The following is a 68676-nucleotide window of genomic DNA, read 5'->3' as shown; positions in this document are numbered from 1 at the left end:
ATCCTCCCTGCTCCATCCGAACCGCGGGGGAGCCGCTTTCTCCGGCCCAGGTTGAGCATCCCAGCTGCCCCCTTGCAAAACGGAGCTCACGCCGTGGAGCCCGGGCATCGCCGCAAACGCGCCCGGCTCCCTCGCACCCCTTCCATTAGTTAAAAAAAAAAAAAAAAAATCAATCACTGAGATGCTTTTTCTTTGCTATGTTTCCCCCCGGTTGCAGCCAGGCTCAGCACGGCGCCCGTCCCGGCTGCGGCTCCCGGGCCGCACTCGCCGCTGCGGGCAGAGCCGGGGCGGGGAAGAGCCGGGGACCCGCGGCGCGGGGCTGCCAAGGGGACCCGCTGGGACACCAGCACCCGGCAGCAAGCTGCACCGGGGTCGCGGGGGAAGATAAAACTAACAGCAGGGACAGGCAGAGAAAAGAGGGGGAAAAAAACTAAAAAAAATAACCAAACAACTCAGTATAAAACATTCTCCCCAGAGGACTGATTTCAAAGACAGTTTTAATTAACTGTGCATTTCACTGGAGCTTAGCAGAGGAATTATTGTACATTAAATAAATACCAGTTGATTATTAGGAACATATTTACTGAGCCTTAAGTACCGCAGGTCACAGATGCAGGCGCCTGCTCTGTGCATTCGTTTCAGAGCAACGTTAGTTCCAGGTAACGGTGCAGCCTGAACGGGAGCAAAGCCGAGCTTCGTGCTGGGGAAACCCATCCGCGGGCTGCAACGACGAAAGGCAGCGAAGGGGAAGCTTCACTTTCCCTTTCCCCCTGCTCTGAGGAAAAGTCGCCTTTGCCGTGCATATTTTTCGGGGCTGTAATAAATGAGGGTCTGAGCTTTTTCCCCTGATGACGGATGGACGCCGGGACTAGTTTAAGCGCAGGGGAAGCTAAATGGTCTGCCTGGGACCGCGGCACATCCATCACGTCGGCAGCCGGAGCGCGGGGCTCACGCCTGCCTCTGCCGGGGACCTTTCTCCAAACAGCAGAGAGCTTTGGGTTTTATTACAGCAAATATACATACGCGACTCGGGGCTCGTGTTCGTGCAAGTTAAAGGCCGAGAGCCGCAAGCTGCCTCGGGATATGTTGCAAGAAAGAGTGGAAAAGGTTAGCAGCAGCAATTCCTGCCTGGCCGCCCGCGTGGGAATGGGCCTGGCTGACCCAGATGTGGAGGCCAGATGTGGCTCCTGGAGCAGCCGGGAAGCCCCGGCGGGGACCGCGTCCTCCCGGCCGAAGGCGAAGCCCGAGAGAGGCCGAGCACCGAAGTGGGAGGCGTCGGAAACGAGCTGCAGCTCTTGTGGCGCTCAGCCACGTCCTCTTAAAAAGAAATTCATGGCTCCTGTCTGCCTGGGCCATCATTTTGCGGGGTTTATGCACAAACCACATACGAGTAGACTGGAAACATAAAATTATATAGGGCAGTTAATTGAAAAACTACCTGCGCCGCATGCAATAATTGACATTAAGTGTTGTTCGGAGCAGGGAATCGCTCGATATTAAACAGGCTCGACGGTACCGTAACAGCCGAACGGCTCCGGGCCGCGCCGGCTCTGGGGCCGCGGGAACTGGGAGAGCGGCTGCTCCGGCTCCGCGGGGTTTGGATTGGAAATATATAAAATATATAAAGTTTCCATGAAGCAGGAGTTTCCATGAAGCGCCTTGATGCTAAGCAGGTCCCGCTGCGGATGGAGAGCAGGTTCATCGGAGCAGAGCCATAATTTTCAGTGGAGGCTTAAATCAGCACAAGGAAAGACAGCTAACAGCATCTGCATTCATCTTTTTTTTTTTTTATTTTGTAAGTAAAGAGAGCAAAATCCTCTTGCACCCCCCCCTTATTTTCCAGGTTTGCAGCTTTCAGCTGGGGAATTTTAACCCTTTGCTGAGCTTGGCTCGTTTATTCCCTTGCAATGCGCCCTGCGACGGGCCCCGCAGCGGCTGCGCTCGCTCCCGCGTCCAGGTTTCCCTCTTTCAGCCAAGACGAAGTTTCCCACTCAGGAGCCAAGTTTTTAATGTGCCGATTGCACCAGCCGCTACCTCCTTAGCAACATCAAACAGCCGTAATTTATAGACACTTTTCCAAAGGGGAGCTATCAATATATTTATTTTCCTGCTGATGTATAGCTGAGCCGTGCATACGGGTTTACTAAGCCTTGCCAATTTTCTATCATCTCTAGGATCTATAGGTTTTCCGCATGTAAATATTTAGCTTAGTCTCAGGATAGGATTTTTTTACTATCGAAAAGCCTCTCAGTCCTTTGGGCCCTGGCAGCACAGGAGCTGCCACGGCATCGCCGAAGTCCTGCCATCCACCAGCCGGGGCGGGCGGCTCGCTCCGGAGACGCTGCGCTGCGGCACCGGGGCAAATATACTCATTTAATCCCATCCAGCGCCGGCGTGAAGGCAGCATGGGAAGGGCCACAGCCGGGGAGGTGCGAGAGCACTGCTGATGCTCTCAGCCCGGTCCCACGTCCCCCGCGGCTCCTTGCCTCCCTGCTCGGCCTTTCCCACCAGCCCCTACGGAAGGAAAGAGCCCGGCCGAAGGGAAAGTGTTGCCCGGAGGAGGAGGAGGAGGAAGAGCACGTGCACAGTTAAGGAGCTGGCTAACATCGCTCGGGCTGAGCCCGCACGTTTATTTGGGCAGGAATAGTTTAGCTTTACATATTTAGCGCTTCCTAATGCCCCGGGAAATGTGCTGCGGTGCAGGGCAGGCTGCAAAGCTGGGGGAGCCGCGCGGCAAACCTGGGGGGGGGTCTCTTGGCTGCCGGATCTTTGATGAGACTTGGGGAAGTAGCTGGATGAATGTGTGTGTGCGCGTGTGTTTGTGTGCATATGTGCACCTGCGTGTGTGTGCACGTGCATGCGTGTGCTTGCTGCCCCGCGCCCCGGTGCCGGGCAGGAGTAAAGCCCCTCGGGGCAGAGGGCAGCGGGCGCAGCCGTGGCCGGGGGGGCTGGGGAGGGGGGGTGTCCTCACGTTCAGCCTCGCCGCAGCGCAGCGCAGGGGACGGGGAGTTATTTAATCACGGCCTGGCTAAACGGCGGGGCGGACTTCATTTACCATTACAGCACGGCATAAAAGTTTAAAGGCTTTAACAAAAAAAAAAAAAAGAAAGAAAGATCCAGTTTTCCACCCCTTCGTGTTCTTGTAATAAATCTGCAAAATGGGAATTTGCCGTCTCTGGGTGAAGGTGTCACCTCGCCGAGGGCGCAGCGGGGCTGCCACCGGCACGGCCATGCCGCTCAGCCCGCGGTGCCGGCGGGACGCGGGAGTGCACGGCGCTGCACGTGCGAAGCCCGGAGTGGGAACCCCCGGGGGGGCTCGGCTCCCACCCGCTCCTGCCCTCCCGGCGTCCCCGGTGCCTCCGGCTGCCGGAGCTCCTCTCCCCGCCGGGGCCAACGCGGCGGCAGAACCAGCCGTGCAAGGCGCACGGGCGATTTTGCAGGGGAAATAAAAATGTATCTATAATTAATGATCCTCCAAGAACACACGGCCCCTTATTAATGTAGCAATTTGGTGAAACATAATTTATGAGACGCTGCTCTTAATCACCGACAAGATCCCGAGTCGGCGGCCCGGGAGGGGAGGGAGGAGGCGCCCGCTGCCGCTGCACGGGCAGGGGATGCTCGGCAGGCGCAAACCCCCGCGCTGCGCCCGGAGCACGTCTACGGCTGCCGCGGGGGGAGAGGGCACGTGCTGGGAATGCCGGGCAGCACGGCGAGGGAGTGGCGACGAGGGGGGCGACGCTCCGGGACTGCAGCTCTGCCGGGCTCCGGCGCCGCTCCGAAGCACCTCGCTCCCTCCCGCAGCGCTCGGTCGAGTGTCTCTCCTCCCTCTCCATCCTAATAAAAATTAAGTGAAAGCGAAATGAAAGCAAAAAGCTTTGCAGGGCGAGGATGGAGCCAGGCAATTAGTTTGTGCTCTCGAAAATTACTCGCTAATTGTGCAGAGTTGTGTACAGAAAGGGAGCTCATAAAAGGGATTTAATTTGGCCGTGGGAAGGGAGCGCGAGGCAGCGCGCAGGTGAAGCAGGGCTCTGCGAGCGGGAGAAGCCACCGCTGCCGGCGGGGAGGAGATGCTGGTGGGGGAGCAAAGGCCCCTTCGGCAGCAAGCTGCGATGCAGAAACTGCAAAATAGCTGCTCCGGGCCTTGGCTGGAGACGCCTCAGCGTCCCCCCCGCTCGCGCAGCGCCCGCCCCCGAGAAAGCCCCCCGGTTCCCTAAAAGCCAGGCGCCGAGCCAAAGTCGGCAGAATCCGCTCTTTAGGCAGCAAATAAGCTGGCTGCCGTATCTGAGTCCACATCTGTACTTCGTCCCGGTTGTCAGTAATCCCCTCAAAAGCTTCGGCAGGGCTGCGCGGGATTTTGCGGGGGAAATAATGGATCAGCTGCACCGCGGCAGAAACAAGGCAGCCAAGGCCGTGCATGCGGGTATGTGCGTGTGCGTGTGCGTGTGCGTGTGCGTGTGCGTGTGCGTGTGTGTGTGCACGCGCGTGTGCGCCTGAGCATCGCAGAGCATCGCCCCGCGCGCGAAGCCGAAGCGGCTCCCGGCCGCTCCCCCCGCTGCAGCCCCCGCCCGGCCGCGCCGCCTCCATCTCCTCTTGACAGCACTGATGACATCTATGTTTGCCGAAAGCTTCAATAAAAAGCACTTTAGCGACAATCACCTCCATCTAATTTCCAGCCAAACACTCCCCCCTTCCCCCTCCGCAGTAAAATAGAGGCCTGACAGCCCGTCACAGGCACGGCACGGCCGGGAGGGATCCGGCGCTTGCAATGCAAGGACAAAAATTTGCTAAATGGCTGGAAAATGACAGGCGGAGCGGCTGGGAAGCAGAGAGGCGGCGGCAGCGCGGGTGCAGCGTCCCGGTGCGGCTGGGGGCCGGTGAGCGGAGCTGCTTTGCCGGATGCCCATTGCACCACGGAGCAGTTTTATTTCAGTGCCGTGAATGTTTTGACAGTCTTGAAACAAAATGCTCCGACGTCACGGAAACCTTTTCCGCTGGTTCTTCATCGGATGCTGCTCGTTAAGAGAACGGAAAAGAGCCGCCCGCCGGCTCGCGCGCTCCTCCCCGGCGGCGGGAGCCCTAAGGGACGCCAAACCCCGGCCGCGGTCCCCTGCATCACGTTGCACGGGCGCAAACGGCTGCGGAGCAGCGGGACACGAGGCCCCCGGGCAGTCGGGAAAGCCCTGCCAGGCCGAGCTTAGCGGCCCTCGTCTCTGTGCTTTGCCACTGCCCGGCGTGTCAAAGGCCCTTGTTTAACGGTGGCTCCGATTTTCTGCAGACAGATTGCCTTTGCAGCCCAGGGCTGCGGGGGAGGCCGTGGGTGTCGCTGGCTGGCAGCGCTGTGTCCCCAGGCGCACGTATAACTCATCACAAAATGACCAATTCCTCTTTTCTCAAAGCCTCCCCAGCTCCCGCTCCTTTGCGCTCTCTCTCCTACGTGCCGAGACGCGCGAGCTCGGCTCCGCTCCGCGGGCTGGGCACGGGGCTGGTTTCCCTGCCGGGGCTGCGGCTCCGGAGGTTTTGCAACCCCCAGGGCCAAACTTGCAGCCGGGACTAAGGGCAAAGGCTCCGCTCAGGTGCCCTTGGTGCCTGTCCAAGGCTGCAACATGATGAGTTTAGCCGGGTTTTTCCCCGCTTCCCTCCCACCCGGGCAGAGCTGAGCTGACCCGCACACCGCCAGCGCCGTGCCGGAAAGCGGGCAGGAGCCGGGCAGGTCCAGCCCAATTCCCCGACCCGCGCCGGAGCGATCGGGGCAGCAGCAGCAGCGTCGGGAGGGCTCGGTGTCAAAATCAATGCAGTAATTGCACTAATTAAATGCGGATGCGCTTTCCTCCCCGACCTGCTCTTTCCTCTCCTTTGCTAACGTCCCCTCGGTTCTTCGTCCCTTCTCCCTCCCCGCGGCGATGGGCGAGCGGGATTGGCGTGCTTCGCAGAAACTTTGGGACGTGGGGGATTTATTTTAATCCAGTCCATTAATCAATTTCTCTGTTGCAATTGAATTAACTGTCTCTCATCAGCGCCGCGTCCTGGGACTCGGGGCCGCGAGCACGGCGCAGGCATGCAGACGCCGGGGAAAGTGGGGCGACGGCGTCTCGTCCCTGGGCCCAGGCAGGGCCCCTCTGCCCCCCTCAGCGAATTCGCCATCCAGCCTCGCTCCCTTATAGCCCTTCTCATCAGGGCGGGGGGGATATGTGCTTGCAGTGCAATTTAAAACGAAAGCAAATCAGATCTGGCTCCTTGATTCAAAAGCAAAGTGCTCATTACTCTGCTTTGCCGCTGGGATCGCTAACACTATGCAAATTGGACGGCGCTGGAAGGAAACCTCTCCTCCCATTTCTGCCTGCAAACCCCCCACCTGCTCTCGCTCCATTACCGAAAGCAGTTGGGTGGCAGCGACCACCGCCGAGGACCTGACAGTTCCCACGCAGCCCTGTGCAAACTGGTCGCTCTTTAGCGTGGCAGGAGCAACGCGGGAGGCCGCTGGCCGGGGCCGGCTGTTGCGCGGGAGGGGAGAGGAGAGGAGAGGAGAGGTGCTCGCCCCCGGCCGCAGCCTCAGCAGCCCCCCGACCCCTCGGCTGCAGGGACCCCCCAGCTGCCCATCTACACCGCTACTCACATCGCTGCATCCGGCACCCGCCTGCGCCGATCGGAGCCTGCAGTAAATCCGGGCTCTGATAATGGCTCTTTTTTAATTAGTCTTAGGCCTTTCAGCCATTAGTTCCAAATGACTTAACTCAGAGGGAGATGCAAGCAAGACCCCACTGGTGCATATTAGTTTTCAGGCCCAGCCCGAGAAGCAAGAAATAAGAGTTGAATTTGCAAAAGAGAAAGTTGTTGCATTATTTAAAAATTTGCTGATGAATAATTTAGTCAAATGAGTCTGTGAATGTTAGACAGTATTGCATTACAAAATAAATCAATTACAATGTACGAGAAAACCCTCCTTGGCTCATTGAAAAACACTGTGAAGCCGAGCTATATCCCCTTTATTAAAAAAGAGAGAGTTTTAAATAAGAATCTGCTACAATAACACAGGCGCTACTGCTCGCATCCCCTCCGCAGGGCCGCGGGAGGGAGGAAGCATCCGCTCCCTCTCCGCCCTTCGCCAGCAGCCGCAGGAGCCTTTCTCCATTAAAATCCCTCTCCTGCCTTGGCAAGGTTAACGTCGAAGCCACAGAGCAGCCCGGCTTACGGAGCAGCCGAGGTAGTCCTCTGGGAATACACATCAAGGAGCGTCTTCTCCCCGGCCCCGCTCCGGCCCGGCTGCTGCTTCCCGTTGAGCTGCAAAAGGGATAAAGCGGGATTTAGAGGAGCGCTCCAGAGGGGCGGCTCGGCCTCGCGCTCGCGGCAGGCAGCGAAGTGGAGGAGCTGGAAGGGGAAAACTGCTTCTGGGGCAGGGATTGCTGCTGCCTGCCTGCAAGATCCCTGGGCACCGCGATTCCTCCCAGGAGAAACTGAGCCGAGACCCGCCACCCTCGGGCATTTAAGAGAAAGCTCGTATTTCTCATCCCAATGGTCAGAGTTTTTAATGATTTCCACCAGCGCTATGCACTCTCTGCCTTTTGAACTTCTGACCATGTGTCTTTCTAAGCATCAAACAGCCCGAGAGCCAGGACGATCCCACATTCCTACGGCTCCAGAGGCCGGGCCTCCTCCGAGGCTCCCTGGTGAAGGGGAGCTCTGCCGCAATGCCTGGACGTTGCACCGCAGCCCCGGGCCCCCGCTGCCTCCCCCGTGCGATCCTGCTGCGTGTGCAAAGCCGCCACGGCAGGGAGCCGGCGGAGAGGCGAGCCCAGGCAGTTTAATTAAAGATAGGCTGGTTGGAGTGGTTATCGCAAGGGCAGGCTCTGCTAGGCGCTCGCTTTAACCTTAGTGATTTAAAGCTGTGAGCTTAAAACCCTTGACTGGCGAGACAGGGATACGGGGTGATAAACCAGCAGGAAAGCACCGTCCGAGGGGACAACGTGAGGACAGTCAGCGGGAGCAGGGGCGTCCAGGGAATCCCTGCGAAACAGGATGCGACTCTCAGCATCATAAATTCCAGCCTGGGGAATAACCGACCCACGGGAGATGGATAAAACACGGCCAGCATCCACGCAGCACCACCCCGCGCACGCGGTGCTCCCAAGACGCCTCGGGGGACTTTGCGCAAACCGGCTGCTCCTTCGTGGCATCTCCAGGGGCATTTTCAGCCCCAAAAGCAACCTGCGGACCCAGGGATGCTGAACCCAGCTTCGGAGAAACGCGCTTCCACCGCGTTGGTTAAGCCGAAAGGGAGGACGATGGCATGGACGAGAGCAGCGAGCACGGAGCAGCCAGGAGCCGGCACGAGCCCCGCTGACGCCGGCAGCTTTTGCAGCAGCGCAGCCGCCTCCGGCGAGCAGGCAGAAATGTGCCGAAGCAGAGGCTTGTCTCAAACGCGGCCAAAAGGCATCTGTGAAGAATTGAACAATATTCATGTCAGAGGAGTCAGCAATTTATCGCCGGCTTCCTCCGCGCTCTCGGAGGACGGGGACCGGCTTGCCGAGGACGAGAGGCAGCAGCGGGATAACGAGAGGGGCGAGGGGGACGCGGGACCTCGCACACCCCAGAGGGGCCGAGCGCCAGGGAAGAGGCATTAGATGCAACAGCAGCTTTTGAGCCCTGCATCATTTTTCTCCCCGGAGAGGTCAGGGACAGCTGGCCCCATTAACGAGGACCTTTGGTGGAGAAAATTGCCTTGCGAGAGGGCGATTTCCCGGAGCGACGCTCTATCGACTGCCTCGGTCGGCCCACGGCCGCTGGCCCAGAGTGCCCCGGAGAGCGATGCCCGCACGCATCCCCCCAAATCCTACCCCTCGGTTGTGCTTCCAAAAGCCTCTCATTCACCGTGCTTTTTCGCTTTCTTTTGTGTTTTAAAACCGAGCAACTTTGGAGTCTTTACGGCGCTCTTGGGACGAGCTCGGGGGCTTTTCCGCGGCACGAGAAAAAAGAAAAACGTGAGATTCGCAGGAAATTACACGAGCCCAAGCAGGGAGGCTCGTGGGAGAACAACAAATATTGTGAGAACTGTAATAACACGGGGAGGGCTGGCAGCTCTCGAAGGCATAAGTCACCTCTCAGACCGAGCTGGGAGGCTGGTGAGCGAAAGCGGCTGCGGCAGCAACGCGTCTGGGAGGTTTCCTTACGGATGAACCTGTCGGTGCCGCGCGGCTCGAGGCCGCAGCCCCTCGCACGGGGTCCCGCATCGCCCGGCACCTCGCCGGCAAATCGCCCGGGCTCTCAGCCGAAAAGCCGCGGTGGGGCTGCTTCTCCCCCCCCCCCGCAGAGACGGGGGTGCTCGGCCCGGGGGAGCTTACGCCAACGCTCCTCTTGGGAGCAGGACGGGGACCACGAGCTGCCACCTTCCCCTTGGGGGAAGCATCTTCTCTGGTGCATGGAAATAATTAGGATAAACATAAAATTAAAACCTACCAGGCAGCTTAGAGGCGCTCCCCCACCTCCAGACGAACGGGCTCCCATCGCCAGCACCGAGCCGGGGCTGGGAGCTGCCATATGGATTCGATTTGCTCCTGGATCCTGCTCCACAGCACATGCATGGGATGAGTTATTTTCGCTTGGGCCCAGAAGCCGCCATTCCCCCCCCCCCCGTTTCCCTTTGACCTCTCCTGTTCCTCCGGCTTATTTATGGGCATAATTACCCCGCGCGATCGATTTTCTGACAGTCGTCCTGATGCAACTGTTTCACAGGACCAAGCTGATTTCCACGGCAGGGCTCGGCACGGGCCGCGGCAGCCCCACGAAGGCGGCCGGCGCGAGGAGCGACCGCTCGACGCTTCCTTCGAGCAGGGACGAAGCAAAGGGCGAAGCGGCAAAAGGCAGCGGGAGAGCTGCCGAGCCGGGAGGAGGGAGCTGCTCGCTCCCGCGGGAAGAGCCTTTCCCGGGCACCGACGCGGAGCAGGGCTTCGCTCTGCCTTCCCGGCTCTACGGCCTCGTGAACAGGGGGAATTTTGACACATTTCCATCCTGAAAAAAGGCAAAGCGATGGCAGCGCTAATGGAACACAGCTCTGAGAAAGGGGAAAAAGGAAAAAAATCTCTTTCCAGAATCAGGATTCAAGTGGAAACACATTTGAACAGCAACTCTTCCAAGCGGTGCCTAAAACCGCAACGAATTCCTGGGGGGTGGGAAAAAAAGCCCCAATGTAAATGTTTTGCTTCCTTGGGAAAACGCAGCGCCTGCTTCCCGCAGGGCCGGGTCTCCCCACGCCTCCGCGTGCCGGCGTCCCCCTCCCCGGCAGCTCGGGATGGCAGCGATTGAAACGGCCTCAAAAAAACCCGGCGTTTCAAGCAACGTCCTACCCGTCTCCCCAAGATCAAACCGCCGGCTCGGAGCAGCGCTGCTGCCTCGTGACGCTCCATTAGCGATTTGTCAGCAATTAATTCCCCTCTCGCTGATGCTCGGCCGCTTTTGCGAGCAGCGGAGGGAGGGGGGAGATAAGAGCCCTGCCCGCAGCCCCCCCCCCCCGTCCTCTCGGCATCTTTCTTTAATCCAAGCAAGCTGGGGCACCCGGTGCCTCCCCCGGGGAGCTCGGCTTTGCCCGCCGGCCTTGCAAATCCTGAGTTTCGGAGCAGGGGAAGAGACAGCCGGGCCGAGCATGCCGGCACCGGAGCCGCTGGGCCGGGCGAGCAGGAGCAGGGATCAGCCATCCCCGTGCAGCCGGGAACCGAGGCACGGAGCGAGCGTGCCGCTTCCACCGAGGCAGACCGCGGCACGGCCGCTCATCCCGGCGGGATGCACGTGCACAGGGGGGATCGGACCCGCGGCCGGCGGGAAGCGTTTCGTCGCTCCTCCCGCTCCAGCGTCGCGCTCCGGTACCTGCGCGAGAGCAGCGAGCTCGCCTCCTCTCCCGCTCCCCGCAGCCCCCGTTTCTCCGCTTTCTGGCCCTTCTTTCTTTTCCGCCTCCTCCTTTAACACTTTCCCCCACTCTTTTTCCATATGTTCCTTTAAAAAATAGAAAAAATTAGGATCAGAATCCAAAACCAAAAAAAAGTTACCAAGCAGGCAGAGCAGGGCGTTTCAGGGGAAAAAAAGATTATTTTCAAGCAGAATGGAAATAATCATGACTCTAATGGAAAGCCGTAATAAAGACGCACTTGCTTTTTCTGCTGGTAAGAGCTCCCGTCATGCGGGAGAGCAGAGGAGCCGATGGGAAAAGGTCAGCAGGAACCGTGCCGCGTTTTGGGGAAGACTTTCTGGAATTTTAATTGACATTTTGCAGTGCTTTTCCCAACGGGCCTGTGCTGCACGAGCGGGGGGCCCTTTCCCTTGCCCCCCGGCGAGCTCAATCAGCTCCCATTCACCATCCCGCGGCTCTGAAAGCCCCTAATCGCGTCTCATCCACCGCGTGAAACGGCTGCGGAGGAGAGCGGCGGCCGGGGAGGGGGTGGCCGGACCCCCCCAGCCACGCGCACGGCCTTGCTGCTGCCTCGCACCCAGCCCAGACACGGATCACAGGAGGTCAGGAAGGCATAAAAAAGAAAAAAAAAGAGGGAAAAAGTTACCTTGTTCTCTCCAGTCTCTTTTGTTCCGTCCAGAGCTATAAAACCCAGTGCGATTTTTATCTTTTCATAAACTTTTATTGAATCTGATGTTGCGAGGGCCGTGGAGCGCCATCCAATTAAACTTCCCCGTAATCCCACTCTTAACGCCGCCGGACCGATGGGAGATTAAGAACTAATAAAGATGACAAATGAGAGGAGATAAACGGGAGCTGGAAAGGAGGATGGAGGGCAGCAAGGCACTGAGGAAGGGCTTTAATCGTGTGAGCCATAACCCCGGTAACTCAAGAAATATGGCTTTCATATACTGCCAGGCAATCGGAGCCTTGTAAAGCTGGTATTAAATACCGCCCCGACCGGCTCCGCATCCCTGCGGCCGTATCCCTCCGTATTTCTCCGCAGAGCAACCATTAAGTTGTTCCCTACCCAGGAGTGGTTCCTCCCCTCCACGCACATACTGGGTTCCTGTGCAAGACACGAGTGCGGGGCCGGCAGAAAGCCCACGGAAAAGCCACCGGGAGCCGGCGGGGTCTCTGCTGGAACACCGCGAGGGTTTTCGCTGCTCGACCTCCCCAGCTCGCGGGTGGCTCTGGGCCGGACCGCAGCTGCAAGCCCTGGTTGCAACCGGCATCTCCGTGCAAAACACCGCGGGTCGGGCCCAGGTGAAGGGCTCAGGCACGGAGCAGGCGCTCCCGAGGGTCCGATCAGCACGCACACCGGGCATCCCGACCCCCGCCACTGCCGGGAGCCTTTGCAATGCGGGGAAAAAGATGGATTCGAGGAGCAGCGGGAGAGCAAGGTCTGCACTGGGCCACAGAGCACACTTAAAGGCTCACGGCAGGGATTCGCTGCCCAGCACGTCCATCCGCGTGGGAACCACGAGGACCTCCATCCCCGCATGCACCATCCCGGGGAAGGGACCCAGCAGCTGGGCAAGCTGCAGCCACCCCGACCCCCTCCCTGGCCGCCCCCAGCCCCTCCAGTGGTCGTTTGGCAGCTCTTAATTAGCGCACGGGGGCCACAGCAGCGTGCTGAGCCCACGTCTCTGCAAGGTGCACATCAGGGCAGCTCGGGGCAATTAGCCGCTGCCTTCCCGTAGCCCGGCTCCTCACCCATAAATCCGCTCTGCATTCTCGCACATGCACATCTACAGCTGATCGGGTAATTAACGCTTCCAAGAGGGCCACGCTCCGCCGAGCAGGCGTCTCGCACGCAAACGCATCCGCATCCACGCGAGCAGCACGTCACGGGATGGAGCTTGTCAATGCAGCACGACGCGATTCCCGGCCCGTGGCAGGCGCTCGGTGTGCTCTGCCTCCCGCCGCGTCTCCCTCCGCTCCGGGGCCGGCGGTCCGTCCTCCCGCCCCGCTCCAGGGAGCGTCACTGGCCCTCGGCGGCAGCCGTCTCCCAAAGCCAGGCCGCGGGGATCGCTCCTGGAGCCCCGGGCACGGTGCTCCTGCGTGCACACGGGCGCTTCGGCACTCTGCGGGGCACAACACGGGCTTGATTAAACCCGGCCAGTGTGCATGGAAATAACCCCGGAGAAGCGTGCTTTCCCATGGCACCCAGGCATCCTGCCTCCTTGCAGGGGCAGGACAAGTGAATTCCCCGGAGAGGGGCCCGGGCAGCCTTCCTGGGAGCCATCTCCCCGCGATCCCTGTGCCTCCCCTTCCATTGCTGGGAACGGGATGTAATTGGCCTTGATCAGGAGCTGCTGCTTTTAATTCATTTACCACTGACTCATGCCTCCGTTCCCCAGCGCCCTGCTCCAAATGCGCGGCGAGCAGCGCAGCCCTCCAACGCACTGGAGCTATTTTGACACACTAAGTAAATATCAATTAACTCCCCTAAAAAAAAAAAAAAAAAGCTTAATTGAAAAACCCGGGTCCAGATTTGCAGGCCGGTATTTGCCAAAGCAGCCTGTTTTTAAGACTTGCGTTTCTCAGTTGCTGAGGATTTTATAGTTCCCACAAGCAAAAGCTCTCTCTAAAGTACCTCTATGACTCACCAAAATGGGAGAAAAGAGACGGGCAAAACCTTCCCTTCCAGAAGGGTCTGTGCTCGTGCCGCAGACCTGCCGGGGGGGCAGAGCGCCGGGCTAAAGCAGCCCCCACGCAGATCTGGAAAAGCCTGTTTTGCTCTGATGCAGGAGACGCGCCGACACGTGCCGCGGGGCTCGGATGCCCGGAGCTTTGAGCTCTGCATTTCCCTTCCCTGCAGGGCGATTTGCCCCGCCAAGTTGCTCCCAGGTTGGTGGTTGGACCTGAGCCCCTCTGCCCATCCCCGTGCACGAGGCTCGGCGAGCCGCCGCGGCAAGAGACCCCCCGGCGGGTCCTGCGCGGCCCCCGGCCAGGGCCGACCTGGCTGGACCACGGCGCTGCAAGGAAACAGCCGCATCCCGGCATTCCGGCACGGTCCGGGCGAGGGCGGACCGAGAGCTCCAGCGGCGAGTCCTGGAGGCAGCGCGCACTGCAGGGGGGGGGGGGGGGGGAAATAGCCGCCGTCTCACATTTAAGGGAAAAACACGGTAAAATAAAAACCAGGCCTACAGAGTGACTTAATTTAGTAAATCGTTTTGACTCATGTAATTATTTTCTTTAAAACCACAATTAGCTGATGAATCTCCTCTTTGCTTTGGGTCTTCTCCTCCGCGCTGGCGCTGCCTAACGAGGCGACGGCATCATTAGTGCCGAGCGGGAGGGACGTGCACCCATGCCGGCACGCGCCCCTCGCCCAAACGCCGCCAGCTCGGCCAGCGCCGCGGGACAGGGATAGCAGCGCAAATCAGTGTCGCGGTATCACTTTGATAACCCGATCGTTGCCGAGTTTTGCCGCCCGCGCTCCCGGGAGCTGCCGTTTCCCGCAACACCAAGCCCTCGCCCCAAGCAAGTCCCACATCCATTCGCAAACCATCCAAGCACGCTGCAAATCCAAGGGTTTAGCATAAAACCGGGGGCGTTTTATCGCCAGCCACTTTTGCAGCTTGGTCTGCGTCAAAGCCCAGACTCCCCCGTCCCGTCCGGCAGGGAAACACGGCTGCTGCCGAGTGCGAAACAGCCCCCGTCCTGCAGCAAACCGATTCGGACAACGACAAGTTTCCGTCTACAGCTGCTTAGTCCTAAACAGCCCTTTCTTTCCCTCCTCCTCAAAATCCCACAGGGGAAATTTCCTTGCACATTTCCTGGGCTGAAAACCAAAATAACATTTTTATGATTTAAGAAGAATTAGCCGTTTTTGCCCGGGAGGCTTTGCGCATCGATAGAGCCAGGATGGAAGCACGTGCTGGGGACGGGCGCCGCGTCCCGGGCTGGGCTCCCTGCTTGGGCACCCCGTGCCGGGGCCACCCGCCGCGGCGGCAGCGTGGGACCAGCCTTTTCCTCCCGGGGGGGAGGCAGAGCCCACGAGACTCCCTATTTTTAGACAGCGTGAAAAAATAGATATCTGACTTTTTTTTTCCCTCCCTTTCTGCTCTTCGCAGCTGCCCTGAGCTGAGAACTTCAGCGCCCGCGAGTGCGAGAGGGATGGGGGCAAGGTTAATCAAGCTGTCAGCAGGGTTTTTCCTCCTTCTCGAGACAGCAAAGCAGTGCAACATGCTCACGGCCCGGCGCGGGGCGGCTCACGAGCGGGAGGCACTCGGCCGCCTGACGCTAAGCGCCTCTGACGCGGGCGACGGCCCTTTGGTAGGAGAAAATTCACCCGGTGCCTGAACAGATTATTTCAAGTGTCTGTTGCTGGCAAGCACCACTTTGCAAATATTCTAATGTTTGAACTGCCTCAGCTATTCAGCCCTGCATCCGCGGCGTTTTGCATGGCACGAGCCGCAGCAAGGAGAACCGGAGCACAGGATTTGGCAGCAGCAGAAAAGACACCAAAAAATAAAATCTTTGCAGTGCAACTGGCACCAGCTCATCTTGCTGTCGCTCACTGGCTCCGCTGTGCTCCCGCTTCGTTGTTTCCTCCAATATTAAGGGCAGTCGTGGGGTGCTTTTGAGGGATGAGCTCCAGCGCGGTGCACGGGACGAGCAGCCCTTGCAATGCCTGCGCAGGGAGCCGCCAGGTCGTCCCGCCGCTGCCTCTCCCAGCGCTCCGGCTCTGTCTGCGGCACCGACCAGCGCTTTCCGGCAACGGCACACGGGACCTGGGGGGCTGCTGGCAGCCAAAACCTGGCATTTCCCTCCCAGAGCATTTGTTTCCCATTTGCAATTGGAAGCAAGGAATGGAAAGAGGGGGGAAAAAAGTGAATTTACGCAGACAGAAGGGTTCAGGGAAGAGCCGGCTTCATCCCGCCCCATGCCAGGCAGCGCCTGCCTTGGCAGCCGCCCCCACCCACGGCCCCGCGCCACGTTGGCTATCGAAGCATCACTTCCAAAGAGCAAACTGCAGCGCTCCCCCCACTTTTCTTTCTTGCTGTTGTTCCCTGGTTTCTGAGCACGTGGGTGGACAAGTTTTCCCAGCTTCTCTCCGCACCACATGGGCTGGTGCAAGGGAGGACAAAGGATAAAAAAACCTAAAAAGCAAGAAAACCGCACACAACCCTCATACAAGATCCCAAGAAGTCACTCAGCTCCTGGAGTTCGGCCTTAAAAAGTGAAACCTGCTGAAGCGTCACCAGGTTGGGTGCAAAACCGAGGCACAGCAGCGATGCTCTTAGAGACTCGGCGCTGGCGCTTGCAGAGCTATCCGGCCTTTAGCAGCAAAAAGCGGCAGTAAAGCAGAATTGCCGAGGCTCGGGAAAGGCAGAGATGCAGCAAAACTGGAAGCAATCAAGAGCCACCCTGGACTCTGAGGGAACCCAGCCACCTCCTTTGGGCATGTGCTTTATCCCACCGTGTGTTATCCCCCTTGGTGACCCCCAAAATGCACCGCCAAAAACCCCGGTACCCCCCAAACCTGCAACGCAGGGACAAGCGAGTCGGCCCAGCCGGGCACCGAGCGCACTCTTCTCTTTGCATTACCCAGAGGAGCAAAGCGCTATTATGAAATCATTAAATTAATAAGGTGGTAATATAGGCAGATATATAAAACAATCTGCTGCTAGAACAAAAGAAATTACTACATTGCAAACATTCATAATTTAATTTAACAGTGAATTAAAGCGGCATACATAATTTCCCCCTCGAAATGTCAACAGGCGCACGGGAGCGGAGGCGATGCGCGGGCACGTGCCGGCCCCCGGGAACAACGCTCCGCACCGGCTGCCGATCGACAGGGAGAGACGAGATACCTGCCTTTTAATTAAGGGTGCATTAAACATTCACAGCACTCCACAGGCAAAGAGAGGAGAAAAGCGCGAGCAGGGTTGCTCCGTCTGCAGGCAGGTGACAAGAGCCAGCAAGGGCCTGCGCCCACCCCGAGCCCCTCCGATGCCCCTTCCCCAGTCCTGATCCGCCTTCCCGGAGACCAGGAGAAACCATAACTGCACACGATATTTAAATTAGCTCAAATCCTATCTCTTTTTTTTTTTTAAGTTTTACTTCCATTTTTTGCTATTTTTCCCCCTTTTGTTTGAAATTAATTTGCTGTAATTTATGGGAGAGTATTTTGATGGCTTTTGATTAAGTTTAACAAGCAGGAAAAAAAGAAGTCCGCCGCATTAGACATCAAAGCAAACAAATCCTTTTCCTAGGCCCACTTGTGCATAATTAATAAACGCTGTCACTCCTCGTACAGTAAATATATCTATTTTGTTACAATAAAACGTGTGTTGTAGTAATTAATAGACGCAGCCAAAACGAGTTCTGGGTAAACCTGCAAAATTCAGGGGAAGAAGTTGAAAATGAAGCATCAACCAAAGTTCCTCGTTATTCACGCTAACTGCAATAACTATTAGCTGTTTAACTTTATACGTAGTCACAGGCTGGCTTCTCCCCCAGGTACCGGCTCCCACACCAGAGCCGCGATCGGGAGGCAGAAATCCGGGTGCAGAAGCACCGTTTTTAGCCAAACGCCGCCGGGAGCAGGAGCGCGGGCTGCAGAGTTGCTCGTCCGAGGACAGCTCGAGCCCTGCTCCGGCGGGAGCCGTCTTTTCCCACCCTCTCTATATTCACGGGAAATTATGGACGGAGGGAACAGGAGGAAATAAAGACGTGGGGGAATAAGTGTGCTAAAACAAAGCAACTCCTGGAAAGAAAAAAGCCCTGGACAGTTGGTGCCACTTCTAAATGCATTAAATATTTATGGCCCTTTGCTCATAGCTTCAAATGAGCTGTAAATTGAATGGAGGTTATTTTCTAGGTAATTAAAAATGGAGAGAGAGAGAGAGGGGACTGTTTATGGGAAGCTGTAAAACGGCAGCAACAAGGAGCCGCGGCGGGGGGGACCCAGCGGACGGGGCGGCGTTGCAGCAGCGGTGTTGCAGCGCGTGATGCATTGGAGCATCCCCAGGCTCCCGGCCACCGCGCTCACCGTCCCCACGAAGGGACCCAGGTCTGGACCATTCCCCAGCCAGGCCCTTCCTGGAGGATTCGCTGCCGGATCCAGCCCTCGGGGCACCCCAGGCTCAGGAGAGCGGCGGTCTTGCCCCGCTGACGTGCCGCGGAGGGGCTCACCTCCCTGCAAACTCGTTATAACTCCAGGGTTCAGCGGAAATCAGCAGCCCACAGGCCGCTTTCGCTATCGGCCCCTTCCACCCCTGCACAGTCAGCAAGACCCAGCCCCGCAGCAGGATGCTAACGCAGCCTGTCATTAACGTCAGCTCCTCCGCAAACCTGTTCCTGTGCAAGTTAATCCTTCAGGGAGCGGAAACCTCCCGGGCCGGGGATGCCTGCGCACAAGACACTCACCAAGCCCCAGCCATGGCAAGCACTCACTGCCTTTCACTCCCAGTTCAGCCTTTTTTTGCAAAAAGGCAGCCCAAGGGACAGGGACCGGGGTGCCTTTCACAGGCATTTCACACCCGCACAAAGTCACACAGCACTGGAGAGCCAGAGCCCGTGAGCAGGCCAGAGACCCAATTTTCAGCTGGTGCAAGGCATCACGACAGCATCAACTTGCATCAGCCGAGCGCCCGGCCTTGCTCCTTGCAGCCCTGCTGCCTCCAGGGCAGCCCCTGCCCAGCCCCTCGCGGTGCCTCTCCCCATCGCAGCTGGTGCTGCTGGATACCGAGACGCTGAAGATGCTTTGGGTTTCCATTTCTGCTGGTATGAGATCGCCCCGCCGCTGGCGTCAGCACTGCCGCCGTTGGGCCAGCGCTGCATTTTTGCATCGTTTTGCTCTAAGGCAAGTATAATAAATTGCAGTCCTCCCATCCATCCCTCCCTCTCTCCAGCTGGAGAGGTCTCAGCGCTTTGGAAACGCAAAGCCACGTCTCGGGGATGAGCGCAGAAGCAACCGCGACGGCTTCTCCAACCTGCGTCCTGCTGGGATTTGGATCAGGAGGCAGCCCGATCCTCATGGACGAGCCCGGGCTTTGGCCCGCTTTGCTGAACGAGCCGGCGGCCTGGGGAGCTGGGATCTCCCGCCAGCGCTTTATATTTACTTCTGTCTCTAAATAATTCAGCAAATGGTCAATCTCTTTAAATCACTCCAAACAGCCCCTCCGAGGTCCTGATTCCATAGCCTGGTCCTCCGAGAGGTTTATTCGCAGTTTGCAGCCCCAGGACCGCAGGACGGGGTGGTGGGCGAGGGGAAGCCACGCATTTTTTTTTTTCCCCCTCTCCGTGTTTCGTGGGTGCAATTAGCAGGCCGGTAATTTGGGAGGATTATGGCTTTGCCCTGGGCAATGGGGACTGCTGCGCGCAAACAAATCGCCCGGGATAACTCACTGCATCCTTTCAGCCCGGTGGGCAGCTGCCCGTGTCCGGCTGCGGATCCCAGTTCAGACTGGGATCGCAGGGGCGGCCAGGCCCAGGCAACAACTTTTACCAGTTATTAGAGCAAAGAGAGGGGGAGTGAGCACCATGAGGAAGAAAGAGGGGAAGGGGGGAGAACGAGAGATTAACAAACAAACAAAAAGATCCCCAAATCCATCAGAGCGGAGGCTACAAAACAAATTAAAGTTGTTATGGCAACTGGTCTGTGTGGGCAGCAACACACTGCTCCGAACGCACAGAATTAAAACGAGCGTCATGCTCGGCAGCTAATTAAATCACGGCAGCCCAGCCCGCCGCGCGGCCGGCTTGCAGGACCCCGCGCCTGAACGCCGGTTTGCAGACCCCCTTTTGCTGCATTTTGTTCCCCCAAAGGCCCAGTGCTGGGAAAGGGGCCGAGAGCCGGGGGAAGCTCCGTCCCTGGAGGACTTAGAAACGGGTCTTCCTCGGCTGTCGGCCCTGCTGGGAGCAGGGGTTGCGCTGAGACCCCCCCCCCCCGCTCCCTCCCCAGCTCGACCCGCGTGCAACTGGGACGCTCAGAGCGGGAGCCCTGCTTCATGCAGCTACATGACATTCAGCAGCAGAATCACTAAGGTCGTTTCCAAAACGTCATAGCTTGGGAAGAGCTTGGCCAAAAATAGCAAGGACGAGTCACCCAGGCCGCTTTCTTCCCTCTTGCCCCTCTCTCCTCTTCGGAGAAAGTCTCCTACGAGCAGCTGCAAGCACAGGGTCCCCCCGGCTGTACCGAGCAGCAGCAGATGCACCTGCCTAGAAGTCCTTAAAAAAGCTGAGTAGACGCACAGCGCAATCACTGCCATGTATTAGTTATATTGCACTCAGTCTCCATCCTGCTATGCGGGGCGGTAGCAGGCCAGGACGTGCCCGTTCCCGCAGCGCTCCCAGCCCGGCTCCCGGCCACGCGTTTGAGAGACCAGGAGACCCGCAGCAAGGCATCGCGGTGGAACTGGATGAGACATCTCATCCCGGCTTCCCCGGGGAAATAAACTGCTCATAACGCCACGGAGGCAAACGCACATGCAGAAGTGGGACGCCGGCTACGCTGGAGTCGCGGCTCCTCCAGGGAAATGAATTCCTGGAGAGAGATGTGTGTATATAGATACATCTAAAATAAAGGTTAAGCTGGAAAGAGCGCGGTTAAACCACGTTTCTTTGGCTGGGAAACGCAGCCTTTCCCCCGGCCTCCTCCTGCCCCGTGGCCATCAGCTGCATCTTCTCCAGAGATGCCTGCGCGGGGTCACCCGAAGGACCCCGAGGCCGCGGGCCCCGGCCGAACATTGAGCCCCTTGTTCCTCCCCGGCCCCGAGCGGCAGCCCGTGCCCCCGCGGCGGGGGGGGGGACCAGCAACGCCGGCCGGGGCTCGCACCCGCCGGAAAATGCCCTCTTTATGCGAGGGGGCCTGGGAACGGGGCGGCCAGGGCCAGGGCAGCCGGCCCCATTCATCGGGGCCCTTTGCTGCCCTCCGCTCCGCGCAGCGCTGCTCCGGTGACCTCCTCCTGCACTGTGTCCCGCGGGACTCCGCACACTAAACGATGTGGCTTTGCCTATGCAGCAGAAAGGGGAGAGGAAATTGCTTCCAGACTCGAAATCCTGGAGGCTCTTCAGGCTGGAAAGCCCGTGGCGAGCCGTTCCCGCAGCCGCCCCGCTGCGCCTGTGCACGCGGGCGAGGGGAGCATTCACAATTTGTACCATAACCACCTGTAGCTTCCCAGCTCTCCACTTAATCCCCCGACATCCCAGCAGCTGCTTCTTCTATAATGAATACACAGACGGGGAATTAGAAGAGTCCTCACTCGGTTTTGTTTCACCCACTGAGTCTAATTAAGGTATGCAAAGATGTGGCAGGCGCCGGGGGATAACTTGCAAGGATGCGGCCGCTTTGCACAGCGCTGAGCTGCTTCACACTCACGTGGCCTTTTGGACGCGCCCTGGGGATGCTTAAATCCCGGCAGAGCTGCCCTGCTTCCAGCATCCGCATCCCAGCTCCGGCCTCTCCCCGTGCCGGTCACCGCGTGCCATCCCCCCTCCCCGTGCCCGCAGCAGAGCCACCGACCCGCACACTGCAGAGCGTTTTCAGCCTTCTTCACAAAGTTACGGCCCTTTAAAACATCCTTGCTAAACCCAATAAATCCCTTTATTAAACTAGCCCCCTGGTTGTCCCACCTAGCACCTCCGGGTAACAGGCCCTACATCACAGCTGCTCCAGATTTATTACAAGTGTGTCTCATAATTTGATTCATCTAACACAGCGCTAAGCCCAGGCGCTTCTTTGCATGCCAGCGCACTTCTTCCAAGCCCAGAGGTTAAACAAAGAGGTTTGGTGGCTGTAATTCTCCCCCGTGGATGAGGGGGGGGTTCCCTTAATACAGTCGCCAGCCGGGCGGTTTTACTGGAGTTTAAATCTCTTCTTCTCCGGAGGAAGGTTTGATCTGTCTTGCAAAGTTATTGATCTTGCGAGAGAAAGAGATACAGGCGCTGGAAGGAGACTAACGCAAGATGAAGCATCAGAGCCATTTCCTCTTAAATTGCGAGCGGCTGGAAAGCTTTACTCCTTCCCTCAGCCGCTCTTCGCAGTGACAGGGACACCAAAGAGCATTTCTCATCCCTCAGCGCGGTTACAAACTCCTTTTCTCTTCCCGTCTTGGGGTCTGGGGCGCTGCTCAGCACCAGCCCCGCAAGGCAGCTGCAGCCGCGGGAGGTCGGCGCACCGCAGCCCTGCTCGCGGCAACCTCTAGATCGCCGAGTTCTCCTCCTCCTGAAGGAACTGCAGTGAGTTATGGCTTTTCATAGAAAGTTATTAAACCCGTTTTCTAGAAAGTTCACGGCGAGACGGGGCAGGATGCTGAGGTCGCCCCACCAGCCGGCACGCGGCCCGGCCGGAGCGCCGCTTCCCGGGGCGCACAGCCGTCGGCTGCTCCCCGGCCGCCCGGGAGCAAAGAGCTTGGGAATTTATGCACGGCATTAAGCAGGACGCTTCGGTCTCCAACTAGGTTAAATGGCTTTCTATATTTAAATCGCCTGCTAGCTGGGGTGGCTGCGAGGCACAGCTGTGCGACCGAGAGCTCCATCCAGCAAACAGGAGGAAATCCTCACGGATTAATCTGGCATAATTAGGTGATTTGCCGCGACTCCGACACAGGACCCACGGAGCTGGCAGCTTGCTTTTATTAACTCCAGGTTTCTGCTTGGTACTGCCTGCAAACACTTTCCAGAGTCCCACCAGCAGCACGCCCATCCTTTTCAAATCTAAGGAGTGTTTCGAGCGCTTTCGGCATTGCTCAGCCAACCCCAAAAAAGAGCCCTTGCAACCGTCTTTGCTCTCCATCCTCCAGCCAGCACTCGCCCCTCTCCTCTGCGCCCGCCGCTAGCGGCATCGCATCGCTCTGCAAGGGTTTAGGTGGCACCAGAGCCCCTTCGTGCCATGCACAAGCAACAGGAGCTCGAAGGCTGCAGCTCCCGAGCGGCACACGCCGTCTCCCGCCGCTGCCTTCCCGGGAGAGGGAGGCTCCCTGGGAAAGCGCCGCTGGCTCCCTTCGGTTATTGTTTTATGCAACGCCCAAAAAAGTCTTTTCAGCACTTTCTCATATCAAGGAAGTAATTGAGTCAAAATGAAGAAGGAATTATCTATGAAGTTAATTATCTAGCAGACACGTTTTGCACGCGGTCGTTTTTCACTGCTGCGCAGTAACTGGAAGCACAGGCATTTCTCTCTGCTGTAATTAATGTACTTGGAGTATGTTGAAGAAAGTATCCAGGGTTATTTTGTGGCTGAAGGAGCATGTTTGAGACGGGCGATTAGTTATCGGAGCAGGGAGAGGTGGCGAGCTCCAGGGAAGCAGCCCGGCACAGCTCTCCCACTGCGGGACAGGGCCGCGGGATGAATTCCTCCCTGCTTTTTCCAAGCCCCCGGGGCAGGATGACGTGGCCACGCGAGCATGCCGTGCCGCTCTCCGCTTTGGAGAGGGATGGGGCCACCGGCACCCGCGGGAGCTGCTGCCAGCCTCGTGCCCCCGGCTCCTGGCTTCCCACCCGCCTTGGCAGCGGTCAGCTATCCCAACGCTTTGCTTGCGTGCAGCCTTTCGCAAGCACAAAGCTGCTATGGTGAATGTTAAATCTGTACTTCCAAAAAGCAATTTATCAGCAGCAGGAGCGGCTGCTGGCGCCAGTCCAGAGTTTCAAGGCCTGTTCCAGAACTTCAAGGCATATTCCAGAACAAGAGGTAAATAAGAGGACTCCGACGCCATCCCACCCCCCGGGGCCGGCTTCTGCAGAGGAGGTTTTCCCCGACACTAATGAAAAGACGCTTTCAGCCCTGTCCCCATCCCGGGAGAGGCTGGAGCACACGGGCAGGGCAATCGCAGCCGAGCCCCGAAGCGCAGCGGCCGCGGAGCAGCCCTGGGATTGCTCTGCCTACGCCGGGGCCAGGCAGGGCCCTGCGGAAGCCACCTGGGTTCCTAAATGCCACAGCCCTGAGCCACCCCCCAGCACCCAACAGAGGCCACACACGTGTGACCCCCCCGTCTCAGCTGGGCCTGCCCCTCCATCACCAAAGCAGAGGAGCAGCCCACAGCAGAGCCTCGCTGCGCAGCATCCCTGTGCTCTCATGCATGGGTCACTGCTGACCCCTCGCCTAGGGAGGGCTGCTGAGCGGCAAGGAAGTTACGGAGACCCAGACGTTGCTCTGAGACCCCCCCCCCCAGCACCGCCTGGCCGGGCTCTGGCAGCCAGGGGAGCTTTTGTGGGTCCAAAGGTGCACAAGCAGCTATCCAAATTGCCATTGAACTTGCTCCCACCTACCCCAGGGTTTCCCGCTGCAGCCCAGGCCCCTCTCTGCAAACAGCAGGGCAGGAAGAAGACAAAAACCAGCCATTTGCATCACAGAGAGCAGAGGACAGGAGCTATCAAGGACTCACCTGGTCCCCAGGGTCCTTCCTGGTCTGGCAGCACGATGCTGGGTTTAGACGTGGGAGCTGGCAGTTGATCTCCTGTCTCCCCATCCCAGGCCAGCCTGGAGGCTCCTCCGCCTTTGCCTCCGCCGCAGCAGCCTGGGAGCCGCCTGCACGCTGGGATCCTGCTCCAGCCACAGATGAGGCTTCACGCCACCGGGCACGGATACATCCCTGCAGCCCACACTGTCGTGCTGCTGCAAGGGGACACGGGGACCCTGCTGAGGACTTCTTTGCACCCACAGCCCTCATGTCACATCACCTGAGGGGCCAAGGCCAGGCTCTCCCCTCCCAGGCACACAGCAGCCCCAAAGCAAGAGGCAGGACCCTGGCTCAGGATTTATTCTCTCCTGAGGAAGCCCCAAACCCAAAGCACCTGGCTCCCCAAAAGAAGACAATTTAAAGGAGAAAGAAGCCTGGCCCCACCCCAAGGGCTACCTGCTGCAAGGTGGGCAGAGCTGCGGCCTTTGGCAGCTGAATACAATTGTTTTTTCTCCTTGATTTAATTCATTACTTACTGGTGGCAGTAATTACATCAGGAAGCTGTGCTGCAGGGCACAGGAGCCCCGAGCGCTGCTAATCGCCGCTGGAGCGAAGCCATCGGGGAGGGAAGGGGCCTCAGGGCAAACGCCGCGGCCGAGCAAGCTGTGGGCTGCTGCCCTGGGCTGCCTGCGCCCCGCTCGGGGTCTGAGCTGGCTTTTAAAGCTCTAGGAAAGCCTAAATTTTTCAGGGGAATAGGTGCTGTTTTCCAGCCGGCTGCTGCCCCGGTCTGCATTGCACCACAGCTCCGGGTGCATCTGGGTGCATTTATTCAGCATATTCACCCTGTTTCCTGCAGAGCCCTTGTTCAATCGGCTGCCAGAATGAGCAAAACCGATTAGTTTTCCCCCCTGTTTTAATGAACAAAATGATCAGGCTTCTCTGAGCCCCCTGGACCCCTCGGCGGCTCCAGGCCCACGGCTCCCCTCCTCTCTTCCCAGCACCGGGCCTGGGAAAGCACCTCACATGTGCAAGAGATTATTATTACGTCTTTAAAATTAAACACAGCACAATGGAAAAAAAAATACATTTTTTGCAAAGCGAAGCAGCTCAGAAAAGTTAATGAGGCAAAAATATCGGCTGGCAGGAAACCTCGAGGTGTCGGGAGGGCCCCGAGGTGGGAACGGGGCGGGGGGAGCGGGTACCTGCCCGCACACGCAGGCTCCGGCGCTTGTTAGAGCCTGAAGGAGGGTGTCAAATTAGCTGTAGAGGGCAAAGGTGCCGTCCTGGCTGCTTCTAAGCAACTCGCGCGCTGGAGCCGTCTCTCGGGGCTGCCGCGGTTGCCCTCGCCGCCGCGGCGGGTTGCAGCACCGAAGCCGAGACCGGCGTGCCAGGAGCTGCCTCTCGCGCGCGGGAAAACGAGCTGCTCTTAATCCGGGTGTTTTCTTTCTGCAAGTGACGGCATTTCTGTGGTGCAGCCGGGACGATTTCCCCGCAGGAGAGCTGGAGGTGCTGGCGATGGGGCTGCGGGCGCAACACGTCCTGCCCGTGCGAGCTGCCAGCGGCTGCCGGCGCGGAGGCGTCTCCCGGCTCTGGAGGAGACCACGGGCCGGCACGGCTCCGTCCGGGGCCACTTCACGCAGGCAACATCCTTTCACGGAGTGTGTTGCTCCCGCCGGGAGAACAGGCAGCGATTCGGCACGGTGCATTAGCTCGGCCGCGTCCCGCAGGACGATCGCCCGCGTGCTTCGCAAGCCGATCGCGCCCTCCTTGCAGGAACGGCCTGGCGCTTGCAGCGGAGATGTCGCCGGGGGCCGGGAGGGCACCGTGCCGGGACGGTGCATCTCGGGACACCAGCCCCTGGAAGGGCTCTGCCTTGCGCAGCTCGGGGCAGCGGCTGGTGCCTGCATCCCGCCGGGGGACCAGCCAGCGCGGCCGGGCGGGATGCTGCACGCACGCCGGTGCCGAGGGCGGGAGCGGGGCGGCTCTGCCCCTCGCCTCTCCCTGCGGGCGCTCGGACCAGGGGAGGCCCGCGAACAGCCCGGACGAGCAGCGGGAGAGGTTGCAGCCCATCACAGCATCCCGAAATGCGGCGGCGGGCCGAGCCGAGCCGCGGGCTGGTTTGGCTGCTCCCCGGCGCGGGCAGCAAAGCGGAAAAAGAACCGTCTCCGTTTGACTCAAAAAACCATTCAAGTAAAACTTGATGTTTTGTGTGACCCAAATTTTAATGTTGCATTTTGTTTTCAAGCGCTGTCAGGTGGCTGGGGGGAAAAAAACGCTAAGAAAAGGGGATGGTATTTTCAAAAACAAAGTGATTTCACATGAAAAAAGAAAAACCCAACCCTGTCACACAGAAATGCGTCGGCTCCTTTGAAATGTCTGCTCGCTTGTTTGTCTCCCCGAGCGAGTCGGGGAGCGCTCAACGGCTCGGCACGCTGCGGAGCCTGACCCAAATCCGTGCGTTTCGGCAGGCGACCGCGGCACCGGGCTCCCGAGCCACCCTGCCCGGCCTCGCCCCGAGGCATCGTTCCCCGGCCCCAGGGGTTTTGCTCCTCTGCAGTGTTTTTGCTTGGGTTTTTTTGCTTGGTTTTTTTTTTGTTCTCTGTTTATTTTTTCCATTATAGACATTATTAAAAAAAATAAACTTTACAATAATACATTTTTACTTGTTGTTGCCATTTGACCTTTTTTTTAAAAAAAAAGAAAAAAGGAAATAAAAAAGCCACACTGTATATGTATACGGTAATATATATACATACATATATGTAAGTATAGGTGAGTGCTATATACATACACTGTATATGTATGTATAAGAGAAAGGAAACGGAGAGAGCAACACAGAGGTTTCCAGCCGCAGACGGCCCCTTTTGTCCAACCCAAATCCAACCGGACGAAGGAAAACCCCCCCCCCCGCCCCTCCCTATGGAAACAGCAGGACCTTACGGCGTCCGAACACCGGTTTCTTTTCTCCTTGACTTCAAAATCGTCACCAACCACGGGAAAGGAAAAAATAATAGTAGCGATGCGAAGGGCGAAGGAGCGTCCCTGTCCGCGGGGGCCGCGTCCGCCCCCGTCCCCCCCTCCGCCTCCGCGCGCAGCTTCGGTCGCCTCCGAGCACTTTCGGCGCGGCGCGTGGGTCCGTCCCGAGCCTCGCACTCTCGCTGTAGAAGAGACCCCCAACGCGCCTCCGAAAAGAGGAAGAAAAGGACGGAAGAAGGAAAAAAAACGGAAAGAAAACCACCCAGAAGTTTCCCAGCGCCACGAGGGTCCTTGTGCCGGGCTCGGCGCCGCGGCCGGGAAGGCGAGCCGCCCCTGCGCTCTCCGCGCCTCGGGAAGCGGAGCCCGGCGGAGATGGGCCGGGAGCCCCGGCGTGCGGGGGGGGGGGGGGGGCAGCAGTGTCCGTGCCGCGTCCGCGTCCCCCGCGCTCTACGGCCCCAGCCTCGCCAGCAGCAGCGGGGCGGCCGGCAGCACCCAGCCCGGCGCGTGCCGCCCGCCGGCCGCCCTCTCCTCCACGAAGGTGCCCCGGTCGGGCGCGAGGTCCGTGGTCAGCCGGGTCTGCGGGAGAGGGGGGAGCCGCGCGTTAGGCACCGCCGGGGACGCTTTCGCCCCCCGAAACGCGGCACCGCGCTCCGGAGCGGCAGCCCGCGCCGGTGCCTCCGCCGCACTCACCTCGGAGTAGCACAGGCTCTGCTCCTTGGAGCTGTTGAGCTTCGGTCCGTGCTCCTGGGGAGGAAGAGCGGGAGGAAGGCTTAGGGCAGGCGCACCCCGAGGCTTCAGCAGCTTCGACCACCAAGTTTCCCCGAGGGCTTTTATCCGCCGCAGCGATGCCCCGGGGCCGGGACGGCGCCGGCTCCGGCTCCCAGCGAAGCGCAGCCCCGCTGCTCTCCCGGCGGAGCTTCCCCCGGGCAGCGAAGCCTGAGCCGCCGGGCGCTGCCACCGCAGCGAAACGTAAGAAAACACGTGTTTTCCGAGGTTCCCCCACCCGCATGGAAGGTGAACGGTTGTTTTTACTCCGAACCAGCCGCAGCCTGACCCCGGGGCCGCAGCAGGCGATGCCGAGCCGGGCGGCCGTGGGGAGCACCGGGCTCCGGGCAGGGGCTGCGGCAGCTCATCCCGCCCGGGTCCAGCGAGGACGAGCCTGGAGGGAGAGCGGGGCGGGAGAGCGGCCTCCGAGAGCAGCGCTTGCGGGGGAGGAAGAAGAGCAATAGCCAGAGCCGCTCCTCGTCCGGCCCCGAAAGGCCTCCGAGCGTGGGAGACGGGCACGGAAGCATCTGCAGCCTCTCGGAGCCAAGCGAGGTCGGGCCGCCAGGTTTGTTTCCATCTCGGCTCCCTTTCACTCCCCGCCGGCTCAAGCGGAGTGCAAGGGACGGGGACGCGGCGGGACGAAGCCCTTTCCCGCGGTGCAGCCCCGGAGCATCCCGCTGCTTTTCCCGCTGCGGCGAGCGGGGTCCCGGCTGCAGCACGCAGCCGAGCTGCTGGTTATCTCACAGAGCGGTAGCTAGAAGACAGATGTCATTACTTGGGCACGCTGCATCTCGCTAGAGGCTGCCCCGGGTGACGGTGCTGCCGGCCGCGTGCCGCAGGCGGAGCGGGCGCATCCCGCGCGGCTCAGAGAGCCTCTGCGTGCTTCCAGCCTCGAGATGCGGCCGGAGAGACCACGAAACCGCCGCCGCGCCGGGCCCTACCTGGACGGAGGTGCAGGTGGTGATGACGCTCGTGTCGTACATGGTGTTGCTGTCGTTGATGTCGTCGGGCAAGGCCGGGCTCTTCTCCAGCCTGGGCGGCGCGGTGACGGGCGGCGAGGGGTTCTTCACGGAGGGGCTCACGTCCGAGCCGTTGCCGAAGGCCTGGATGGCGTTTCCTGGCCGGGGGGGAGAAAATTATTCGGGGCTTGCCGTAACGCCAGGGCTTTCGCCGGGGTCGCCCGCTCCTCGGCACCCGGGGGACGGAACAGCCGAGGGCTGCGGGTGCAAAACCAGCATCATCCCCCCCATCCCGGCACGAGATGATTAACTGAGCCGCTCGGCGCAGAGAGGTGCTGCTCCCCGCCGGGGGCCGGATGGCAAAGCCTTCCCATGAGTAAGCTGGATGACTCGTTAAGCTATTGGGATACAGAGGCTAACTGGTGTGCCGTGGCCGGCGGGAGCCTTACGGAGGCAGGGGTTCTCCGTGAAGTCGCGCAGGAACTTCTCGCACTCCTCCTCCAGGTTGCCGCTGCCCTTGCAGGAGCACCAGGGCGAGACGGTGATGCCGGCGGTGCTGGCGTCCACGTAGTTGGGCGTCACGTCGAAGCCTGCGCCGGGGAGGAGAGCGGCGGGGTGAGGCGGGGGGCGGGTGGGGGGGCGGCCCCCGGCACCGCCGCGGCGGCACTCACCGATGAGCCCGGCGTAGGAGCCCAGGCACGCCTGGAAGTTGTCCCCGGGGCAGCCGGTGGGGGCCTGCGGCGACGCTTGGCAGTTGGCGTGGAAGTCGGCCAGCCGCGACCTGGGGCCGGGAAACAAGAGCGAGAGGGGCCCGAGCTGGGGCGGCGGGTTGCGTTTGCCTCCTTCCGCGAAACGGAGAAACTCGGCGGGAGGAAAGCAGCAGAGTTTGGGGGAAAAAAAAAAAACAGACAGGGGAGGATAAATGGGAGCGCGAGCGGGGATCTAAATGAGATCTCACGGCGCGGGAGCTGCAGCCCGTTGTCCCCGGAGCCGGGCACGTCTCCGACACGGGAGCGCGGTCTGCCCGGGAGCACCGGCACACCGCGCTGCTCCTGGCACCGCTGCATGACTAAAATTTCACTGCTTGTTTTTATCTCCCCCTGAACCGTTGCAGCTCAGCGTGCAATTAAAATGCCAGAGGTTGAGGGCTGCATTTTGCTGCTTTTCAGCTGAAAAAGGAGAAAGGCAACGAAGCCGCACGGAGACGCCGGGAGCCGGCTGCCCTCCGCCTCCGGAGAAGCCGGGCCGGGAGGAGCCCGGGAAGAGGGGCACGAGGGGCAGCGGAGCCCCTTTCCAGGGCACATCGGCAACACGGCTGATGCAGCATCGAAATCACGGAAACCACATCACGGCACTGCATTACACGTTTTTGCACACAACGCTTTGGGGGGATTTCCTTGGGATGGGCGGGATCACATCCAGGGAAAGGTGAAGAAATAAGAGGGCCGCAGAAGGGCACGGGTGGATGGACAGATGGACCAGGCACACAGACGGATGGGTATCTGTTTTCCAGATTGACTCAGTCATTAAATGAATAGACACAAAGCTGAACTGTGGCCCGGGCTCCATCTCAATCACACGGAGGAATTGCTGCGATGTGGCCAAGCTGCCGACACGGCGGATGAGACCCGGCCTTTTGCAACAGAAAGTCTCCTAGGCTCCTTTTTTCACGCTTTATATAGGGAAAAAAAGCCATACTTCATTTTCTTTAGCTTCCTTTCCCTTCCTTGTTAATTAAATGTCATTTTTGTCCCACCAGTGATTGAATCACACAACAGCGCCAGCCTAAAGCCATAAGAATTGATGAAAATGAAGGGTAGAGACTTATTTTTTTAAATAGGAATGATTTGTTTTCAGAAGGTTTTGATCAAATTAGACGGAGAAACAAACGAAGCAGTGATGGAGTGAGGTAGCAGGGACCCGCAGTGATGCCCCACGTTTATCCAGGACTTTCCATCACAACGCATACGAGGTCCCAGGCTACCGAGGGCTTCGGCAAGCTGGAAACCTCCTCGCTGTTCTTTCTACCCTCCTTTGGCCACTTTCCAAGGCCGGTGGTGCCGGGCACGCTCGCTCCTGCCTGCCGGCGGTGCCGCTGAGATGACTTTCCGCTGGCAGCAGCTGCCTGACCCACTTGCAAGCTCCCGGCAGACGGCGGATTTCCAGGGCAAGGTCGGCCTCCTCTTCTGGGGCACCCGAGCGCCCGGGAGGGGACGACGGGGCTCACGTGCCACCTCGCTCCCAACGCCACCCGCTAACGAGAAGCAGCAATGCAGCCGGCTAATGAGCAGCGGTGCTGCAGGCAGCAGCCCGGCCCCAAGACCCAGGGCCCCCGGGACGGCATCGCCCCGGCACAGGCTGCGGAAAGCCCCAAATGCAGAAAAAAGGGGGTTTCACGGGCAGCTCTGCAGCCGAGCATCCGAGAGGCGGCTGCTCGCGGGGTGCCGGGGCCCCTCGGCCGGGCAGCAGCCCGGGGCGGCTCGCGGCAGCGCTTCGATGCCCCAGCAAAGCGGGCGGGAGGTGCGAGCAGCAGAGACGAGATGGGTTTTTCTTTGCACGTTACTCGCCAGCTCCCAGCTTCGCACCTCCCCGCGCCTGGCAGACGACGAGGGGGAGCGCGCCGGCCCCGCCGCGCTTCCCGGGGAGGCGATGGCACGGCAGGGTTTTCAGGAGGGGGGAAAACCACAATCCTTTTCTCTCCCCATGGAAAGTGTGAGACTGGGAGAAAACTATTCCCGCAGCGCGGAAAGCTCGGCAGCCCTCGGGAGGGAGGGAGGCAAATGCGGAGCTCCGTTTCCCTCTGCCCTCCCCGCGCAGGCAGGCATCTGCGCGCTCCTCCTCCTCCTCCTCCCTGCCGCGGGAGATGGACGAAGCTCCCGACGGTGTTTCCCTCTCCCCGAATCGGAGGCGAAGGCACGTCGAGTCTCCTAAGAGCAGCAAGTTCATCGCGGAGCGCCGTGCAAATCCGCCGCGCGGCTCCCCGGGGCCCCGCTCCTGGCTCGCAGCATCCTCCAAGGCAAGTGTTCTTCTTTTCATGCTACATGACAAGCCAGCTGGTAATCCTTCCCGAATATCCAAGCCAGATGTCACTCTTTCCGCTGCTTGCAAGGAGCTCGCCGGCACTGGGAGAGGCTCTCGCTGCCAGGAATAAACCTCCCTGGAACCGGCCCAGAGCTTCGCAGATCCCTGCTCTTAAGCGCCCGGGCGAACAGGAGACGGAGCCAAGTCCATAGCGGCGGAAACCGGCGGCACCGGTGCCAAGCGGCCGCTCCAGCAGCAGGTGGGCCCGGGCTCGGACCCGCAGCGCTGCTCGGGAAGAGCCGCACGGCCGCCGGGACGCGGCATGGGAGTCGGAGCGCAGCGCCCGCTGCCAGCCCAGCACCTTCCTGAGAGGTCTCCAGGAAAAGGAAAAAAAGGAAAAGGAGTAAAAGGGGATTAAGAAAAATACATCCCGTCCTGAGCCCAGCCAAGCGCTGGATTTCCAAGTCAGGGTTTGCCGAGCAGTTTCGCTTTGATGACGTCATCCAGAAGCTGCGCTCGGTGTCGGAGGGGCAGCCAGGACGGGCGGGAGGCACAGCGGAGCATTTTTTGATTGCTTTTTCGCTCGTTGCTTCATTGCAATTTCGAAGGCAGGAACTCCCCAGAACAGATGCAAGGTGCCTAATTGGGTGCTAATTGCTCCCATCACCGGGCACCGCGCGAAGTCCAAGCCAGCGCTGCTGATAACTCGGTACCATCAAAGCAAACGGCATCAGGCTCCTGAATATTTCATGCAGAAAACATCCAAGATGCGGAGATTACTCAAGACGTGTATTTTCACAGGCAATTTGCAGGGACCGAGGAAAAATGGCTTTAATAGACACGAGCGTCGGGAGGCGGCTGGGAAAGGCGCCTCCCCCCCGGCCCCCGCCGCGGATGCTCGAGGAGCTGCGACGACGGGCAAAGCTCAGCACGAGACGGAAACCCCAGCTCGCCGGGCATCCTCCTCCCACACACATGCTCTGCGGATGAGCGTTTCCAAAGCTGCGAGGTGCTGAGGTTAAAATATAGATATATAGCCTTAAATGACGAGAGCAGCGTGGCCAGGCATTGCGAAGCCGGGGCTCCCAGCGAGCACCCCCGGCCAGCGGGAGATTTATCTGAAAATGCAGTGGGGAAAAGAGACTGGAAGGCCAACCGGGGGCTGCTTTCTTCCCCCAAACTGCCCTCGCCCAGGAACGCGGGAAGGGAAAAGGCAAAAGGACAGAGAAACAGAGATGCAAAGGAGAAACCCCAAGCTAGATATCAAGAGCAGCAAGAGAAAGAAAACGAGGACAAAGAGACAACAGACCGACTGCTAAGTTAGGAGCCGTTAATGAGGAAGTTTAGTTATCCATATGTATTTTTAGGACGCTGCATTTTGATTCATCGTGGATAAGAGCAGTTGAAAGACTTTCTTATCCTCTCGTCTGTGCTCAGACCTATCATTACCGGGAAGAGAAGGGAAGAATTAAGCGCACGCATCATTTGATTTTAATTGAAGGACTGTTCTATTTCATTGAACTGCTAACTAAGCCAAACAAGAGATTGTGTTTACATAAGCAAACCCTGAGTCAGTATAGACTTGCTGTCACATTAAGTCAATACTTATGAAGGCTCTCTATTTAATTATTCAGTGCAGATTGACTTATTACTGTGTTAAGAGTGTGGTTAGCCTTGAGCAAGGTAGCCAGAGCCCCGTGCCCAGCTGCCTCGGCGGGCTGGTGCCGGCCCACGGCTCGTGCGCCTTCCCCTCTGCTTCCGCGGGAAGCAAAAGCCACCAAACCTTGCAGATTTGCAAGTTTTGGGCCGATCCGGAGGCTTTCCCTGCCTGCACAGCCGCCTCGAAATCCAGGGGCAATTTCTCCCTCTGCTCCCTGCTCTTCCCAGACGAGCGTGCGGACGGCTGAGCTGCTCCTCCGCGCCGCTCTCATTACGGGGCGTAATGAGAAAGCTGAGCCGCGGCGCTGCTGTTTATCAAGGCAACATCCACTACAAATGGCCCTTTGCCGGTGCTCGAAGGGTGCAAAGGCAAGGACGTGGGTTAAGCGAAAACAGGGTTTTGCTCCCATGTTTTGCGTTTAATCGCTACGGAGCCGGGAGGGACCTGCTCCCGGCCTCGCACACCCCTCGGCCACCCCAGCCTAGGAGCCCCGCTCCCTGTCCCAGCACCAAACGGGCCCGTTTTGGGCCAAGGATGCCTCCCCGCAACCCTCGGGTTTCGGGTGATGGAGCAAAGCTTCCCCTCCCCGCTGCCTTTCTCGTGCGCGGGCCACGCGCTAGCCAAAAAAGCTGGTCACCAGCCCGGGGTCCGCTCATGGGAAAGGGACGTCACCGATGCACGCAGAGATGCAGGGGACCACGGGGCCCAGCGAGCAGCTGGGCAAGAACTGCCCCCCCCCCCCCCCCAGCCACAAACACTGCCCGAAATACATGAAAAAGGGGGGAGAAAACTCAAGCAAATGAAACATTGCCCTGCCTTTGGGTGCTGAGGAACAGCAGCCAGCGGAGGCTGGGAAATTCTTCAGCACCAGCATCAGCGAAGCATATAAGAGCAGATTATTTGTGTTCCTGACTTGCTGATGCAAGATGAAAAATACAGCAAACTGCAGCTGCTGAAATCAGCTCTTTTCTCCCCTTTCCTTCCTTTTCCCCTTAGCTGAGGTTAGTGTTTTGCAAAAGGTTTTTATATTCTGGGAGCTAAAACCTGTCCGTTGCAATCAGACACAAAGCTCGGGGAGTTCGTCAGTCCTCTGTTGTGCCGGGAAAAGCTTCCCGGCATGAAAAGCTTCACAAATTGCACCGCTCTGTGCCTGATTGCTCCCCGGTCGCACGGCTGGGAGTTGCAGAAAGGGTCAGGGCTGGGGACAGCGAGTCTCTCGGGGGCTTTTTAAAGGCCTCAGAAACAGGGAGGAAGAGCAGGAGGGTTTCGAGCTACCAAGAGTCACCTTTCCTCCAGGCAGCCCCCTCCCCTCCCCAAACCTTCTGTCCAAGTGGTGTCAAAGAAATGCATTAGATAAGAAAAAAAGGCAATATGATATTACATCACGCAGTGTCTCCGTAGGGAATAGGCCGAGACCATTTAACCTCCTTCACCCATAGCCTGCCTGGGATTTCAGCGCAGGGAGCTGCTGCCAGGAGGCTGGAAAAACCCCGGCACGTCCCCGGGGCTCCTGCTCCGGCGGGGCGGAGGGGCAGAGGCTGGCGCTCGCGGCCCCCCGCGAGTTAACCCACCTCCCTCCGAAGCACTCCGAGTAGCTCTCTGCAGAGCTGCTTTCAGCTGTAATGAAAAACTGATGGCTTTTACCTCCCCAACTTTATGACTATTGATGGGGCAGCGGCTGGCATTTGACGGCCGCTTAATAGCCAGCCCCGCGCAGCCGGAGAGCGGCGGCAGAAAGCCATGAAAGCTCCCAGCGGTTGTTTTGCTTGCTGGACCTCGGTGGCAAGTCTTCAGCCAAGCAAAAGTAAATACATGAATTAACACCCCCCCCCCCCAGATCCTCTGCCTCTTTCCATTTGGGGGTGGGAGCAAAGCAAGCAGAAAACCAAGCAAGCTCCTTGCAGGAACGGCCCTTCATGAGCACAGCCACTTCTGTCCGGCGGCACCAACCTGCTCCCCATCCAGCATCTCCCGCTCTTCCCGGCTCTCCACCGCCCTTCGAGCCTCTCCCACCCAGCCGGCCGGGCGCACGGGGCAGGGAGCATCCTCCAGCTCCTCGCCGCCCTTTTGCCTCGATCTGTATCCGCCTGCACCCGCGGCGGCAAGGCCGCGGCAGAAACCCCCCCGTGGCGGGCTCTCCCGGCGCGGAGCCCCTCACCTTTCGTTAGGCGTCCAGCCGGGAGGCTTAATTACGCTCCCAGCCCGGTGCGGGAGCGTTATCTGCTCTGCTGTCACCGCTCAGCTGCTGATCTGCTTCCGAGCTCAATCGGCCTTGCCAGGCGCAGACACCGATAAGGGAGACGAGCGTCAGTCACGATGCCGGACGGATAAGCGCGGGCATCCCGCCGAGGGGCATCCCGCCGAGGGGCGGCTGAGGACAGACCGCCCGCTCTATTTATACCCCTTCCCAGCACCCAGAGCTGGGATTACAGCCTCAGCGGTGGCTTTCTGCCAATGCTTTGTTATGTATAAGTGCACGGGGCCTCGGAGACAAGGGAGAGGCCCTCGCCGTGACGGGCAGGCTGACGTGCCATCCTCCCGCAGAGCGAGCACGGAGCCGTGCAGCGAGAGGGGATGCCGCGTGTGCGGGCACCGGATCCGCAGCACGGCATCCGCGGAGCGGGACTCTGCACCAGGCCAGACCCCTCCGAAACACAGGGCACCTCGGAGCCTTGGAGCTGCCCGGACGTCGCAGCCCTGCGAAGCCCTGTGAAACCCCGCGGCGCCGGGCTTGGCTGGATGCAGAGGATCCATCACCTCCGGAGAACGACGCGCACGGACAGGAGGCTCCTCCAGGCAGAGCCGGAGGGAAGGACGGAGCAGCGGGCAGGGCAGCGATAAAGCTCATCTCTACGCGTATAGCGAAGTCCCTGCACACACGCAGGCTGCCTGCTGCAGGCTCTGCCGGGGCCATTGCCATCCCCAGCACCAGGGAGGAGAAAGTCAGACCCTCCTCGCGTGCACGGCAGCCTCAGCAAGGGAAAAACCTGGAAGATTTTTCCCGGGTGCTGGGCACCGCTCGCCTGCGGATAAGGCACCGCTTTCACATACTCCCGCAGCTGCAGCCGCCCCGCGACGGGAGGCATTGCCACCCCCGGCCTCCTCCGGGACACGCTGCTGCCGGGAGCCGTACTCCGAGCGCGGAGCAGCCGGGCGAGCGCACGTCCCTGCGCGGGGGCGGATGCCACACGCCCCCACCCTCCTGCCGCTCCACCTCCGCCAGGCGGAATTTCATTTCATGCTGGAATAGGCTTATAATTACCGCTCCGCGGCCTGGCAACACGCTGCTGACGCGGGTCAGTCCCCTCCGCGAGCCGGGGGCAGCCCCGGCACTCAGCGCACGAGCCAGCGTCGGGCCGCTGACGCAGAGGTGCTGCCATTAATTTGGCTGCAACTCAGCGCAGCTCTGGTATCTTTTATTCATAGATGTTGGCTTATTGTATTGCTTTTTGATAAAAAGCCACATTCCCACATCGCAAACACGCTCGCTCGCAGTGAGCGGAGGACCCGGAGCTGCTCTTTATTTATTTCGCCACCAGGCTCCGGGAACCTCCGTCACCTTGACGGCAGAGAGACCCTCCTCCTCGTAGGGAACAAATCCTTTATGAGGCTGATCCGGCCCCTGGAGGGTGACAGGGTTTTATTTTTTCTGCCATGTGAATAATGAGTTTCATAACGGAGCAAAAACCTGATCTCCCTTGACTTCGCACCGCCACGGGGAAAACGCTGCTTTCGCCAGCGATGAAGTCGCTGCTAGGGATGCTGCGCGCGCCGAGGGATGTCACCGCTGGCAGGGCCGCGATGCCCCTGGTGCCCTGGTTCCCCCAGGGCTCGCCGAGACCGGGCCGAGCCCATTCCCAGGTGGGGAGGGAGACGGCGGTGCTGCCCCGGGGACCCTGTGGCAGGTCCAGGGGAAAGGCCGCTTCCTCCGGGCAGGAACGCTATCGGCGGGCATCGCTCCCTTGCAGCCTCGGGGCAGCGGCAGCAAAGCAAGCGGCGCCCAGGGAAACGCAGCCGGCGATGCCAGCCCTTGGAAATCACACGGTCCTGGAAAAACCCACCGCTGCACCACTTTGTGCCGTACCAAACGCAGTCCTGGTACCAGGAGACCCGCGGCAGAGAGCACGCCGCGCCGGGGCAACTGGTATACCTCCGCTGGGGTCATGCAGCGAGAGGACCGCGACCCCGCCACGGAGCAGCCCCCAATCCCCCCCGCGACCCGCAGGTCTCCCCGCCGCGGAGAGACGCGCGGAGCGCCCGGCGCCGCGCAGCCCTTACCGGCAGAGGTGGTCCGTCCGGCACATGCCGCGCAGGTCCAGGCAGTTGGGTTTCTCCTTGTCCTCGTAGGAGCAGGAGGGGACGATGGTCTGGCGCCGGCGCTCGGCGCAGGCCTGGTCCTTGCAGGAGCAGAAGAGCAGGCGGTAGGTGTACTCGCTGGGCACGCGGTCGAAGAACTGCCGCAGCGCCTTGTGGCACTTGCGGCGGCTGCAGTGCTCGGCCGCCGAGACCTCCTTGCTGCAGGTGGAGATGTAGCCGGAGCGCAGCCGCTTGCAGTTGTCGTTCAGGTTGCAGGCTTTGGCCGCGTCGAGGCAGTGGTTGCTTTTGGAGTTGGCGGTGGGGTCCGTTCCTGCCGGGGAGCGGGCGGAGAAGGGGTGAGCGCCGGCCGGGGGCCATTAATTTATGCCATGAATTTGCAATATTTTTCCTAGTCAATTATTCAAGGAATAATTATTAATTATTCAGCCCGATGCAAAGCGGAATAATGTGTTGTGCTGCGCGGGGCCGCCGCATCGCCTCCCGGGGCTCCCCGGAAAGCAGGTCACCGCGGAGCATCCCGGTGCCGGGATGGGGGATGCTCCCGGCAGCCTCTCCTTGCCCTGAGCCATGGATCCCAGCGCCCACGCCGGGAATCCCGGCCATCGGCACACACCACACGTGGGCAAACGGACCAAACTGCTGCACGGGAACAAGCACCGATTTTTTTTCTTTTTTTTGTCAAAATGATGAATTGCCCTTGGCAAGCCAGGTGCTATTTTAAAAGTCACCTGATTGCACCAGTAATTTCTTCCCTAATTTCCTCTCCTCTGCAACCCCAACCAATTTCTCGGATTCTTCCACTGTTCCCTGGTTTCCCCTGGCAAAGACAAATGGGGGCAGGGAGGAGGGTTTCCTCACAGAAATAGTCGCCGGCCCCGGTAATCAGCAAACGGCAAGCAGCTGCGTGCGGGAGCATCGTCCCCTCCTCGCTTTGCCATCCTGAACCACCTGCGGGAAGGTGCCCCCGGCCCGGCTCCCCCCGGCCCCGCAAGGGAAGGGGGTCTGGGGCACCGCGGACCACCAGCCCCCTCCGTGCCACTCTGTCCCGGTGCGCGAGCCCCCGGCAGCACCGCGGGACCGGCCCCACGGCCGCCGGAGCAGAGCCGCTCGGAGGAAGCCCTCTAAATGCCAGACGTGTCATCCGCGTGATTAATGCACCACGTGGAGATCTGCCACGGCAGCAGGGACGGGGCGCTCGATAAGACATACGTAAAGTGAATACTTCTTATGATATATGATTTATAAGTAGATCTGTCTTGAAAAATAGTGCAAGAAGGTCATTTGAGCTAAAAGAGATGTTTGAGTTAAAGGATGATGGGAGCGCTAAGGCACGCCGAGCCGGGGGAAGAAACCCTGCTCCCTGCTCCTCATGCGAATGCAGCACGAGCCTGCCGGGATCGGTGCCGCGAGGGCGGAGGCGGAGGGGAAGACAAGTCCTTTGGGGACCCGCAGCTCCTTGTCCACCCGGTCCGCCGACGGGACAGGCAGCAGCTGCCTTCCCCCTGCCTCGGTGGGACCGCAGTGTCCCTGCAGCCACGGGCTGAGCACCGAGGCAGCTCATCACTCCAATGGCAGAGGAATAAAAGGGGAAAAATGCGTTTTGGGCAGGTCACGGCTCTCCTGCTGCCTTGTCCAGCCGCTGCTCCTGCCCGTGCCCCGCGGTGGCTGGCGGCAGCTCGGTGTGCCCGCGGGAGCGCGGCTCTGCAAAGCGCCGGCTTACTGCCTAATCCTCGCGAGCCTCCGCGCCCGCCCTGCCCGAGACCTGCGGGGACCCGGCTGCATCTTAATAGAGCCGCCGCTCGGAAGCGCAGGGCTGCTGGGGAGCTCATTAATAAAGCGCAGGCATGAAAATTTCATGAGGCGAGAAAGAACCGGGGCCGAGGAGCCGGGGCATCTCGAGCGAGCGCCGGGGGACGGACGCGGCAGGACCGGCTGTCCCTCGCGGTGTGGCACGGGGACAGGGATGGCCGGGGGCAGGCGCGGGGCGGCGAGGATGCACATGGCAGCTCCGCGGTGCCCCGGGCAAAGGGGGCTGGTTTGGCAGCAGGGCGGAGAGGGGACGGAGCCGGCAGAGCCGCGCGGCTCCGGCACGTGCCGGGCACCCGGGAGAGGCTCCAGCTCAGCCCCCGGACTGGCCCGGCTGCTCCGGGCTCGGCCCGAAACGCGGGGGACCGGCGCGCTTGCTGCCGGCACTGCCAGCTGCCCTGGGCTCGCAATCGGAGCCCGGCGCACACGCGGGTGCATCGCCTCCCCCCTCGCTTACGCGGCCCCTTTTTCTGGAAAGGTAATGTAATCCCTCTGCTATGCCCACAGGCAATTAACGGCGCTCCGGCTCAGCCTCGTTATCGAGAAACAACGGTAACAGCTCATGTGCTTTGGGCTCGGGGTTGGGAGGGGGCTCCCGGGGGGGCTCGCTGCCCGCGCTCCCGTCACGCTCGCTGGAGCCGCCCGGGCACCGGCGGAGAAGGGCAGCGGCAGGGGTGCAAAAAGCAGCGCCGGCGCCGCCGGAGCCGAGCAGCAAGTCGCAGTGCCGCGAGGCGGCGAGGGGAACCAAAGGACCCCCCAAAACCAGGCAGCGCCGGGCGGCTTTCGGGGAACGGGTTAAGAGGAGGAAGAGCGGGAAGAAGGCAAGGCACTGCCTGACCTAATTTGGATCAGTGGAGGGAGGAGAGGGACAGCAGCACTGAGGGTTGTCATGGAAATAGATGGCAAAAAAGAGTTGCTGTCGGACCGCGGTGGAGTTCGGGCCCCGGAGGAGGAGGAGGTCGAGGCAGCGATGCTCCGAACGGCCGCGGGGCCGTGCCGCTATCCCACCTCCCGGGGCGCAGCCCACGCACCTATTGCCCACGACTTTCTCTGCCGGTTTCTGCTCCCATCCCCAGAGTCCCGCTGCCTGGGCACGGACACGGGCACGGGCACGCCGGCCCTGCGTCCCCGCTTGCCCCGGTCCCCAGCTGCAGCGCGGGCTGCATCGAAGCGTCTTCCTTCGCTTAATGGAGGTGACACTCGGCTGGGCAAGGCAACGCGGCTGCCGTGTCAGCAAGACAAACGAGGGAATTACAAGCTCTCCAGCCCACTTTATCAAATCGTTATTTTCCCGTGTCTGGAGGCAGCTGAGTCCAAAAGGGAAAAACCTAAACCACAACCTGGGGAAAACGACTGCAGCCCGGGGAAGAGCCTGCTGCCTGCAGCGCTGCTGTGTCGGGGGCTCCCAGCATGCGCCAGCCCCGGCCCGGCTCCTCTGCTCCCCACCGCCCTCCTGGAGGGCCTGATCCCTCCGGGATGGCCTGAAACAGGGAGGATCTGTCCCAAAGTCCTGCTTTGCCAACCCGTCCCCAAAATCGCTCCCCATCGCCCCGCTTCGGCAGCCCGCCGGAGGAGGCAGGGTGCTGCCAGGGCAGGATGCTCGAGGCATCATGTCCAAGAGACGGGAGAGGAAACGGGCGGAAGAGATTTAAAGGGGGCCGAAGCGGAGCTGGGGGGCAGGAGCAGGCTGCGGGGGTGGGAGACGCAGGTTGCACTCCCAGCGAGCTCCGGAGCAGCTTTATATTCACAGGCGGGTGAAGATAAACCGGCGGAAGCATGTTGCTTTTATTACCTGAGAAAATTGAAGCAAGTCTGAATATATCAGAGAGACGAGAGGTGACCGGCTCATAGGGGGAAGCTTCATAAAATTCTTCTCCTAGTGGGAGGAAAGAAAGAGAAGGGAAGAAAAAGCAAATTAAAAGACCACAGCAAATAACCGCAGCCCCCACAGAGGCTTCGGCTCCCTCCTCGAGCTGGTCCGGGGACGGCCGATCCCAGGTCCCCGTCCCTCTCCATCCCCTCCCTCGCGGCCCCAGGCTGCTGCGGCCAGGATACCCGCGACCCCCCCGCATGGGAATTTCCAATTCAGGAATTGAAAAATGATACAGGCTTTTAAACCATATCCTGCAAAGAAAAAAAGAGAGGAAAAAAAAGAAAAAAAGCCCATTTCTGAGCAGCTCGGGTTTCGTTCTTGCTGGCTGGGAGGTTTTCGAGCTTTCCTCCGCACGGCTGACTCAGTGCAAGCCGGGCTGGCAGCCCGCGAGGGCAGGTTCGTGCTGGCTCGCTGACGTCTGGATCCTTCCACTAACTCAGCTTGTTTGAGTTGGACTTGGCACGGGCTGCGCTCAAACTGGCTTCTAATAGTTTGGTGGATTTAGATTCAAAAGGTCAATGTTTTGTGGATGCTGCCGGAGAGCTCGGGCCAGCTGCAAGCTGAAAGTTTCAGGGTCTTGACTCAACCCTGGATTTTTTCTTTTTTTTTTTTTTTTTTTGGTGTGAGGAAAGGCTCTGCTTAAAAGAGCACGGTAAAAATCGCTTTCTGCCCTGTTCTGCCTCTGATGCACTTTGGAAAAACAGCACTATTTCCATGATCATTCCCGTGACGTGGAGGAACGCAGGCCTGGCTGGATGGCCTCGCCGTGTTAGCGTCACGGCACTCCCGCTACGACGGGGTCTGCCCGCCGCGCTGCCCCGGGGTATCGGGCTGCCCCGGGCGAGGGGGCTCCCGCGCCCGCCGCCGCGTCCCCAGCGCGAGGAAGGGGCTGGAGCCGGGACAGCGGAGGAGGCTGCGCGCCGCGGCCCTGCAGCCCGCTACCCCGCTCTGGCCCACATTTGCTCTACCAAGATATTATTAGCCCAAGGCAGCAGCATTTATCCCTGGTAATTAAGGAGCCACTTGAAGCCTTGTGCTGGAAAACAAGCTCATTAAGAGGCGGGGAGCAGTGAGGGAGCGCTTGCTCCAGCCCCAGCTGCTCCTCAGCACCGTTCCCTGGAAATTTGGAAGTGCGGAGCCTGAGCGGTCCCCACGACCGGGCCTGGCCAGGGACCCCCCAGCTGGGCACGGGATTCAGCTGTCTCTAACAGCTTTAAAAACGGGGAGCAATGGGATTTCTAGGAGAAAAGGGATGAGGGATCTCTGGAGCAGCCTCTCCTCCGCCCAGTGGCACTGCCGAGGCCACGGGATCTCCAGCCGGGGACACGGGGGCTCCCAGCCCGGTCTGCGGCAGCCCTTTCGCCGGGGCGTCGGGGGTCTCCGGCCCTGGCTGGGGCAGGAGATCTCGGAGGTGGGAATAGCTGGTGGCACCAGAGGCAACGTTACGTGGGAGCAGCGGCAGGGCCGGGGGCTGCCTGCCCGTGCCGGTCGCGGGGAAGGAAATACGCTCCGGGCAGCTTGCAAAGTTCCCTTTCAAGCCAGCCCCATTTGCCTTGCCGGGTTTCCTAATGCTCTGATGACAAATAGCACCTTTATTAAAGTGCATTTAGGAAACACTGTAACCTCCCGGTATATTGCTTTGCCGATGCAATAAATAATTAAATACTAGCTGAACCCTGCTGCTGGCTAGGAAAATTACCGAGCATTAAAAGGGCAGTGGACTTTTCTTGAGCTAGCTGAGATGCAATTAACCTCCAGGAGCAGCACTGGAGTGAAAGCAGCCCTCCCTAATGGCCGGGACCGCCTGGCTCCCGCAGCCGAGGGGCTGGACGGAGGGCAGCCGGGGCGGCCGGGCTCCGGATCCTTACTGCGGGGTAGGGCAGGCTACACCTCGGGCTCCTCGCAGCTCTTATGCTGTGAACCACAGCATCTCCCCTAAGCTTCTCCCTCTCCTTCAGACCAGGTAAATTCACTCCTCTTCCCACCACCTCCTCCTCCTCCTCTTCCTCCCAGTATGGGTCCTGGAGTCCCCAGCAGGCAGTAAAGCTTCCCTCATTCATGTTTGCAGAGCCCTTTGAAATCGCTGAATGAAGGCTGCTAACGAGGGGCCAAGAGCAATTAAGCAGCGAGTCCTGCCCTGGGCTGGTTTTCCGGCTGGCTAGCCGGGGAGCCGACCCAGATTTGGGGGCGATTCCTGCGGGTCGCCCCCGGGCAGTGCACCGGGCAGCTCCACGCGCGTCCAGCCACCGGCAGACCCACCGCAGCCTTCCCCCCGCTTTAGCCCGAGCTGGCACGGGAGGTCAGGGACCCGCGTCCGCCGCGGAGCCGCCTCTGCCCTCGTGCCGGGGATGGAGGCTCCGCAGCGGAGCTGTGAAATGAACTGCAGCCCCAGCCTCCCGCTAAAGGAGCTGGCTTTAAGCCAGGGCCATGGAAGAGCAGAGCAGCAGGCACTGCTAAGGGCCCAAATCGACGCTTGAAATGGAGCCAAGCTGCCAACGCTCTTGGTGCCAGCGGCGGTCGCAGGCCTGGCCCAGCGATGCGCCTGCAGAGGGGCAGAGATGGACCCGCCGCCTCCCCAGCACCAGATGATCCTGCCTTCAAGAACAGACCAGCCCAGGCTGGCAAAATCCAATTGCAATTACTGACACTGCTCCAGCCTCTGATTTACTCCTTCACCAGCCTGCAATCACTCCGTCCCACCCTCGCGTCAGGGTTCTGCAAGCCGAGGTCCCACCGAGCCGCCCCTGCCGCCCCCGGCCCACCGGCCCCAGCAGAGGAAGGGCCGGGACGGCCCCTGCAGCACCTAAGGCTCCCACAGTCTCCCAGCTCCCTTCCTGAGCTGCTGCAGAGACCTCGGTACCGGATTTGGGACCACCAGAAGCACCAGGCCCAGGGCCAGGGCTGGATGCCCTCGAAAGCACCCTCCTGTCCTCATTCTCTGTTGATCTCAGAGCACTTTAGTGCCTCTAAAACGGGAAGAGGAGAGAAGGGACTTGCCCAAAACCACAGGAAAAAGCCCCTTTTTCCTCTAGCATTAGTGACACATGAGGACCTGGAGCAGCTGCCCTTGTTTCAAAGCAGCTGCAGAGATGTCCCCCCTCTTCCCAGCCTTTCCTTTCCCACCGGAGTGGGAAACAGCCTGCAAACATGGGAATGACACCCCTGCGACCCGCGGTCCCCGGGGAGCCGGCTCCCAGCCCGCAGCTGCGCACGCCGCTGGGATCAGCGCACAGGACGCGGGCGCTGCACGGGGCGGGAGCGCGGGGCAGCCCTCCGAGACGAGCTGCACGCGAGCTCGCAGCCCGCACGCCGCTCCGGGCCCTCGGTGCGGGGGCACGGCTCCCCCAGGACAAGGCTGTGCCGGCCGCTTTCCCGTGGGGCGTGCATGCAACGCGTGGGGCTGCCGGGCAGAGCCAGACCGCCCTGCCGCCGGCATCCTCCGTCCCCGCGGCCACCCCGCCGCAGCCCCGCGGACCGGCCGGCCGCGCCGCCCCACGCCGTACCTTCGGTCAGCCCCAGGTGTATGCTCCAGTAGATCTGAAGGCACTGAAGCTCCTTCTTCATGCCCCGCTTGCAGCGGCAGTCGTAGAGCGGGCTCCCCTGCAGCACCTCGAGGGCCGCCTGGCACTCCTTGTTGGCCAGCATGGTGTTCCTGTCGCGGCCGGCCAGGCACTGCCGCAGCGTGCGGTAGCGGGAGCTGCAGCTGGGCTCGGCGGCGCACAGCTCGTTGGCCCGCGCGCAGTCCACGGGCGCCCGCCAGCCCGGCGGCTCCGGGCCCGGCAGCGAGGACGGGCCCGCCCGGCAGCGGAGCAGCTCATCTGCACCGGGGCAGGGGAAGGGGGACAAGGGCAGAGAGCGGTGAGGCCGGGCAGGGCGGACCCGTGCCCCGCGACCAAGCAACCCGCTACCTCCCGCCCCGGGGCCCCGTGTGCAGAATCGCGGGCCGGACCGTGCCTGCGGCTGCAGACGCTGGTGAATCCCTCGGCCCCTCGGCTGCACCGCCGAGCGCACGTCGCAGCCACCCCAGGCTGCCCCGGCGGCCGAGAGCCTCCTCCCACCGCTCCTGGGGCAGCGGCTCTTGACGGGGGCGGAAAGATGGCTAAACTCAGCTGGTGGCCTGAAAAAGCCACAGCGATGCCACAGGGCAGCCCAGCTCCTCCGTCACCCGCGGGACGCCCGCCCGGGAGGACGCCTCGTGCCACCGCCGCCGCCGCGATCCCCCGCGGAGCAGAGGACGGTGCAGGGTTAACGAGCGGCCTCGGCTCCCGGGGTCACGTGCTGACACGGGACTCTACGTTTCTTATTAAAACCAAACACGCCAATAAACAAGCCCAGCATGTTTCCAGCGCTGGTGCTTGGGGAGAAGAGCTTCCACACGTGACCTCTCACGACTCAAGGAAAAGAGGCGGCCAGCCCAAACTCCCGCTGCGCGCTGCTGTTCTGTTTTCATTTTGTATCTCCTCATTTTCAGGCCCACCACAGGATTTTTTAGGGCATCTGACTCATGGTTTTTAGCGCTTGAGCTTGGCCAGGCTGCGGATTGGATGCAGCTCGGTACACACTCTTCCCCCAGCTCTCTTCTTGCATGCCTCCAGGCCAGCCCCCCCTTGAGCTCGCCCCGCGCCCGCCGTGCACGGCCGCCGCCTTCCCGCACCCTCTCCTCGCACCCCGCCTTGGCAGCCGCTCCATCCCTCCGCTTCCCAGCAGGCACTGCCGCGCTCTCACTTTCTCTCTATCCTTTCAGCATTTTCTTTTGCTTTCCGAAACAGCTTCTCGCCAAGTCGGACTGCAGGCAAGGCCGCTGCCCCGTCCCGTCACCGGGCGCAGGGGCAGGGACGGGCTGCGCGTGCCCCGCCGAGCCCCCCATCCCGGGGAAGCCCCCAGAAGAGGGGCGCAGAGCGGGCCCCACGGCACGTCCCCGGGATGCTCCGCTCCCGCCGCCCCGGAGGGCGAGGGACGGGGATGGCAGCTCCCGCTTCCGCGTGCATCCCCGCGCCCGCCCGCCCGCGCGGGGGGCCAGGACGAGCGGTTGCCCCCCGCCGCGCTGCCGCCCGTGCCGCGAGAAGCGCTTCCCACGTCCGTCCCCATCCCCGTCCCCGTCGCCGTCGCCGTCCGCTCCGCTGCGCCATGCCAAGCGCCAGACCGGCGATGTCAGCCTGGCCGAGGCCGCCGGCACCGTCCCGCTTCCCCGCCGCGGCCACTCGGCTGGGTACGGCAGGGCGACAGTGACACCTAGAGGCATGTGACACCGGCCACCCCCGTCCCCTCCACCACGCCGGGTGCCACCGGGCCCCGGGGCCGCTTCGCCCCGGCCACCTGCCTCCGTCCTGCACGGCCCGGCCCGGGGCTGGCCCCCACCCCACGGGCCAGCGCCCGCCTCGCCGGGAGGGACACGCCGGGTGCGTGGGGGAGGCGAGGGGACGCTCCGGGGGCGCCCGGCCTCAGCGACCTGGGTGCAGACACATCCACCGCTTGCATCCGGGCCGGGGAGTAGATCCTGCCCTCCCGGTTTTCAGCCGATGCCCCCAAACAAACAGAGAGGTCTGAGGGGTGTCCAGATAACCGGGACCAGGCGCAGAGCCCCTCCGCCCACGTTACATCCAATTTTGGGCCGCGAGCTCCCTGGCGAAGGCCCTTTCAGGATTATATTCCACACGGGAGGCAGCAGGATCCACGAAGGGTGCAGGCACGCTCCTCACAGCCTGGACGCACAGGAGACACGGGGGCCCCAGGGTGGAAACGAAGCTCTTCACCAGGAGGTGGATTAAGTTTTGGGGTAGAAAGGAAGAGCATCCACAGCTCCCCAGCATCCCACGTCTCCTCCGTCCTCGTTGAGCCTGGCAGCAGATCCCTTCGCGTGATAGTCCCAAGCCTGGGCAGACCCAGATCTCAGCTCCAGTTTTGCCTTCTCCGGGTGATGCCGGGAAGCCTCTTTGCACATCCTTCCCAAACGGCACAGGGAGGCTGGAGCCTGCGGAGCAGCATCCTCGCGCAGGGCGCCGGCGTCCCCGCAGCACGGCAGGCGCTCGGGCCAGGGCGGGATGCGCAACGGTAAATCCAGCCACCGGAGCCCAGGCGCAGCCCCGGCCTCCAGCACCGGGCTTGGGCACGGCCGCCGCCGCCTCCCTTCCCGGGCTCAGCGCGGCGCAGGGCGGATCCTGGCCCTTCCGCGGTCGCAGCCCGCCCAGTCCCCCGCATGCAGGAGGCACTCAGCCCCACGCAGGGGTCTTGCCGGGACCCTCCTCTCCTCTGGGCCACGGAGCCGGGCAACGCGCCCCAGAGCCCCTGGCAGAGGTGCAAGGCGGGGAGTTTGGACGGGGGGGCAGGCTGGGATGTTTTTCCTCTACCCGAAGAAATTGCCTCGCAAGCGCACACTCCCTGAACTCCTATCAATAAAACATCTGCAGAGAATTTAAACCTAATCCCCAGCAGTCCCCGGGGTGTCAAGCACAGCCAGGATTTGCAGACAGATGCACAAGCTGCTGACAATCCGCCAGCGAACAACGCGATGGCCCGCTTTGCTCTCGCTCCCGCGGCTCCCCGCAGCAGCGCCAGGCTCTGTCGCCTCTTCTCTTTGCTAGCGGTAATATACGCTTCCTTCTGCTGGTCCTGCCAGAGACCTCTGGACACTGGCGGCTTTAGCAGTAAATATTTATCCTCACAGCTCGCCTCAAAAGCATTGCTCAGGCCCATGCAGCCTCCCAGCCTCGCCTCTGCGGTAGCGGTTGCTTTATCCCAACCAAAAGGGCTTTTTTGGCTCCTCGGGAAGAAGAGCCCAGGCTGGGAGAGCTGGGCCGCCTCAGCGGCCGCGCGAGGGGCCCTGGCTCAGGAAGCACCGGGAGGAGGTTGTCCAGGACCCCATCCCCGAAGGCCCGGCGAGGGGTGAGCGCTCCTGGCAGTGACGGCTCAGCGCTTGGCAGCTCCTCTCGCGGGGGGAGCAGCCCCTGCCTGGATCCCGCACGCCCTCCCGGGCAGCCCTGGAGGCGCAGGGCGAAGCAGCGCCGGAGGCTCCTGCTTTCATGCGCCCTCCTCTACCCGGGCGAACGGGCCGCGGCTCGGCTTCCCGGGGTGGAGCATCCCGCCGGTCCCTGTCCTCGCAGCCTGGCTGGGAGAGGTCCCCCAGCGAGGCAGAGGCGTCAGGAAGGCAGGGCTGGCGGTTCCCCGGCTGCTGCGGGTCGGGGACAAGGACGATGCCCCGAGGAGGGGCCCAGCGCCCGGGGGGCAGGCCCACACCCCACGGAGCGGCTGGCGAGGGAGCCTCGCCGGCGCCGGGGGCTGCTCGTCCCTTGGAGGCTGCCGTCACTGCCCAGCGGGATGCCCAACCCCCCCCTCCCCCCCCCCCCCCCCCCCCCCCCCCCCGTGCAGCAGCCTCCTGCCCGGGAACAGCCGCCCCGCTGCCTGCCTCCCCCAGGACACTCCCTCCCTTGCAAGCAAGCTTAAAGCGCAGGCAGGGTTGTGCTCGGGAGCGACGGAGAGGAAGAGCATTTCATCATCCCCCTCACCCAGGGACCGGCTGAGCATGCTGCGCACGGGGGGGTCCTCTGCCGGCCCCCACCCCGGCTCTGCCAACGCAGTCCCCGCACCGCTCGACGCCCCGGGGGGGGGATTTGCTCTCCCAACCTCCCGGTCTCCCCAGCCGAGCCCTGTGCCTTCCCTCCCGTCCTCGCAGCCCGGGCTGCGCGCCTCGCGCCGAGGCGAGCTCAGCGGAGTTTCTCCCGGGCACTCGCTGCTGCAGTGTGCTCCGGCTCGCACGCTCGCACGCTCGCACGCACATGCACGCACACGCACACGAGAGCCGGCGAGACGCGGGCGCTGCTGTCACCGCGCCTGGAACATGCCATGGCACATGACCGAGGCAGAGTCATACGTGTCCCGAGGAGCGCTGCCTGCCTTGCAGGAGGAAAAAAGGGACCTTCCTCCTTCGCTTGCTCTTCACCCCACATCCACCACAATCTCTGACTTCTCTCCTTCCCCCCGTTTCTGCCGCACCTTCCCCGTCTCTGTAGCAGGCTGCCCTAGAAATGCTCAGCTTTCTTCCCGGCAGAGACACGCTCCTAAATAACTCACACATGATCTCAAGCAGCATGCACTGGAATTGCAACAGAGGGGACAGCAATTCCCTGCACACACACACGCAATTAGCTCAACTTTCTGAACCGATTCTCCATGCCGAGCCACGAGCAGGAGCGGGGGAGCCGGGAGCCACAGCAGCCACGGACGGAGGGTGCCGGGAGTCGCGGGGGGAGCGAACCAGGGGTGACAGCCTCCGAAACGCACACCCACGCAGGCGGACACGGAGAGGGGGATCAAAGACACACAGGGCTTTTCTGCCACAGGATGGAGGCTGCTCCCTGCGTGCACCCTTGGACAGCGATGTGGCCCGGCAGAGCAGTCACCCCGGCATGCTGCCGTCCCCGCCACTGGCCTGTCCGTGCGGTGCCATGGGGGGGGCTTCCCGGGGGGGCGGCTGGGGTTTTTCCCCTCATCTTAAATTTGATAAAGGAAAGGTAAATAAAGTTGCCCCTAGTTAAAATCCTGGCTTACGTTGCCTCGCCTTATCCCTCTCCCGATCCAGAAGGAGAGCCCGGCTGCCCGGAGCACAACAGCCGCCTCGGAGGAGCGCGGCTCGCTCTCTCCAGCCCGCACAGCCCCGTCGCCGCCCGGGCACGGGGAAGGACGTGTCCCCTCTCCTCCGTCCCCGTCCTCTGCCTCGGGGCGACCACCGCCGCCTGCCCCCACCGCGGGCACCCCGCCCGGGCCACTCACCTACAAAGAGGACGATGCAGAAGGCGTTTGCCAAGATCATGTTAGTAAATCCAAGAGTTCCTCCACGTGCGTAAAAACCAGAAAGATAAAAGGCGTGGCGGGGGGTGGGGGAGGTGGAAAAAAGCCCCCCCAAAAAACCCAGGGCCGCCAGGTAGATCCCAAATCCGGGCGAGGAGGCCGGCGGTCCGCGGCGCGCTGCGGAAGAGAGAGGTGTGTGCGCTCCGCCCGGCGCGGAGCCGCGGCCGTCAGCCGCTGCGCCGGGCACCGCGCCCCGCCGCCTGCCGCCGCATCCCCGCGGCCCAGCGCGCCCCGGGCTCCGGGGGCTCCGCGCTCCGGGGGCTCCGCGCTCCGGGCTCCGCACTCCGCGCACCGGGAGCGCCGCGCTCCGGGGGCTTCGCGCACCGGGAGCTCCGCGCTCCGCGCACCGGGCTCCGGGAGCTCCGCGCTGCGCCCGGCTGCCGGCGGCTGTGCCGAGCGGGGCTGCGCGCCCGCCTCTGGCTGCCGGCGGGGGGGCGCGGCGAGGGGCGGCCGCGCTCCGCCGAGCCCCGGCGGCAGCGGAGGGGGCAGAGCCGCCGGTGCCGCCCGTCCCCTCCCCGGCCCGGCCCTCCGCGCGCCTCTCCGCCCCTCCGGGGGGCCGCGGCTCCGCGCAGCGCGGAGGGCAGCGTCGCCGCGGACGCCCTTCCGCCGCCCTTCCTGCCGGGCCGCGCGGGGGAGGCGGCGGGGCCGGGCCCGGGGCTCCGGGAGGCGGCGGCGGGGCCGGGCCCGGGGTCCCGGCGCGCTGCAAGCCGGGGGGGTGCGGGAGCCCTTCCGAGCACCCCCGTCCCTCCATCCCTCCCTCCCTCCATCCACCCCCGTCCCTCCATCCCTGCCTCCATCCCTCCGCCCGCCCCCGTGCGCAGCGGGACCTGCCTGCGCCCCCCCCGCGGTGCCCTGCTGCGGCCGGGCAGAGCCAAAGGCGAGACCCCCCCGGGCGCCCGGGACCGGCCCCGGCCCTGGACGCGGGCATGGGGCAGGGGGGAGCGGCGCGGGTGCGCGGGGCTCGGGGCCGTGGCCCCCCCGGCACCGGCTCGGAGAGCTGCGAGAGGCCCCTCCGGGGAGGGAGGCAGGGGACGAACCCAGCAAGGACCTACCCGCCGCTCTCCTCCCCGGGCTGCTGTGTGGGAGGAATTGCACACGCACGTGTGCACACACACACACACGCACACGCACACACACGCATCCAGCCAGGGGAATTATTCATTCATGTCTGAGGCTCCGCAGACAGCCGGCTTTCCCGGCGGCACCTCGCTCGGCCCTTCCCCGGGCTCAGCCTCCCTCCTCTCCGGCAGCCCGGATAACGCACGCCGCCGGCAGCACCGCGGCCGCAAACCGGGGCTCCCTCCGCCGCCCCCGCTCCCGCTCCGCGGCCCTTGGGAACGAGCAGGGCCCCCAGCGCAGCGGCACCGCGCTCGCCCGCCCTCGGCTCCGCCAGCCTCCTCCTCCTCCTCCAGCCCCGCGCCGAGCGACGGAGCCTCCTGCGCCCTCCGGAAAGCCGTGCCGTCCCGGCTGCTCGTCCCAGCCGCTCGTCCCAGCCGCCGCTCTGCGGACGGTGCCCGACTCCCAGCAGCGGTTTTCCCGCACCGGTGCAGTGCCGCGGAGAGCACGGCTGGCTGCCTGCTGCTGCGGCGGGCGGTGGGGCACCGCGGAGAAGCCCCCCGGCAAGGCCACGGTGCCGCGGCGGCAGGGGCTGGCGGAGGCGCGGGGCGCGTTGGGCTCGGTGCAGGAGCCGGGGGCTGCGGGGACCTCGAGGGAGCGAGGCCGGGGGACGCGCGGCAGCCGACGCGGGGTCGGGCCCCTGCAAGCGCTGGTGAGCGGGGCCGTGACCTTGGACGTGCGAAGGCCCGTGCGAGCGGGGGGCCGGGGAGCGGGAGGGCGGGGGGGGGCCGCCCCTCTGGGCTCAGCCCCGAGGCAGCGTGCGCTTCGAGCCGAGCCCTCCCCGTGCCGCCACGTCACGCGCATCCAGCCCTGCTGACGTAACCCGGCGAGGGGCTGCGCGGGGCTGCCCGCGGGTCGCCCTGGCGTGCAAAAACCACGCTGCTCCTTGAGTAAAGATCCGGAAAAAAAGAAGGGGGGGGGGGAACCAACCAGAGATCAGGGCAATAAGCAGCAGTGAGGCTCCTGCTTAACAGCATCCTTCCCCGTCCTATTTTTTCCTCCTCTTGCTCTCCCTGGCTTGCCTTTGCTTTAAAGAAAGGAGACTCACGCAGCAGGATGTCACTGTGCTTTCACGGGGCCTGAACGGAGGCAGCGGTGCAAAGCAGTGTCCTTGGCCGCCGGCATCGCTGTGATTTTGTCTGGTCCCCGAGCGGCTCGTTGCACCGCGTGCTGCGCTTGTCTCCCTGCAGCAAGATCACCCAAAAGTGCCGGTCCCGACGAACGGCGGCCGCCGTCCCCGTCCTCCCGGGCAGCTCGGCTCTCCCCGCCGTGCCTGTGCTTGTCGCCCTCCATCCGCAAGCGCAGGAGGTCGGATTCGAGCAGCAAGAGCAACAAAAGCAGCTCCAGCCCGTCGCCAGACGCCTTCCGCCTCCTCCTCGGGAAGGCAGACATCCCTGCGATGCCGTCGGAGCGCCGAGCGAGCGGCGGGTTTCCGCTGCCGGGAGAGAGACCCGCTCTCCCCTCTGCCCTCCGGCCTCGCTCGCGCTGGCTCCGTTCTCCTCCCTTCCCGGGCGCAAAGCGGGGCTGTTCCCCCTCCCCGGCTTGGTGACAAGGAAGAGCCTCCCCCAGCCCCGGGGATGGGATCCAAGGACGCCCGTCCTCGTCCTCGCCGCTGCTCCCAGGAGGCCGAGGCACAGCTCGGAGCACAGATTTTCCCCGTGTTTCGTTTCTTTCATGTGCAAAGTGGCAGCAAAGACTCCCTTCCCGCAGGGCCTCCCCCAGCTCCGAGGCTCCGCGGCTTTTAGCGGAGGCGGCTTTGGGTTTCCCGGCTGGCTTTGGCCCTGGGGCCCCGAGGCCCGCTCCCGCGCCGTCCCTCGCGCCCTCCGCACGAGGCTGGAAAATACGAATAGACCTTTAGCCGCGGAGAGCGGGGTCGGTGCCTCTGCAGTGGGGCGGGAGCTGGGACCTCCGGACCTAAGGAGAAGGCCGGAGCAGAAGGACCCGTTTCCTCGCTGCCCCATGGGGAGCCCTGGCAGGAGCCGCGAGCGCCGAGTCCCGCGGGGTTAATCCGAGCAGCGCTCCCGCTGCAGGTATTGATTGTGTCGCATTCCAGCTCCAGCTTTATCAGGAGCAGCCAGCTACCTGGCCTCTCATTTATAATTTATTCCGGGAGAATTTATAGCCCGTGTGACCGGGAGCTCCTTAAATCAAGAGGCCGAGCCCGGCGCAGGGAGCCTTGTGCCGCCGCTCCCGTCGTGACCAGCTCCCGGTCCTGGGGCCGGAGTCAGGGCCCGGAGGGGCTGCGCTCCGCTTCTGGAGGAGGGAGGACGTGAAGGGGGTGCAATGGAGAAAGCGGCTTCCCCGCAGCCAGCTGCGTGAGGGCACGTGCAGGGCCTTCCCGTCCGGAGTCCCGCCTCGCCCCGGGATGGAGCAAAGGGAGCTCTTGGAGAAGCCCCGGAGTCTGAGCAGGCCGAGTCTGGCTCTCAGCGCGGAGAGGGCCGTGCCTCTGGAAGGGAGCTGTGCGACCATCGATGAGGTGCTGTTCTTCGTCGCAGGAGAAGAGGGATGCCCCAACGGAGCCGAAGGAGGAGGCCGGAGGCGGGAGGTCTGTCCGGCACCGGGGAGGAGGCGCTTTGGGACCGAGGGCTCCGGGAGACGCGCCAGGGACTCGCTTGTTGGGGGACCGGGGCACGCATCGCCTCCACGTCTAGTCCAAGAGCCCAGCAAGGATGCCGGGATGTTCTCCTTCTCCCTGCTAACGCAACCCTGCAAATATTTGTACTTAGGAAAAAAAAAACCCAATGACAACTTTATTATGTCTCTGCACTGGGCAAATTCAAACCCTTTGTGAAATGACAAAGCTAATCGCCAAAGCCGATTACAGAGCCCAGCTGCCAGCTTCGCTTCCCGCTGCTCTGGACGCTCTTCGCTGCCTTCCGAGGCCCAGGCGGCCCTGGGGCAGGGGGTGGCGGGTGGCAGACACCATCTCCTGCACGTTGCTCCTTCTCCTCCCCCGGGACCGGCACAGCCACGTCGAAAGGCCTCAGACACCCGGCAGCTCCAGCCGCCTCTTGGCACCGCCGGGAAGGAGCCACGACGAGGCCTCTCCAGCCGGCCGGGACAGCTCTCCTTCAGCCGGGCTCCGTTTCGTTAGAGGGACTGACAAATGTGACCGGCAGATCTCTCCCCTCCTTCCGTTTAAGTCCCATTAATACGAGCTGGATTTGCTTACGCTCTTGGCTTCAGACTTTAATTCTGCAAAGCATTATCACATTAACGGGAGTCAGGGCTGTTAAAGGGGTGGATTACTCATTAGCAGCGTAAACCGCGGGGGGCAGGACCAGCCTCTGCTCCCTCCCCGACACCCGTCTCCTAGTCACGACGGCCGGGAGAGCAGAGCGAACATCGTGCTGGGCAGCGGGAGGCCGCCCCGCTCCCGGCTTTGTGCTGGATTTCCACAGCTGCCGTTCCCAGCCGGCCTCCGGCAGCGACGGGGCTGGGAAGCAGGGCACTGGCATCCTTGCCCGGCTCCCTTCCACGGGGGAGCTCGGATCCCTCTTCCCAAGCCGGTGGGGCCCCCCCAGCCCTGGGCCCCGGCTTCGCCCTCCCCACAGGTACCCGGCCAAGGAGGTGAGGACTTGTCCCTCCACCGCCTGGATGTGCGGAGCTCCCGGGATGCTGGGAGGATGCTCCTCCGGGATGCTGCTTCGGCTCCCGGGATGCTGGGAGGATGCTCCTCCGGGATGCTGCTTCGGCTCCCAGGATGCTGGGAGGATGCTCCTCTGGGATGCTGCTTCGGCTCCCGGGATGCTGGGAGGATGCTCCTCCGGGATGCTGCTTCGGCTCCCAGGATGCTCCCAGGATGCTGTTCCGGCACCTTGGCTCCGCTCTCCGAGCACGTGCCCTATTTCAGAGCTCAGGAGCAACGCTGGCCTCGGCGCTGCCTCGGTTTTACCTGCTGGCAGTTGGTGCAGTGCCGGATGTGCTCCAGGGGCAGCTGGAAGCCGGGACTGCTCCGCTCTCCTCCCAGTCCTGGGAGGGACCTGCAGCCAAGCGGTCGGAGCAGGGATGAGCGTGGCAGCTGCCGAGCCGTAGCTCCGCTCGCCGAGCCGGCGTGGGGCTGCCGCTTCCCGCGCCAGGGCTGCGCCTTCCCCCGTGACGCAGCGAAGCGCCCGCTCCGGGGCAGCCCTGCAGCTCGGCACCGAGCCGCCGGCCACGCCGGTCTGCCCAGCCTCGCCCGGCGCTGCGGCCTCTCACGTCTCGCTCCCGCGGGGTTTTCCGCCGGGGCCGTGAGTGATGGGAGCCAGGCCCCGCGCCGACGCGCCCCGTAACTCAGCCGTGCCGCCGGAGCCGCCTAAGTTACGGCAGGGCGGCTGCGCCGGCACCGCCGGCACATAACTTCCCGGGAGCCGCCGGCACGCTCGCTGCCCTCCGTGCCTCTCGCCTCCGAGGCCCCGGGATTTTGCCCATTTGTTTTCCCCCTGCACGGATGAGACTTTTTCCTGTTTTATTTCTTACGACGAGGAGAAGAACCTCGTGTCGGGGCTGAAAGCAGAGGCCGCCGAGCCCGGCGCAGCCAGAGCACGTGCAGCCTCCCGGGCGGCCCCGTCCAGCAGCGCAGCCGGAGGGAGCTGCGCCCGGCACGGGATCGCCCCGGCAGCAGCTCCTCTTTCCTAGCGGATGAGCAGGGACAGGGGAGCCGGGGCGGAGGCGAGGCGGGGAGGAGGAAGGGGCTTCGCAGCCGCTCTGCAGCAACTTGGGGGCCGGTTCCAGCCTCACACGCAGCCACAGTCAGGCAACGAAGCAAATCAGGTTTCGCTAAAAGCCCAGGAGCCCGGGCCGGGCTGCCCCCCCCACCCGGCATCTGCAGCTGGTCCCAGGGAATGAGATTTCCATCTATTAGCTGCGTGTTAGGGAAGAGTAATTGAGATGGTTTGCGTTGGGGCAGGGAGCGCCTGAGTGGATCTGACATAATTGAATGAAGATGCCCGTGCCATCACTGTCCAAGCGGATTAGCCGGAGCCGGGCCCCGCGTCAGGGAACAGCATTAAATTCCTATATATCAGCGCGCTCGCGGGCTGGGAGAGCTGGGGCGGGCGGCGGAGGGGCCGGGCGCTGGGCCGGGCTCTGCCGGGGCAGGGGGGGGTCCGGCTCGAGGTGGGGGTCCCCGAGGCGGGGATGCAGCCAGCCCTGCATCCTCGCTGCCCGGCGGAGGGGTCCCGCGCGGAGCCCACCACCGCCGCCACCCGCCTCCCTCCCCGCCGCGCGGCGCTGGCAGGGGGCACGGCGGCAGCTGACGCTCTTGGCCGCGCCGCAGACGGGCAGATGGCCCCGCGTCGTCTGAGGCACCAAGGACGAGCTAAGCACGCCGGCGCCCGGCCAGCCCGCTGGCACCGTCACCCCTCCTCCCGCACCGCCGGCAGGAGCCCCGCGGGCAACCGGGGCCCCCTGCGCCCCTTCCCCGCCGGGGAGCATCCCGCCTGCGCTGACCTTCCCCATGCATCCTCCTCCTCCTCCTCCTCCTCCTCCGAAGGCACCGGCTGTGCAGCTCTCGCCGAGCCGCAGCTTTGGGGCACTCGGGAATTTCTGTTTCACCTTCATGGCTAGCAAGGAGGATGCGCTGGGCGAGCGGCCCCAAGAGCAGGGGCGGAGGGGAGCTGCTCGGAGCCCGGGGGGAGACCCCGAGGAGTGGAGACTCGTCCCTGCCACCCCTTTGCCGCTCCTTCTCTCCGTGGGGCCAAGCAGCGTCCCTGCTTTGCAAGAGCTGCCTGAAATTTTGGGAACGCCAGCACTCGGCTCTCGCATCTCCTGCCAGTTTCTAGGGACGGAGCGACTTTGCCGGGGAGGTGCTGGTCGCCCGGCGCTCAGCGCCTCTCGGCTGACGTCATGCCCGCGCTCGGTGCCATTTAAAAGGATATGCTTTAATGCCCCCCCCCCATGCTTTTTTAACGCAGCTTAGACACAGAGGGGGAGCGGAGGCTGGGGATCCAGCAGCGTTCCCGGCAGCGTTCCCGGCACGGTCACGAGCCCCGCGCTCTTCCCTGGCGCCTGGACCCAGCGGCCTGTGCCGGGCCGCTGTGCGGGAATCCAGCCCGGACGGCAGCAGGAATCGCCTAGGAGACGGACGTATAGCTCGCATACGTAGGCTTATGTCTTCCCTGGTGCTGTTAGATCACGCGGTAGGGAAAGCGAGGAGCCGGGAGCGGGCGGAGGCTGGGGGGAGGCAGCCAGCCGAGGGGCACCAGCGTGGCTGCAGCCGCGGGTTTCCAAGGAGAAGAGACGCCCAGCGGGAAGGCGTCGCAGAGCAGCCAGGCGCAGAGACGTCAGAGGAAGGGTCGGAGGGAAAGCGAGGCCTGCGCGGTCTCAGATCATCCTCCTCACCCCTCCTTGAACCTCGCTGGTGCAAGCTGTGGGAGAACTGGGAACACGAAGCGGCCACAGGGATTACAGCTGGAGGAAAGCGGGGAAACGGCACACGAGATGCATCCCTTCTTCTCCTCCCCGTGCAAACAGGAGATGCATCGCTCCCTCTCCTCCCTGGGTGCACAGGAGATGCCTCCCTCCCTCCCATCTGTGGATGCACAGGAGATGCCTCCCTCCCTCCCATCCCTGGATGCACAGGAGATGCCTCCCTCCCTCCCATCCCTGGATGCACAGGAGATGCCTCCCTGCCTCTCCTCCCCGTGCAGCAGTGCAAGGAGAGGGCGGAGGGCTGCGGACGGCTTTTAGGAGCTTAAGCAGTGCGATCGAGGGGGGACAGGTAATGGGGGGAAAATCGCAGCAGCAGGTGAAAAGGGCAATTAGAGGAGCTGAAATCACAGTGAGCCCCCAGCCGTCGCCGCATATTTTAAACGCCCGGCGCGGCGCAGCTCCGCCGCGATGCCCGCAGCAGAAAAGGCGAAATTGCTCCATTACGAGCGATGTGGCTGTGGCAAATGGGAGGCAGGGGAAATAAGTGGCTGATCTGCTAAGCAGCTCTTTCAGCTCCTGTCTGCTCGGAGCAGAGAGGGGGCTCAGCGGCAGCCCGGCTGGCGGCGAGGCTGGGACACGGCAGCACCGTGGCTCCCGGGCTCGCAGGGGCATCGCCGGAGTGGTTTGCGGGTGCCGCCTTCATCGTCTTCTCTCCTCTCTGCCCTCCATGCCGTTTCCCAATAACCGAGGGCTCTGCCTCCAGGTCGGCGGTTCAAGGCTGCCGTGGTCCCACCAGGCCGACGCGGCCCCGTCCCGGAGCTGCCCGGGGGGGAGGCGAACCCAAGTCGGGGCTCCGCCACACCGGAGCGAGGGCTCAGTGCAGCGCGGCGGCGGTGGCGGGGGGATGCTTTCAATTAGGCTGGGAAGCAGGCTGCTTCGCTTCGCACAGCTGCTGTCACCCTGGGTGGAAGCCGTGGGATTCGGAGGGCCGGGGAGACGGGCCGGCGCTGCTGCAGGTGCTTTCCGAGAGCTCTGCCTCCCCTCGAGGCCGCCGGTCCCTCGCCTCCTGCGGAAACGGGGCTGCGCGCGCTCCCGCGCGTCTGGCAGCCTCCCGCCTCCCCCCAGCACCGCGGGGCTCGGCGGCGGATTCTGCCGCGTTTGGCGGGGTGTTAAGATAGCGGATTAGCTGAGGCCCCACGAGTTTGATAAAGCCGGCTGCAGGGCAGGGGAGAGAGCTCGGAGCAGCGTCTCTGCCGCAGGAAAGGCTCTGGCGGAAGCACAACCGCGTTATTAGCCATCAGAGAAGACACAGCGGCGGCTCCCCGGGAGGGGCGGGCGGATAAGCCGGGCTTTGCACAGACGCGTCCTCCCTTCTCCCCAGAACTGCTCCCGCTGCCTCTCCCCGCTCCGTCCTCCTCCCCCGAGCCGCTGCGGCGGAGGGGAGGGCCGGGGAGCCGAGCGGAGCGGCTGCTGCCAGCACCCGGCGAACACCCCCCTTAGCCTTTCACAGGCCTCGTGGAGATGTCTGAAGCGATTTCCTGCTCTGCTGTCGTGATGTGCCCCTCGGGTCCCTGGCAATATCCCCAAGTCCCTTGATTATTTTTATTGTCTCTAACTTCCACTCGGAGCCCTGCTTGCTGTGTCAGCAGCGGTATTTATAGCATCCCTCCTCTCCCGCAGACGGGCAACGGGAGCATCCTTCCCCGCCCGAGCGCTACCTGTCACTCCAGGCCCTTCCACGCTGGGCCGGGCGCTTCCAGTTGCAGCCACTTTTCCTCGGAAACGAGGTTTTGCCGTCGCCCCACGGAGCGGGGATGTGGCGGGCCGGGCCGGGGCTGCAAGGCAGCGACCCGCAGCAGCGGCCTCAGCCAGCTGCTTCCCCCTCCCCGGCTGTGATTTACCGCCTTCATTTGCCTTGGCATTGGGAGCCGAGCTCAATTACAGATATTTTTATGTGCCTTAATAACATGTGCAGCTCTGCAAGCTAGGGCGGCGGGGCGAGGGAAGCAAGGACCGCTGCTCCGGGCAGAGCTGCTGTCGCTGAATCCCTGGTTCCTCTGAGAAGCGGCGAGGAGGATAAAAGGGTGCAAAGAACAACGACGGTATCCAAATAATCAAAAACCTCGCCGAGAAGCAGATCCTGCCGACTCAAAGCGAGTGTCCCTTGGGAAAGCCGCTTCAAGCACCATCGAAAAAAGATGCCTGTCTTTCCTAGGAAAGCCCCTACCTCAGTGGCTCTCTGCAAAGGAGAGCATTCATTTTTTATTTATAGGCCAAATAATCATAACAAAACACTAATAAGCTGTGAAGGCAGGGAAAGGCAGCTGCCTCCGGCTGAGCGTCGCCGGCGTGCGTTTCGTGAGCACATGGGAAACACCGAGATGTGCCGGGTCTGGGAGGGTTTCCCTTCGGTTTTGAGCCGGGTCTCGGAGGGTTTCCCTTCGGCTTGGCTGCGGCAGACGGGTCGCTCCCCACCGCAGGCGGACGGCGAGGCGCTGAGCAAGCTGCAGGGAAAGGAGTTTGCAGGGAATGAACCAGCGCAGTGAAGCGCCGATGCCCTCTCGCTCCTTGGAGCCTCCCGCGATGGCATTTCGGCACTGGCACCCCGCGCCGAGCGCCGAAGACGGCGCTGGGTTTCGTTAGGAAAGCCAGAGATGGCCTAATTGAGCTTCCCAAGGCTGCCGCAGACACAAATTGGATGCGCCCGGCTCCGAAAACAGGCCGTTCCCCGGCTCCTCGTGTGCATACTGCATCTTCATTTAGCCGGCCGCCTCCGCCAATTAGCTCGGGGCCTCTCGTTAGGGGCCGGGCACTGATGAGCCTGCCGAGGCTCCCCGGGGCTGGAGGGACCGAACCAGGCTGGGAGCCAAGTCGACGGGTCCCCGAGCCCCCCGCGCCCCAGGGCAGGGCAGGAGCAGCCCCCACGGGCACGCGGGCTGCGGAGCGAAGCCGCTGGAAACGCGGCTGCAGCAGACTTGCTCTGGGTAATAGCTCCTGATTATTTCCCTGCAGCATGCTGAGGCTGCAGAGTAATCGAATTAGGCAAATATTATGGGGAAGAAAATGGGCAGATAAGTAGCTTAAAGTGATCGAAATGACCTGAAGGTGGCCATGCAAATGGTCTGTATAATATCCTGTAATAACCCTGCCCAGGCAGCTCCGAGGCGGCTGCTTCCAGGAACGGGGCCTGACGGGGCTGCTCGCAGCGGCAGGGCAGGCGGCAGCGGGGCTGAGCCTGGGGGGCTTCCCGGGGGCTTCCCGGGGGTCCTGCACCGGCTCAGCCTCAGCCCCGGGCGCGTCTGCAGCCCTCGCCGCTGCCCGCTGCACCGAGCCCCCCCGGCGAGCTCACCGGGGCTCGTCCCCGTCCCCAAAAACGCCTGGCGAATCTCCGGGACGGCGAGCATCACGCGGGGCAGGAGGGACCGGCAGCGGCCGGCGCGGAGCTGCAGAGCTGTCTCCCCCCGTCCCCCACCGCCCCACGGCCTGGGCCTCCGCGCAGCCTGGGAAGCCTGAAAGATGATAAAAATAGTTCTTCTCCCGGCATCGGAGCATGAAAGAGGACTGAGCCGTCAATCCAGCTGCCACTGCCCAGGGAGGCCGGCGCCGGCAGCGCGCGAGCGGGGGGAGAGAGCCACGGGCCACGGGAGCTGCACGCCGGCACAAAGGCTGCTTTCCCCCCCCTTATCGAATTCATCGAGGGAGATCAAGACAAGACTCCCTTCATCACTCAATTTGAGAGAGGAGCAAGAATAGTTCTGGCTGGAAACCTGCGTGTGACAAAGTCTCCTGTCACTCGTCCGCAGCGAATGCAGCAGATAACAAGATGCTTCCTCCGGTGCCAGCCCTCGCCACGATCAATTAAACCGACAGCGTCTGCCGGGCCGTATTTCTGGGTATAACCGGAGCATCGGGAGCCGAGCGGGGGCCCGGCGCCCTGAGCGCGGCCAACCTCGGGCACCAGCCGGGGAGGGAAGAGGCGCAAAGGCGCCCTGGCGACGTCCTGACATCATTAAATGCCTGGCTGCATTCGGAGATTGCTTTTCAGCTCGCCATTCGGCACCGACGCCTCGAAATCAGCCCCAGCCTGGACGCCGGCTCCGGCCGGGAGCTGCAGCCCCTGCGTCCAGCTGCAGGAACAGCTGTGCAGCCGCCCGCGCGGCGTCCCGCCTCCCCCCGGCCCGGCGCTCCCGGCGCTTGCTCTGCCGCGTGCCGGCTGAACGGTCCCCTTTCGCCCTGGGGAGACCCCAGGACCTGCTGCTCGTGTCTGTGCCGCGCCGAGAGCGAGGAAGCCCTGATCTTTGGCCCGGGTTTTCGTGCACAAGAGTCATGGTCATTAACCCAGAATAGCTTTTACAAAACGGAATCAGTTTGTGCAACTGCGTTTATTTCCCTTCGGAGGAAACAGAACAAGATGTAAACCGAAAACCAAACCACCGCAGACTGCGTGCCCCAATAGAAAAGGCATAAATGATATATAATCCGTGGTGCTTGGGGAAGCAGCTCATGAAAGAGATTGACTTTGACAGCCTAATAAATGTCAGCTTCTGACGGGCCCCGGCTCCGAGATGAATCCTCCAAACTTTAATTGGAGACATGATGCTCCGTTTACCCAGAACAGAGAATCCCACCTCCCCGCCTCGGATTTCGCCATTGATAAAATCATGTTTTTATGCCTCTAACTGACTGCAGTGCCGCCCTTCCCCTCGGCGCGCGGGGATGTGGTGTGTGGCTACAAGGGGCCGTGCGCGCGGGCAGGGGACGGCAAGGGACGGGGTCCCCGGCACGGCCCTGGGGGCTTCTTCCCCAAATTATGTGCTTTTTGGAACTGTTGCCTAAGATCTTTGCTTTCCTTGGATGCTCACACGCTTGCCGGTGCCCGCGCAGCGCCGGCGGAGAGGGATGCTCCGGGGTCCCGCTCGGGCGCTCCCGGCTCCCCCCGCTCCCGCAGCATCCCCGCCGCCCACGCACCGGCTCGGCACCGCGGCCTGGGGCCGGACGGCGAGTGCCTTTGCGGGGGGAGCCCCGGCCGGGCGGTGGGGGCGGCTCCGCAGCGCGGGGGCCACAGACCCCCCCGGCACTGCCGGTACCGGCCGCTGAAGCCAGAACCAGCGCCCGCTGCTTTCGCCGGGGCCGCGCAGGCGGCAGGAGCGGCGTCTGCCCCGGAGCCCAGCGAGGCTCCCGCGCGGCCGGGAGCAGCCGCTCTCCCCCGCCGCCCCCTCCGAGAAACGGGAGAAACCCCCCGCCGACACCGGGGAGGGGGGAAGCAGCCAGCACTGCCGCGGGCTAATGGTCCGTGTTTTGTTTACACTTTCCGCTTTCGCATCTAATAGCTGCTCCCGGCTCGCTGTCATTCCTCTCTCCTTGCTGCTCCCGCCAGCAATTACCGCCCGGCGTTGGCATTCGGTGACGAGGCCAGGGCCAGCGTTGTGCAGGTGTCACACGATCGGCGCCTTAGCGGGAGCCCTGCTGCCGGTGCCGGAAGAGCGTGGAGCAGAGGGGATGGCGCGGGGATGGGGACGGGGGGAGCGGGAGAGGGGACAGGGCCGGGCGCTTTCGCGAAGCCCCCGCGCTCCCGCAAAGCCCTGGCCCGGCTCCAGCCTCCGTAATTGCACTCTGCCTCCTCCGATCTCCCCCGCCTCTGCAATCAGGATGGAGGAGCATCAGCGTGCTGCTCAGCGTCAGCTCCTGGCCCCGGCCCCTCTTGCCGCCGAGGCAGGCCGCTCTCGGGGCAGGTCGCGTGTCCTTGCAGCGGGACCCGGGCAGCCGGGGGCTGCGGGTGCCCCGGTGCCTTCGCGCACCCCGTCCTCGTCCCCAGCGCCTGGCGTCCCTGCACGGCCGGCCGGGAAACGGGCTGCCCGGAGCCAGGAAAGCCTCCTGCCAGAGGGAGGGAGCTTTGGCAGGGCAGGGGCAGCCCCGAGGGGCCGGGGCGCGGAGGGAGGGAGCCGGGGGAGGCCTTCGTCCCCCCTCCGCCGCCCTCATCAGCATGCGCCGGGGCTCGGCGGCGGAGCAGCGCCCGTCGGTGACAGGTTTATGCAAGATGAGTTATATAAGCCGTGCGGAACCGGAGTCAGCAGTAATGAGACGCTTGTGAAATCTTGCACCGATCTGTGTCAGTGCCCTAATCGCAGGCGACAGCTGGGCTCTGCGGCTGGTTGGAGATGATAATATTAATGTCAGGAAGCATCAAGCGGAGGATGCGCCTTTCAAAGGGGGGATTACACTCCTCGCGGAAGAAAAGGAAACAGCCCTAATCTTTGCTGCTGCATCCCGGGTGCCGGAGGGAGCCCCGGGAAGCGGCTCGGAGCGACCCGGGCTGTTTGCCCTTTGCGTGCAGGCAGCGGCGTATGTGCACGCACGTGCGAGCGCAGGGCCAGCGCGTGCCCGGGCTCTCTGCGGTACGAACGCTGCCGCACGCACGCGGCGGTGAATTCACAGCCACGTCCTGCTGCTCCTCTTATCCCCGTCTCCGCATCCCACGCCACCACCCAGCCCTTGCCCCTGCCCCAGGCCGGGGGACGCGGCGTGGCGGCACATTCGCCGTCCCCGGCTGCTCCAAGCGAGGCCCGCGGGAACCTCGGGCTGAGAAGAAAGCCCAGGTGCAGGAGCGAAGCTCCCTTTGTAATTCAAGCTGCTTTTCCCTGTCTCCGGGTGCTGCTGCCAATCCTGAATTTATTAGCATGCAATCTGCTCTCATCTGGGATGCTGGTGAAAGGGGAGCTGACAGGCGAGCGCAAACAAACAAACAAACTACAAAAGCCCGGGGCCTGGGATGCTGCGGATGCTGACGGATGCACGGCACCAGGGCGCGGGGGAGCGGGGCTGAGGCGGCGCAGGCACCGGCAGCGCAGGTTCGGGGGGAGCAGCCCTCGAGGAGCACATTTTTCTTAGTTATTCGTTGTAAGAAATCTTTGCTCCGTGGCTCGCAAGCCTCAAAAAGCCTGGCGATGCTTTCCTGGCCAGCCGAGCCTTTCTCTTCTCCCAGAACTCCTTCTGCTCATGAAAAGACGGCTGCGAACCCTGGAGTCATTAATATGTATCTCCCCGCTGTAGGTACCGCGGATCAGAGCCGCTTTCGGGCGAGCTGCTCTCGGCAGCGGCGGCCTCGTCTCGGCTGCAGGGGAGCTGCCCCCGGCCGGGCCCAGGAGCCTGGGCGGATGCCAAAGCCGCAGGGCAGCGCGAGGAGCCGGGTGCGAGGTGCCGCGGTTGAGCCGCGGGTTGCAATAGCTCCGGTTTGCTGCGCGTGACTTAAGCGTGCGTCGTGATTTCGGTGTATTGCTGTATCACTCCGCTACATCAAAACCCCGTGTAACATCAAATACCTTCGAAGCAATCTTTAATATTAAAGATTACACTTTCCATGTGCGGGATATCCAAAAGGAGCTGGTTGGAGAGCATTGGGTTCTGCTGCCTCGCAGCTCTGTTGCCTCGAGGTTGTTGCACGGACTCGGCCTCTCCTGAAACCCGGCGCAGGCTCTCTCCCGAGCGGTTCGCTGCCGTCCAGCAGAGATGGATGTCTCGCTCCCCGCCGGCTCCTGCAGCCCCCCGGCCTGTTCCTGCGGCACTGGCGGGAACTGCGTGTCCCCAGGTCCTGGAGCCCCGGTGGCACCTGGATGCAACGGCTCCAAGAATGGGCCAAGGGGCCCGTTCGCCCCCCGTCCTGCCCCCCGCGTCCGCCCCGCTGCAGGCAGCCCGTCCCCACGGTTCACCTTCAGCAGCCAGAGGGGAGGAGAGGTGGATTTATGGCGGGCAGGCCAGCTGCCGGGGAAAGGACTCCGCCGCTGCAATCTTTTAAACAGCTGTAGCAGCTTCTGCTATCTTTTAATGCACCAATATTTCTTCGAGATTGTGCTCAGTTGCTTCTCGCCCCATTATCACTCAAATGTATATTTTATGTGGCTGCAACAAAGACAGGTCATTCGCGCGGCGCGCCGAGGCAGAGCGGCTCGGCGAGCCGGGGAGATGGCGCGCGCTCCCGCCGGGATGCTCCGTCCTGCCTGGGCTCCTGGACGGAGCGGGACATGCCTGGGGCTGGGGGCCAGGGGGTCCCTGCCCCGAGCACGGGGCTGGTGCAGGCAGGAGCTGGCGCATGCTGGGTGATGGCAGGAGCGCAGGCAGCTGCGGCCACGGGTTTTAATTAAAATTAACCCTTTCCAGCAGCCCCTGGACACGATTATCCAGTCGGCAGGCATTGACACCGCCGCGGCCCTTCCCGGGCCCTTCGGATGCGAGGGGCTGGGCGGCACGGAGCGCTCGCACCCCGTGCTGGGAAGCATCACGCCATCACAGCGCTCATGTCAAGCCAACCCCTCATTAAGCACCGTGCCCCCGCTCGAGTAATTACTCCTATTTATAACTGAGCGCTTGCAGCCTGCCCTCGATAAACCCCCGGCTGCTCCCCCTCCCGCGCTGGTGTCACTGGCACCGAGAGCAGCAGCTATTTTTACCCCTCTGCCCTGGAGATGCATCTCCGCCGACTCCAGCCGTGGGATTTGGAGAAGCTCCGTCATTCCTGCCGCCGCCTCCCCGGGCTCCGCGGGGGCTGCAGCGACGCGGCCCGTGCAGTGGACTGGAGCCGAGGCCGGACAAACCCGGATGAGCAGAGCCGTAGGGTGGCCCTGCGCTCACAGGTGGCCCCGCTCCTGCACGTCCGTCTCTTTTCCTTGGCACTGGCTCCCTGCTGCCCTCCCCGGGGCCGGCCGAGCCGAGCAGAGTCTCGGCGCGCACCGCATAACCCGCGGCGCCGGTAAAAATAGACACCGCTCTTTATTTTCACACCAGCAATTTCAGATGCAATTGCTGCGTTTCAAAGAGGAAACGTTGCTCTGAACTCGGCATTAACACCTATCAGCGTAATTTCGCACGGCGAGTTAAGGAAGCGGAGCGGCACTTCGCGCGCTCCCTGGCTTCGCAGCGGCACGTGCCCAAGCGCTCGCGGATGCACCCGGTGCTCCCGGCCCTTCCCTGGGAGCCGGGCCCAGGCTCGGCAGCGCCGTCTCGGCTCATGGCTCGGCTGCGTTTCTTCCCGGCGGATTTTGCCTCCGGCCTCTCCGGCACCGTGTGCATCCGCCCGGCCCCGGCTCCGGCTGCCCGGCCCCGGTCCCGGCGTTCCCGGCGGGGCGCGGAGCGGCGCATTAATCATTCCCACGGCATGCAGAGCCATCTGGATGGCGTTGGCCCTTCTGCCACACCGCAGAGGATTGTTAACACAAAGCATATGCTTTGTTTGAAATTAATAATAATTTTAGGCTCTCACCAGCTGCTGGTAATTGGCTCCCCTTTCGCGGAGATAACGGAGAGCAGCGGGGTGGAAACGCAGCCGCTGGCCCGCTCCCCCTCCGAGGAGGTGCGCGCGGCCGGGGGGGCGGCCGGTCTGCGGGGGCCGGGGTGACACGGGCAGGCTGACGGGGCCGCGACGAGGGGCTGCGCGGAGCCGGGGCGGGCAGCGGTTCCCGACACCCCGGTGCCCGTAACGCCCCGAGCGGTTCCGCCCGGCCCGCCGGCTCCCGGCCCGCCGGCAGCGGAAGCGGACCGGACCGGGAACGGTTTCCGCAGCCTCGTTCGCTGCCTAATTATTGCCGTCAGCAGCAGATTAACACCCAGGGTGTATTTTTACATTTTCTCGCTTAAGCATCAGTCTGGGCAGGTGGGTGTTGGGAGGCTGGTGGAGATATTTATATTGCGCTCCTGACACAATCTGCATGCGGAGGATCTCTGTAAAATATACACGGTATTATTTTTGTTCAAACAGTGCATATTAAGGCAACGGGAACATACTAAACATATCCGCTGCAGCAGAGACATACAGCAGCTAAGGGCTTTTAAAAACGCCAGGTTTGAGCTAGGCTTTTCCGTGCAGCACATCCCGCGACCGCTTTCCACCCGCGGGGAGGAGGCACGGGGCCGGCGGCAGGACACGGGAGCCGGGGCCGGCCCCTCTCGCCTGGCTCTGCGGAGGCTGCGGCGCGGAGAGCCCGTGCCAGGCAAGCAAAGGAGATGCAAAGTTGCCGGGAGGACCGCAGGGACCGATCCCGCGCGGGCAGGCATGGCGAGCTAATGAGCCCCTTCCCTCCTTTATGCGTCCGCGAAGCCCCGTTTCTCGGCGCCGGAGCCCTTCGTGCTGCCGGGATGGGCGGAGCGCGGAGCATCCCGAGAGGGGTAATTTTTCCAGCAGCTCTGCGCGTTGGAGATGGTTTCGCCGGCGTTAGTATAAATCAGCGCCGGCAGCGCGCTCCTGCTCCCTCATTAGCCCCGCGCTCGGCGGAGGAGCCCTGGGAGGCCGCAGCCGGCTCCGGCGCCTCCGGCTCACGGGGCCCTGGGATGGGCACGGGAAGCCCCCGGTCCCGGCGCAGCGGAGAGGCTGGGGCAGCTTTGGGGACAGAGTGACACCTGCCCAGGGGCTTGTCCTCCCTGCCCAGCCCGTCCCCGGGGGCAAGGACCCAGAGGGATAAAACAAGCATTTTTTTATTTTGGCCCCGATTAGGATTTTCCCCAAAGGAAAAGCAGCAGGAATGGGCAGGACTAATGCAGTCAGGAGGGATTTGGCCGGCTGGGGCCGTTCCCATGGGCTGCTCCCGGGCGGCTCCATCCAGGCACGGCCTATAGACCTCCCTGCAACCACCCCATGGGCCCAGTTATCCCCCCGGCCCTGGCATCCCTCCACCCTTAATGCAGGCAGGGATTGCACCCCCCTTGGC

General features: G+C 62.4%; 1 protein-coding gene across 1 annotated transcript; it reads right to left on the bottom strand.

Annotated features, from left to right (window-relative positions):
- Nucleotides 1-26495: 26495 nt before the first annotated feature.
- Nucleotides 26496-50952, bottom strand: GFRA2 (GDNF family receptor alpha 2). Its single transcript, XM_026122404.2, has 9 exons — nt 50438-50952; nt 45175-45489; nt 41591-41674; nt 37954-38302; nt 29666-29775; nt 29444-29584; nt 28977-29152; nt 27961-28014; nt 26496-27846 (listed from the first exon to the last, which is right to left on the bottom strand). Exons 1-9 carry the CDS (start codon nt 50475-50477, stop codon nt 27718-27720), a joined length of 1398 nt encoding a protein of 465 aa, XP_025978189.2. The 5' UTR covers nt 50478-50952; the 3' UTR covers nt 26496-27717.
- Nucleotides 50953-68676: the final 17724 nt, after the last annotated feature.

Source organism: Dromaius novaehollandiae, chromosome 26, assembly GCF_036370855.1.
Source record: "Dromaius novaehollandiae isolate bDroNov1 chromosome 26, bDroNov1.hap1, whole genome shotgun sequence".
In the NCBI taxonomy this organism is placed as follows: Eukaryota; Metazoa; Chordata; class Aves; order Casuariiformes; family Dromaiidae; genus Dromaius; species Dromaius novaehollandiae.
Note: the sequence above shows the minus strand (reverse complement) of the source record. Positions and strands in the feature narration are given on the sequence as shown.

Coding starts and splice junctions, on each gene's coding strand:
- GFRA2 (XM_026122404.2), bottom strand. CDS start 50,477: ATGATCTTGGCAAACGCCTTCTGCATCGTCCTCTTTGTAG. Junction 29,153..29,443: donor CACGGAGAACCCCTGCCTCC/GTAAGGCTCCCG, acceptor CCCCCCGGCCAG/GAAACGCCATCCAGGCCTTC. Junction 27,847..27,960: donor AGAGCCTGTGCTACTCCGAG/GTGAGTGCGGCG, acceptor CCTCTCCCGCAG/ACCCGGCTGACCACGGACCT.